The sequence below is a fragment of the Lissotriton helveticus genome, chromosome 10 (genome assembly GCF_964261635.1).
Source record: "Lissotriton helveticus chromosome 10, aLisHel1.1, whole genome shotgun sequence".
Lineage (NCBI taxonomy): Eukaryota > Metazoa > Chordata > Amphibia > Caudata > Salamandridae > Lissotriton > Lissotriton helveticus.
Genome location: NC_136071.1, coordinates 21,772,598 through 21,844,686, shown reverse-complemented (window position 1 = coordinate 21,844,686; position 72,089 = coordinate 21,772,598).

Here is a 72,089-nt window from a genome sequence, read left to right as displayed (position 1 = left end):
CTCTCTATGCCACTCCACTCCACTCCACTCCACTCCACTCCACTCCACTCCACTCCACTCCACTCCACTCCACTCCACGACTCTCTATGCCACTCCACTCCACTCCACTCCACTCCACGACTCTCTATGCCACTCCACTCCACTCCACTCCACTCCACTCCACGACTCTCTATGCCACTCCACTCCACTCCACTCCACTCCACGACTCTCTATGCCACTCCACTCCACTCCACTCCACTCCACTCCACTCCACGACTCTCTATGCCACTCCACTCCACTCCACTCCACTCCACTCCACGACTCTCTATGCCACTCCACTCCACTCCACTCCACTCCACGACTCTCTATGCCACTCCACTCCACTCCACTCCACGACTCTCTATGCCACTCCACTCCGCTTCACTCCACGACTCTCTATGCCACTCCACTCCACTCCACTCCACGACTCTCTATGCCACTCCACTCCACTCCTCTCCACTCCACTCCACTCCACTCCACTCCACTCCACTCCACGACTCTCTATGCCACTCCACTCCACTCCACTCCGCTCCACTCCACTCCGCTCCACTCCACTCCACTCCGCTCCACTCCGCTCCACTCCACTCCACTCCACTCCGCTCCACTCCACTCCACTCCGCTCCACTCCACTCCACTCCACTCCACGACACTCCACGACACTCCACGACACTCCACTCCACTCCACGACACTCCACTCCACGACACTCCACTCCACGACACTCCACTCCACGACACTCCACTCCACGACACTCCACTCCACTCCACGACTCTCTATGCCACTCCACTCCACTCCACTCCACTCCACGACTCTCTATGCCACTCCACTCCACTCCACTCCACTCCGCTCCACTCCACTCCGCTCCGCTCCACTCCACTCCACGACTCTCTATGCCACTCCACTCCACTCCACTCCACTCCACTCCACGACTCTCTATGCCACTCCACTCCACTCCACTCCACTCCGCTCCACTCCACTCCACGACACTCCACGACACTCCACGACACTCCACGACACTCCACGACACTCCACTCCATGACACTCCACGACACTCCACTCCACGACACTCCACGACACTCCACTCCACGACACTCCACTCCACGACACTCCACTCCACGACACTCCACGACACTCCACGACACTCCACGACACTCCACGACACTCCACTCCACTCCACGACTCTCTATGCCACTCCACTCCACTCCACTCCACTCCACTCCACTCCACAACTCTCTATGCCACTCCACTCCACTCCACTCCACTCCACCCCACTCCACTCCACTCCACTCCACTCCACTCCACTCCACTCCACTCCACAACTCTCTATGCCACTCCACTCCACTCCACTCCACTCCACCCCACTCCACTCCACCCCACTCCACTCCACCCCACTCCACTCCACTCCACTCCACGACACTCCACTCCACTCCACTCCACTCCACTCCACGACACTCCACGACACTCCACTCCACTCCACTCCACTCCACTCCACGACTCTCTATGCCACTCCACTCCACTCCACTCCACTCCACTCCACCCCACTCCACTCCGCTCCACTCCACTCCGCTCCGCTCCGCTCCGCTCCACTCCACTCCACTCCACTCCACGACTCTCTATGCCACTCCACTCCACCCCACTCCACTCCACCCCACTCCACTCCACCCCACTCCACTCCACCCCACTCCACCCCACTCCACTCCACTCCACGACACTCCACTCCACTCCACGACACTCCACTCCACTCCACGACACTCCACGACACTCCACGACACTCCACCCCACTCCACTCCACTCCACTCCACTCCACTCCACTCCACCCCGCTCCGCTCCGCTCCACTCCACTCCACGCCACTCCACTCCACTCCACTCCACTCCACTCCACGCCACGCCACGCCACGACACGACACGACACGACACGACACTCCACTCCACGACTCTCTATGCCACTCCACTCCACCCCACTCCACCCCACTCCACTCCACTCCACTCCGCTCCACTCCACTCCACTCCACGACTCTCTATGCCACTCCACTCCACTCCACTCCACTCCACTCCACTCCACTCCACCCCACTCCAGTCCACTCCACCCCACTCCACCCCACTCCACTCCACTCTACTCTACTCCACGACACTACACTCCACTCCACTCCACTCCACTCCACTCCACTCCACTCCACTCCACTCCACTCCACGACACTCCACTCCACTCCACGCCACTCCACTCCACTCCACAACACTCCACTCCACTCCACGCCACTCCACTCCACTCCACTCCACTCCACGACTCTCTATGCCACTCCGCCCCGCTCCACGACACGACACGACACGACACTCCACTCCACCCCACTCCACCCCACCCCACTCCACTCCACTCCACTCCACTCCACGACACTCCACTCCACGACACTCCATGACACTCCACGACACTCCACTCCACTCCACTCCACTCCACTCCACTCCACGACTCTCTATGCCACTCCACTCCACTCCACTCCACTCCACTCCACGACACTCCATGACACTCCACGACACTCCACGACACTCCACTCCACTCCACGACACTCCACTCCACTCCACTCCACGACACTCCACTCCACTCCACTCCACTCCACGACACTCCACTCCACTCCACGACACTCCACGACACTCCACGACACTCCACGACACTCCACGACACTCCACGACACTCCACGACACTCCACGACACTCCACGACTCTCTATGCCACTCCACTCCACTCCACCCCACTCCACCCCACTCCACGACACTCCACGACACTCCACGACACTCCACGACACTCCACGACACTCCACGACACTCCACGACTCTCTATGCCACTCCACTCCACTCCACTCCACTCCACTCCACTCCACTCCACTCCACTCCACGACACTCCACGACACTCCACGACACTCCACGACACTCCACGACACTCCACTCCACGACACTCCACGACACTCCACGACACTCCACGACTCTCTATGCTACTCCACTCCACCCCACTCCACTCCACTCCACTCCACTCCACTCCACTCCACTCCACCCCACTCCACCCCACTCCACCCCACTCCACTCCACTCCACTCCACTCCACTCCACTCCACTCCACGACACTCCACTCCACGACACTCCACTCCACTCCACGACACTCCACTCCACTCCACGACACTCCACTCCACTCCACGACACTCCACTCCACGACACTCCACTCCACGACACTCCACTCCACGACATTCCACTCCACGACACTCCACTCCACGACACTCTATGCCACTCCAAGACGCTCTATGCCACTCTACGCCGCTCCAAGACTCTCTATGGCCCTCTATGCCACTCAATAACACTCTATATGCTGCACTCTATGCTACTCTGTGCCACCCTATGACATTCTGCTTCACTTCACTCCACACCACTTAAACTATGCTACACCACTCCATACCACTCCACTCTATGCCCCTCTATAACACTCCAATTCACTTCACTTCCCTCCATGCTACACCACTCTACATCACTCCACCCTTGCCATTCCATTCCATGACACTCCACTTCACTTCTTTTCACTTTACTTCACTTCACACCACTCACTCTATGCTGCATTACTTACGCCACTACATGACTCTCTATACCACTCCATAACACTCCACTCTACTCCACTTTACGACACTCCACCCTAATTTCCTTTACCCCATGGTGAACAGCAGCTACGCTGGTGTACAACATGGCTAAAACATATTGGCAAAGGCAATAGCTCTTGCATAGCCGAGACCTATTGTCTTTGCCAATGCTTGTTTCTACGGGGAGCCAATGTAGCTTTTTTAAAGCACAGGATATAAATGCCCTTCTTTAGAGATCTAATGCTAACTGCGCTTCTGCATCTTGCATACACCGCAGCCTTTTAATCAGTTTGTCAGGGCGCCCAATATTAGCGCATTAGCATAGTCGAATCGTTTAACCCCTTGCGTGCTCATGACGGAACCATTCCAACATGAGCCACGGTGGGGCTGTGCTGGTGATGGAATGGTTCCGTCACAGCCCGGCCGCCGCACCTGCGCAGCTCTGATTCCACACCTGCGCTGAGGGTTGCATTGAGCGGGTGGGGCCGTGACGGAACCATTCCGTCACAAGCACAGCGCCACTGCGGCTCGTAACGGAGTGGTTCTGTCACGAGCATGGTGGCGCCGCGCAGCACCCCCTGCCCCCTTGCGCCGCGGCGGAATTACCGCCGTGGCCAAGGGGTTAAGGATGGTAGTCTGAACACTCCGAACCCTATGATCCACTGGTAGAAGAGGTAATAGCTTCGTCAGTCTTTTAACCCCTTGGGCGCAGCCGCGATTCTGCGCCTGTGCGGCGTTTTTTGAAGTGGGCGGGTTTATGACGGCCCCCGGCCGTCATCAGCACACGAGTGCCGTAGTGCATGACGAACGGGGGCCGTCATCAGCATCGAAGGGGTTAAGGAGAGCTTATTTACATGTAAGATTAGAGACAAACACACAAAAAGGAAGGACGCCTATTGTAGGTGACCAATAAGAAGCAAGGAAATGAGTGTGACAATGACGCCAACCAATGGCAAGCAACGGGAGGCCTCTGAGCCCATTATGAGAAAACAAAAGGTTGCAATGGAAAAGCACATGTGATGTCTATGCAAGACCTAAAAAGAGTTAGCAGAGGTTGTGTCCAGTTGTTAGGACCTTGCAGTCCGACTGGAAGCTCTTGGGTGGTCTGGTCTGTCCGCGCAGACAGCCCCTGCTACTAATGTCCGTTGGATGCAGCACTTCAACAGACCCCACACCCCCTCCATGTCATGCAAAACTCCCAGAGTGTACCCCATAAGCTTGTTTCCTTTCCGTGTACCCCAGGAATATTACCCTATCTCTGGAGTCTTCAAGAGACACCCATGGGTTCTAGCTAAATTTTACATTTTAAGTTCAATAATGTCAATTTCCCCGCCCTGTTAATGTGACGGGTATCCCCAGAGTCTTTAGCGCCTTGAGACCCTCACGGGCGAGTAGTCGCACTTTACAAACCCTGATTGATTGATTAATTGAAGATTTCCATTGGAAAGATCTCACTAAGCAAAGGTTTCAAGACATGCAACATGGGACACCATTGGTGCAGACCCCAGAGTCACTGCCTGTGCATCCAAACCATAACCTTCCTTCCAGGGGCACCGTCGGTGCATACCTCAGAGTCACTGCCTCTGTGTCCAAACCATAACCTTCCTTCCAGGGGCACCAATGGTGCATACCCCAGAGTCACTGCCTGTGTGCCCAAACCATAACCTTCCTTCCAGGGGCATTGTCAGAGTATACACCACACGTACTCCGGCTTCCCAAAGCACAGCCATTCCTTGTGGTTCCATGATGAAATATCGATTACTAAAACATCGACCTACAAAAATATCGCCACAAATTCATCGTCTTCAAAAATATCGTCACCATATACTTAAACAAGGATTTACACAAATATCGATATTTTTTTATCGACTACTCTAATATCGTTAACAATTATATCGACTACATAAATATCGACTACTACATTATCGACAATCTTTAAAATAACATTACCTTCTACACTAATATCGACAACACTAATATCGACTTACCTTTCTACTTATATTAATATACAAAAAATATCGTCATTTTCTTTGGTAAGTATATATTACATTTTTAAATATAAATTAATTGAAATTAATATATTTTAATTTAACTTAATTTAATGTAATTTTTTTACCCTGTACCCCAAAAACCCAAAACTGACCCTGAACCCTAAAAATACCCCTTTACCCAAAAACTGAAAACTGACCCTGAACCCTAAAAATACCCCTTTACCCAAAAACTGAAAACTGACCCTGAACCCTAAAAATACCCCTTTACCCAAAAACTGAAAACTATAATATTTAAACATAAAACAAATTTTTCTACACTTATATAACACATTCAATTATTTTCTCGATATTATATTCAACGATATTTCTCTAAACGATATTCTATACAACAATATTTTATTTTGACGATATTTTTGTCATTATACAAAATCGATATTTACTTCAACGATATTTTTTAAAGTCGATATTCTTACCTCGATATTTATGCTAGTCGATATTATCCCGTCGATATTCCTGCTTTATACCATTCCTTGTAGCTGGCACTGTCGGTGAAAACATCACAACCACTGCCTGTGTGTTCAGACCCCAACCTTTCCTTCCAGGGGCACCATGAGTGCAAACCTTAGACTCACTCTCCGTGTGACCACACTTCATCCTTCTGTCTAGTGACATTGTCAGGGGATCTCCCCCCCCCCCCCCCACCTCCCCTCCCACCACCACTGATGCTCCCTCTCCGGCCCTGGGGCCCTCCAATCCCTCTCTTGAGGGCCTGCCTGTGTCCACCCCACTGCTGTCTGAAGCTGAGCCAGTGAAAACAGCGCTATCATGTCATAGGCGCTTCCTGTTCCATTGTGGAAATGTAAACAAGCCAGCAGGGCCCGCGAGGAGCAGAGGAGGAAATGAACACACGTCTAAGGCACTTTAGTATAGCACTCGAGCGTTTTAAAATGGAAATCTTGGGAATCTTGTACTTACGTCAGAATTCCATACCGAGATGAACTTACAGATGAAGACGAAGAGCAAAAATAATATAGAAATAAGGGGCATATTATCAAGGGGGTTTACCTCCGCTTTTTTGGCTTTAAAAGCCAAGAAAGCGGAGATAAAATTATCTCCCTATTACCTAGCTGTCGCTAAAACCAGTTAGCGACAGCTCGTTGGAGATAGCGACCATCTTGGGCCCCATTTTGCATGTCAGTGAAATTTATCACTAATGACATGCAAAGTGGGCGTGCCAAGATGTTAGCGACTGGAAACAGTCGCTAACATCGCTATCTCCTATTACCAACTTATGGAGATATTCGCGCTAAGCGCGAATATCTCCAAAAGCTAACACCTGCCCTGAGCAGTTCTTAGCCATGTTATCCAATGGGAGGTGGATAACATGGCTAAGAGCATTAGCTCGGTAATGCATGAATATCGCTGACTTTTCAGCGATATTCATGCATTGCGGATGATTTTTATCGCATTTGCGATAAACCTTGGTAAGACCAAGGTTTATCTGCGATAAAAATCGCCGCAGCTCGGCGGTAATTTTTTGTCTCTAACCAAGCAATAGCGATAATTATCGCTATTGCTTGGTAATATGCCCCTGTATGCTTTAAGAAGATTTCAGAAAGATACATACATTTTTTTTTATGTTTCCAGTCTTATTTTGCATCTATGATTGCCCATATACACACATCAGTGTGGGCCCCATAACAAATGCAAAAACATTACTTTTGGCCCCTTAATAAATATAGACCTGGGTGTGAAAGTCCGCGCCGCTCACGGAGTTTGCGGAATTTATTCCACTCCATGCTCCTCGTAGTGCGCAGAGTTCCAGAAAACTCAGCGGATCTGAGGTTTTTTTTCTCGCTCGCGAGCAAGGAAAATCTTACTCCAGACCCCCTGCCGGCAAGATTTCTCAACCCAGGCAGATGCTTGCTACCGCTTGCGTTGAGAAACCTTCCGCTCGCGTTGAGAAACCTTCCGCTCGCGTTGAGAAACCTTCCGCTCGCGTTGAGAAACCTTCCGCTCGCGTTGAGAAACCTTCCGCTCGCGTTGGGAAACCTTCCGCTCGCGTTGAGAAACCTTCCGCTTGCGTTGAGAAACCTTCCGCTCGCGTTGAGAAACCTTCCGTTCGCGTTGAGAAACCTTCCGCTCGCGTTGAGAAACCTTCCGCTCGCGTTGAGAAACCTTCTGCTCGTGTTGAGAAACCTTCCGCTCGCAAACCTTCCGTTCGCGTTGAGAAACCTTCCGCTCGCGTTGAGAAACCTTCCGCTCGCGTTGAGAAACCTTCCGCTTGCGTTGAGAAACCTTCTGCTCGTGTTGAGAAACCTTCCGCTCGCAAACCTTCCGCTCGTGTTGAGAAACCTTCCGCTTGCGTTGAGAAACCTTCCGCTCGCAAATCTTCCGCTCGCGTTGAGAAACCTTCCGTTCGCGCTGAGGAAGCTGCAGGCAGCTCGAGAAGAACATCTACTCGAGTAGCAGAAAGATGCAGCGCCCTCTTGCGCTGCTTGTGGTTCAGTTTGTGCTGATTTTACAGCGCGGAACAAACACCTGGCACAGCAAATCAGCGAGAAGGGTGTGGCATAATGGAATCCGCCGCTTGCAGAACTCTGCACAGCGTGGCAGAGTTTTTTTGGTCACTTTGCGTAGTTCCGCCTAGTGGAACACCATGAACTCCGCCCATGCCTAAGTAAATATTTGTAAGTACCCCTGACCCCCACACTCACTCTGTGTGTCCAGGAAGCAATATTGTAACTTTCATTGGTCAAGCCCTGCACACCCTCCCAGTGTGTCCGCGAATCACTGTTGTACTCTCCAGTGTATCCCATTGGTGCATGCCCCTTCCATGTGACCATGGACAGCTATTTTTACCCCTTATGATCTCTACTCCTGATGGGTTTGCTCTTTTTGCAGTTTTATAGCATGCAAACTCGAGCTGAAGGCGTTGGAGCGCGTTACATGAGCACCTCTTGAATTACACAAGGACACATACATTTTTTGTAGGCACAGGGAGATTAAGTGAATTGCTCAGAATCACAGGATGCTGAGTGGACGCTGAGATTCGATCCTGGGGGCATATTTACAAACCTCCTGCTGCACTTTTATGCCACCAGAGCATCACTTTTGTGATGCTACGGAGGCGCAGTGTGCCGGCCCATATTTACAAGGCCGCGCAAAGCCACCCGGCGTGACTTTTCATGGCCTTGTAAATATGGAGTAAGGCAATGCCTTACTCTGCGTGGAAGGGGTGTTCCTGTGGGTGTTCCTGTGGGTCTTTCCATGACACACCCATGGTTTTGACACTGTCCCAAAATTACAACATAGCATAAATCTTGTGCAGTGCCAAAATTGACATAGGGCAGCACAGCTAAAAGGCTTATGGCACTGCCCGCTACCAAAATATTGTAAATATGCCTCCTGGTTTCCAAGCTCCAAAGGTGGTATCTCTGGCTGTTAAGCCACATCTTCTCTCCAGAGCATTATTCCTCATTGTTATTCTTTCACTGACCCCTGAGCAGCCCTCTTAGGGCCAGATGTACAAGGCTTTTTCCAGCTCACAAATGGCCCGATTAGCAGAATTGGACTGTTTGCGACCTGAAAAAAAAAATTTGAAATGTATAAAGCTCTATTTGAAATTCGATAAGCTATAATGGAATTGAAGATTGGGTTTGCTCGTCGCTATTAGGACGGGCGTGCCAAGGGTGTTCCTTCCTAATATCGAGTCGCACTGTTATGTAGGAACGTTTTGTGACAGGGAAGGTGGTCACAAAACATTTGCAGTTACCACCAACTTCCCATTCACAAATGGGAAGGGGTCCCCAAGGGACCCCTCCCCCTTTGTGTACATGGGTGCCAACATTTTTTAATAGCAGGCAGGGGTCCCACAGACCATGGGAACATTGCCTATTCTTAAAAAATTAAAAGGAAACTTTTCATTTTTCTGTTTTTAAATGCATCCCGTTTTCCTTTAAGGAAAACAGGCTTCATTTCGAAATAAAAAATGCTTTATTTAAAAAGCACAATACCCGCGGATTCCCGCTGTCCGAGATGAGGAGAGAGACCATTGAGTCCCCATCATCAGTTTATTGCCGCGCACATCGTGACGGAAGCACCAATACCGCCCTAATAAAGCGGCTTGACCATCCCAGGAGCAACGTACTCCGAATATTGAGCCTGACCATTGAGGAGGACTCTATTGTCTAGGCACGACTCCATCTATATTAAGGCACCCCAAATACGCGGGTACCTTGATCAACTACAACAGCGCCTGACCCTGACCACCAAGGAATCGGCAGGCTTCTGCAATTAAAACAGGCAATGATTAATACAGTCCTGATGATGATCCCAGTTTATTAGGAGCCAGGGGATCGAAACGTCGACGCTTAAACAGTTCTGCAGTTAATCCATCTGTATATTGCCCTGTAGATACTGTATGTCGAAGCTTGCTGAGATTGTGTAACATTTTGCAAGCGACAGTTGGCTCCAACGTTTTTTGCCTGTTAAACCCTTTTCCTGACTTGTTTACTTTTCTTACTATATGTTTTCTGACTTTGGGATAGGTACAGGATTGTGCCCTATCTAAATGTGCGTATGTGACCTCCCCTAGGTCAATTGATTTCTCCTTGATCATACATTAAATATTTCCTCACCCGGCTGGGTGGAGAAAATGTGATTATAGTACTGATTTCGGTCTATAATTTCATTGTTTATTTTATTGAACTATCCTTAGGACCTTTGTTCTCTATAATAATTATTTAAAAAGCAGTCACAGACATGGTGGTCTGCTGACCCCAGCAGGCCACCATCCCTGTGAATACCGACCATTCCCAATGGGTTGCCAATTGAGACCTATCTCATGAACAGTAATAAGGCAGGTCCCTTGTGACTCATTGGGAAGCAGACCGAGTGTAAAACACACTGTTGTACATAGCTGTTTGTAATTTCCTAATAGTGAGTTGCAAACATTTGCTATTAGGAAATTGCACACGGAAGTCCATGTACACCTGGCCCTCAGTTCATTGTTCCTTGGTTTTTACACGAAACTTCACTTGCTCCTCATCTCACTCCACAAATACCCCAGCCCTCACCACCTCCCGGGGGTCCGGGTGAGGTTGTATCCATCCCCAGTCCACATGCTCTGATGTACAACTCCCAATGTTTGAGGAGTTCCTCTTGCAGTACAAGCAGTAGCTGCTCCTGGAGGGAGTGCTGCGGGCGGTGGGGTGGGGCGGGGGAGGGGCAGGAAACTACGGCATACGGCCGAACCGAGGTAGGCACATAAATAAATAAAGTGAATTACATTGCCCACGCTGCATCGCCATTTGTCGTTGCTGCACGCGCAATGTAATTCATTTTATTTCTTTATTTATGTACTTACCTCTGTACGGCCGTATGCCGTAGTTTACTACCCCCCTCCCCCGCCCCACAGCCCCGCAGCACTCCCCTCAGGAGCCGCTACTGATCTCTGTAAAGAGCACAACGGGTCCCTGGAGCTCAGATCAGAATGAACAAAACATCTGAGATAAAATACTTCTTTTTGTTGGCCAGTGCCCAAACATCTGTGTTTGATCAGCCACATTCCAGGGCCACGATATCAATCCTACGACTATTTCTACACTATGCAGAAATAACACAATAGCATGCTACTCGCCGAAAAAGCGCTTTGATGCCTTGTCAGGGGTCGTAATCTCTATATAAATACATCTACAATTACAATACCTGTGAATTACAGATTTCATAAATTATCCATTTCAACCAATGGGAAATCTAGAAGTCCCTTTGAAAGGTTTAGCCCTTCCCCTGCAGTTCTCCTGTCGGACAGGAGGTGGCAGCAGCTTCCTGTAGCAAACCCCGGAAGTTCCAGTTCTCACACAAAGCCCCTGCGTGAGATCCGGACTTCCAGGGGTCTGGTCTGTGTGGCTTCCACCTTCCATTTCCAGTGCACGAGCCAAGCTTTTGTGCAGTCAGTCCAGAGGAAGTGTGTGACACACTGGAAACCCCTCTCACCACAGGCGGCTGCCCAGGCCCAGACACCCAGGTCTTAGGTTCTCGTCAACATCTGGGTCAAGCTTCAAATCTTAGACAATGGCAACATCTGTTACTATTTATAGAACTTATTAATTAGATAGATTTGCCCTTTCCTTGGCAATTTGATGAGTGAAATCTACCAGGAAAATGTTTACCAAACAAACGATCATACAGAGCTAAGGGGCAGATTTACAAGCCCCTTGCGTACTTTTTGCACCGGAGTTGCGGTTTTGTGACGCGGCAGCGTAAAAATGCACTACAGGGAGATGCGTCACATTTTAAAGCCCTGCATCACATTACCTGCGTCAGGTATAATGTATGCAGGGTGGGCGTTCCCACGCAAAAAAAGCCTCATACAAGTGATGCAGTGAATTCTATAAGATTTCACTGCGCCACTTCTAGGACGCCACTGCGTCAAAACCTTACGGAGTGACACCGCACAATAAGTATAGGCCTCTCAGAGCATTGCTGGTGTGGCGTCGTGCTTGAAACACGACTCCAGCAATACGTGACTTTGCGCTAACAGATGCATTCGAATTTCTGACGCATCTGTCAATCCTTGCACCATATTGTAAATATGGCGCATCCATGGTGGCACAAGTTTTTCTCAGGGTGGCGCAGGGAAAGTGAAACATCTCTACAGATGCGTCGCTTTCCTGTAAATCTGTCCCAAAGTATTTATGAAGGGTAAATAATGAAATATTTGGGAGTTTGATACAGTACCCCGAAGTGCTATTTGTCTACAGCAGCAAATCACGTGCACGCCTACGACAAAAGGGCACGCCTGACAAGACCAAGTGTGATGAAGCAACCTGTGACACACATGTGAAGCTGACAAGACAAGAGCAGAGCCATCAGGTGACATGTAAGCACTATACGAAACTCCTTAAAGAAATAAATAGAATTATAGTGCTATTTCATCTGTGACACACTCTCCGTCGATCCTTCAACCTGGAAGTGGTAATATGCCCAGGTGCACGGAAAGAACCCGCTGGGTCCCAACAGCCACCATTTTCCTTAATTGTTCCTAACCGTGGATTCTGCTTCCGGTACATGCTTGTGTATCAAGACACTCGCGCTATGAGCACAAATTCTTTGAGTGACAGATAAATATACATCCAATTATTTTTGATTTTAAAATAGGTAATTTCATGCATGGAAGGTCTCTGGTTATGCCGTTTTACCATTTAAAAAGACTACTTGGTTGCACACAATTTAAAAGCTAAACATATGCCTTGTCCGTGCAAAAATGCCCATAAACACAGATTTTAAATTCTGCAAACAGATTGCAAAGTAGCTCATATACACAGCGTGTCACAATTATTAAACCCAGTATAAAACCTGTGGTTCACGTTTTTGTGGCAGGGATAGACGTATATTCTGCTGGTTATAAGTTCCAATCAAGATGACGCAGCTGACTGGGTTATGCACAGGGCCACTGGAATTATGGCATTGTGCAGCGATTTTTGCATAACTGTAGATTTGCCACATTCTCCATCATCTGCCGGCCAATCCCCAGATTTTTACAAAAAAATTGTTTTTACCTCAAACGGTCCAAAAGTTACTAAAAACGCAGTGACCTGTGTTGTCGCGCAGTGGTAGCCCCTTTGCAAAGGTTGACTGGTCACCTTTTTGTAGCTTATTGTTATATTTGGGTGTTAAACTGGTACTAATGAGGTGCAACTAATGCCCAGACAGTGTCGACAAGTTTAAATAACAAAATAATTAAGTAATACTGTCAGAAAATGTGCCTCATAATGCTGAATAATTTGGCTTTTTTTGCCACATAATTTAGTCAACCCTGCTGCATAATTTGTGCCTACCTTGTGATATAATCCAATTAGTCCTGGTTTTTCTCAAGCACATGTGCGTTTCTACAGAGCTAAGTAAAAAACATGTTTTTTTAAAGGTGATATCATAAGTACCATTCAATTAACCCCTTCGCTGCGGCGGAAACTCCGCCGCAGCGCTAAGGGGGAGGTGGGGCCGCGCAGCGCTCCCGTACTCGTGACGGAACCGCTTCGTCACAGCCCTCGGGTGAGCTGTGCTTGTGACGGAATGGTTCCGTCGCGGCCCCGCACGCTCTTCAGAACGCTCAGCGCAGGCGCGGAATTCGTGCCGCGCAGACGCAGCGAGCGGGCCGTGACGGAACTGTTCCGTCACCAGCACAGCCCACCCGAGGCTCGTGACGGAACAGTTCCGTCACGAGCACGCAACGGGTTAATCAGTCCCTGATTCTGTCACTGACCATGTACACTGCACTGGTACCTTTTGGCCAGGTTCAAGCTATAGTAGAACACATAGAAACATCCAAACATTCATACATGTAAACATACTGTGCATTCAGGAGACATGTTACTTCTCTTGCTGACCTTGAAGCATGGACACTGCACATCTCTCAGGGGGGCTTCAGTCTCCTGCTCTGTGCACACGGTGTGCACTTCGGTGAACATTAGCCTGCCTCTTCAGAGAGTTGGGGAACCTGCATAGGTTTGTGTCCCTGTTGGGCTCTTTGAGAGGACTCTGGCAGGGTTCAGCTCTGCTGCTCCACCTCAGAACCCAGACTCCTCTCCCCAACCCACAGATGAACCGCCCCCAGCACTTCTTCATCTGTTGGCCATGGGCCCCTAGGGGCCCTTGTTGCCTCCTCAGGGGGTTCGCAACTGCTTAGAAAACTCAGCAATATTAGCAGATTCATAGAGTATACATAAATAAAGAAGCAAAGCTTAGAAATGTTAAAACCTTCTGTATTTGTTAAGAAATTGGAAACAAAAAATTAAACTCATTGGTGCATCAAACAGACTGTAGTATGGACGATCGGTGGCCTCACTTGAGGTGGGTCCCCTGCCGAGCCCCCCCCCCGTGGAGTGCCTGGGTGGAGGAGTGTTGATCTGCAGCATGACCTATCTGGGAAGGGTGTTGATGTTGTGTGCGGGTGACAAGAGTGGTGCACTCGTCCTGTAGCGCCTCTGTGTGTAGTGCTGAGAAGCGTAGTGAGAGGTAGGACACAAGTGTCTGCTACCAACACACAGGGCCCAATTCACGAAGGTAAAGCTAGACAAAAAGTCAATATTTACTACTTTTCAGAATTCACAAAGGTAAGTTACTACTAGTAAAGTTAGTCTTTTGGTCTAACTTTACATTCATGAACACTGGTGGGTGTTAAATTAGACTTTTGGACTAAGTTTACCTTTGAGAATACAGAGAAATAGCAAACTTACACAACAGTGTAAGTTTACCTTCAACAGTGTAAGTTTACCTTCAACAGTGTAAGTTTACCTTTGTGAATCGGGCCCCCAGTCTTCCCCGTGCCTGCGGGTTCTGCTGCTCCACATCCCTCCTCTGCGTGTGAAGGGTGGGCTCGGTTCAGCAGGGAGCCCTTGGGTGAGGCGGTCTCACTTTGCCTCCCTCTGGGTGTATCCAGGGTCCAACTGGGACAGAAAATAGGGCCGGGCCCCATTTTGTAAGTAGGGGGGTGTGGAATTTGCATAGTCGCGCTACGCAAAACTCAGCGAAATGGTAAAAAATATCTGCGAGCACGTAAAAGTTCCGCAAACACATGGAATTGCTTGTTCCGCCCGTTCGCAATGCTTTTTTTCCTGTTCGCGAACACTGTTTGCGTGTTCCGGGAGAAATATCTTGCGAACACGCATTTTGAAAGCACAAGCAAGCAAAAAAGAAGTACCAAAAATTCCGAGTTCTCCGTGGAACGCGAAATTACCCAAATTCCGCAAATTCCGCGAGTGGAACGGAATTTACAGCCCAGGCCAGGCCTAATTATAAGTTGCCTCCATTAGTGAATCATACAGCTAAAAGGTTGCCGCCATTCACCAAAAAAAAAAAAGACAGCTTTAAACTTGTAAACACAGGTGACATAGATGCTTTGCAAGGTATGGGAGACTGCATGCATTTGTGCTCGCTTCATGCAATAATTGTGGTGAAATAAAGATAATAACAGTAAAAAACAACCCTCAAGACCATAGAGCAGGCCCACAAACAACCCAAAAATGGCCCACACACTTGAGACCACCACCTCTGGCACTGCCAGGGAGCCCCCCAGGCCAGTCTGACCCTGGGTGCTCTGCGGGCTAGAGAGAGACAGACCCGGGCGAGGCACTGCGCCTGCGCTGCACCTGCGCTCTGTACTGCGCTCTGTACTGCCAACAGATTACAAAAGCAGCGCTGACATTCTTCTGCAAATGCCCATGTCATGGGCATCAGACACACTTCATGGCACATTATGATTCTAAAGGGCAGAGCGGACAGGGAGGGGGTGGGTGGATACTTCCCTGCTTCGGGCACTGGCCCAACCTTACTTGCTTGCTCAGAGTGCCCGAAACAAATGCGTGTTTTCTGCTTATTTGGCCTGGATGTGGCAACGATGTGTGTCTAACAGCCACACGCACCAAGCGGCTTCTCACGTAAACCGTTTTGTTTATGTGGTATTTAAAAGTGTGGTGGTGTCAGCTGTATCACATATACAGAGCTGTGTCTGCGGTACTTGAACTTTCCTGTCTCTTTCCTCTGTTTCTGGACCTCTTCTGTCTCCTTTCCTATCTCTTTCCTCTGTTCCTTGACCTCTCCCGCCTCATTTCCTGTCTCTTTCCTCTGTTCCATTACCTCTTCTGTCTCCTTTCCTGTCTCTTTCCTTTGTTCCTTTACTTCTCCAGTCTGCTTTCCTATCTCCTTTCCTTTCTCTTTCCTCTGTTTCTTTACGTTTCCCATCTCCTTTCCTGTCTCTTTCGTCTGTTCCTTGACCCCTCCCTCCTCATTTCCTGTCTCTTTCCTCTTTTGAGAGGTTTGTTGACCTCTTCTGTCTCCTTTCCTGTCTCTTTTCTCTGTTCCATTACCTCTCCTGTCTCCTTTTCTGTCTCTTTCCTCTGTTTCTTGACCTCTTCTGTCGCCTTTCCTGTCTCTTCCCTCTGTTTCTTTACCTCTCCCGTCTCCTATCCTGTCTCTTTCCTCTGTTTCTTGACCTCTGTCTCCTTTCCTGTCTCTTTTCTCTGTTCCATTACCTCTCCTGTCGCCTTTCCTGTCTCTTTCCTCTGTTTCTTTACCTCTCCCGTCTCCTTTCCTGTCTTTTCCTCTGTTTCTTTACCTCTCCTGTCTCTTTCCTGTCTCTTTCCTGTTTCTTGACCTCTTCTGTCGCCTTTCCTGTCTCTTTCCTCTGTTTCCTGACCTCTCCCATCTCCTTTCCTGTCTGTTTCCTCTGTTCCTTTACCTCTTCTGTCTCCTTTCCTGTCAGACTTAAGACAAACTTAAGACAAACTTAAGACAAAACCCTAACTTAAGTCTGTCTTAAGTTTGTCTTAAGTTTGTCTTAAGTTTGTCTTAAGTCTGTCTTAAGTCTGTCTTAAGTCTGTCTTAAGTCTGTCTTAAGTTTGTCTTAAGTTTGTCTTAAGTCTGTCTTAAGGCAAACTTAAGACAAAATCCTAACTTCTGTGAATACCAAGAGTAGTAAGTTTAGGATTTTGTCTTAAGTTAGTTCTGTGAATCGGCCTCTTAGTTTTTAAGTGCATTCTGATAAATGCAAGATCACTGGTTAAACACAGCACCGAGTGAGCAAGGCTTATTGAGGAAAAGGATATAAATTTGTCATTTATTACAGAGTCATGGACTGATGAGTCTTCAGGGCCGGACCTGGTGAAGGCTACTCTGCCATGATTTGTTTCCCACACCTGGAATAGGTCTAGTAAAAAAGGGGGAGGATTGGCAGTCATTTTCCCCAGTTCTATGAAGGCGGCTTTCCGCCCAATACCCAACACAGTTTGCGAGGCTTTGTCGTTCAATTTCAGTCTATCCCATCATCATACTTTCAAAGGTATCTTATTGTACAGACCATCAAGAATTAGAAACCCCTTTTCTACATCCATTGGAAATTTGTTGGAAGATAGCATCTGCTCAGACACTTATACTATCTTGGGGGATTTCAATGATCACTTGGAGGCTCTCTCCGAAGTGGATACAGTCACTCCCCTCGATACGATGAACAGTTTAGACCTTCGGCGGATGTACGTTGTTACAACGCATGCTTTTACCACGCATGCTTTTACAACGCAGGTTTTTCAACGCAAGTCGTTGGGGGGTGCTGGATAGTGAATAGTTTAATTTACTATTCCAACTCCAGTCCCCGTGGATAGTAGGGAAGGTGTTGGATAGTAAATTAAACTATTACCTATCTTAGAGCGCCCCTAGTGCAATTCGTTGTAATGACTTGCGTTGAAAAACCTGCGTTGTAAAGGCACTGCGTGGTAAAAGTTGCGCCGTAAAGGATGTTTCCCACCTTCGGCAGCAGGCCCTACTCATGTGACTGGACATACCCTGGATGGTATTTTTACGAACCATCCAGGTCTCCGGTTCACTGGGTTATTGCCCTTCGTCTGGACAGACCATGCGGTTGTTCAGGTTGAGCTAGCCCTCAGGGACCAGCGCACAGGTGAAGCTCGTATTAAGACGCAGATTGATTTCAGACCGTGGAACAAAATGGACGGAAACGCGCTACAGAAACTTCTTACCTCAACGGCAACCCAAATGCATTTGTGGGTGGAGGAAGGGACGATTGAAAAATGAAAAACTCAAGTGTAAACATCTTGGGCCCATTTATGAGGCCTTGCGTCAGTTTTGCGCTTCCGATGCGTCACTTTTTGTGATGCAACAGCAGCGTAAAACATGCCTCCTGTTGCTCACTATTTACAAAGTGGCGCATCTAAGCAGATGCGTCAATTTGTAAAACCCTGCGCTACATTATACCTGCGTCAGGTATAATGTATGCAGGGGGGGCGTTCACCCGCAAAAAGCCTTGTAGAAGTGACGCAGTGAAATCTATGAGATTTCACTGCGTCACTTCGAGGACGCCGTTGTGTCAAAATCTTACGAAAGAGTATAAGGAAACAGAAACGAAAGCCCACAAAAACGGCCTACTGAACTATAAGCAACTTCTGTTTACCACTAAACAAAAATTATTCGCCAGTAAAATAGATTTGGCAAAAAACTCGGCCAAAGAACTGTTCAGAACAGTTTCAAACTTGGCTGATCCGCACCCGGCTACAGTTCAGTCCAGTCAGGAACTTTGTGAAAATATTGCCAATTTTTTCTCGAACAAAGTGGAAGTTATTTTCTCGGCGCTAAATGGCTCTAGTGCAGTAGGAAGTATCAGAGGGAAGGAGGGCCATAAGCTCTCCACAGTATCCCCCCGCATCCTTGACAGATTCGGGTCCTTATCCACGGACCAAACGAGTAGCCTTCTCGAAGCGGCTAGATCAGGGTCACCGTATGACCCTTGCCAAATTAGCGTCGGAACCTATCACCCTGGCACTCACATCCATTTTCAATGATATGATCGATAGGGGAAATTTTTCCAAGCTGTGGAAGGGGGCTTCGATTTTACCCCTACTGAAAAAGCCTAATTTGGACCCGAATGACCCCGATAGTTTCTGCCCCATCTCACGGCTCCCTCTACCAGCTAAATTGATAGAAAGAGCATTAAACATACAACTTACAGGCACATGCATCAAAGGATTTTGCGATCTCAAACGGTGCGAATCGCAAAAATCGGCCGTTTGCGTTCGCAAAATCTGCTTTTGGAATGCATGAAGGGTGAAGGCCCTCGCAATTTGAGAATACACAAATATTTGCGAATTCTCAAATTGCGATTGCATTCAAGGAATCGCATTTTGCGATTCCTTAAATGCAATACATGAAACTTAAAAAAATTGCGATTTCGCAATTAGGGGGAGCAAATTACCATGAGGTTGAACCTCATGGTAATTTGCGAAAACTTTGAAAAATGCACTTTTGTCCATTTTTCAAAGTTTCATGTTGTGCACACACATGCCCCTAGCAATGCGAGTCGCAATTAAGGAATATCAAGAAATCGCAATTTATTTAGCGATTTCTTGATGCATTGCATTTTGCAATTCCTTAATTGCGATTCCTTATTTTTCGCAGCTAAGAAATCGCAAAAAGCAATATTGATGCATGTGCCTGTTAGTGCCTTTCTTCAACAGACCCAAGCTCTGGATCCGACCCAATATGGCTTCAGAGGAGGTCATAGTAGGGAATCATCTTTTATAAAAACAACAGATGAGATTAGGAAAGCAGTTGATCAAGGCGGAAAGGCTGCCTTGATCTGTGGCCTTTGATACGGTCCATCATGATCTTTTGATGGACCGATTAAGGTCATGTGGACTCCAGGATAAGGCATGGAAACTCTTGCAGTCCATCCTTACAGATAGAGTGCAAGTGGTATCCCTGGGCAAATTTCAATCAAAACCCTTCGCTCTGCCCTGCGGTGTTCCGCAGGGGTCATCATTGAGCCCGACTTTGTTCAATGTTTATGTTTCTTCCCTGGCCCCTATTATTAACACCTTTGGCTTTGAACTCACCTCCTATGCGGACGACACCCAAATTGTGGTGTCTTTGCTGCCAGGACAGGAGGTGGGCATGGACAATCGTTTCCAGGACTGCATGGAAGCAGTGGCCGGTTGGATGGCTAATATTTGCCTAAAGCTTAATTCAGGAAAAACAGAAGTTATAGTATTCGGGAATGGTCCCAACTTCTGGAACCCGAGCTGGTGGCCGTCAACAATGGGATCACTACCTGTCCCCATGAAGAAAGTAAAAAACCTTGGAGTTTTAATAGACAACAAACTAAACTTGGGCGATCAGGTCAATGCAGTCTCATCCTCAACTGCCTTTATTCTCAAAACAGTGAAAAAAATACTGCCGTTATTGCCAGCTGGGAGCCGGCAAACGGTGGTCACTGCACTTGTTTTGTCGAGGCTTGATTACTGCAACAGCATTCTCTTAAACATTCAAGAATGTTTTAGAAATAAACTCCAAAGGATACAAAACGCGGCCGCCAGATTACTCACCGGGACGCTTAAGTTTGCGGCGATCTCCAATGAAATTTAAAAACTACATCGGCTCCCGGTGAGGAATCGAGTGCTTTTTAAATCTCTGTGTACTGTATTCAAAGCACTCCAAGGTACTGGACCTGATTACTTACAGAAGCAGTTTAACTGGTACATACCCAAAAGAAATTTGCGCTCGTCAGGAGCCAAAATGGTCATAGTCCCGTCCACAAAAAAAGTATCATGGGGAGGACGAAAATTTGTCTTCGGAGCTGCTAAGGCCTGGAATGACCTCCCGTCCCATCTCAGAAATGCCACAGATTGGCTTTCAGAAAAGCCTTGAAAACTTGGCTGTTTAATAAGTAATTTTCTTCTCTGTTGGTGATAGCTGAAAGGACAGGTAACTAGCGCCAGGACAACCTTGGGTAACCGATGCGCTCTACAAATAAACTTAACATAATATAACATAAAATTTCCTCTGTCCCTTTACTTCTCCAGTCTATTTTCCTGTCTCTTTCCTCTGTTCCTTTACCTCTCCCGTCTCCATTCCTGGCTTTTCCGCTGTTCATTTACCTCTTCCGTCTCCTTTCCTGTCTCTTTCCTCTGTTCCTTGACCTCTCCTGTCTCCTTTCCTGTCTCCTTTCCTTGCTCTTTCCTTTACCTCTCTCATTTCCTTTCCAGTCTCTTTCCCCTGTTCCTTTACTTCTCCCGTCTCTTTTCCTTACTCTTTCCCCTGTTCCTGTAAATCTACCGTCTCATTTCCTGTCTCTTTCCTCTGTCCCTTTACTTCTCCCGTCTATTTTCCTTACTCTTTCCCCTGTTCCTGTAAATCTACCGTCTCATTTCCTGTCTCTTTCCTCTGTCCCTTTACTTCTCCCGTCTATTTTCCTGTCTCTTTCCTCTGTCCCTTTACTTCTCCCGTCTATTTTCCTGTCTCTTTCCTCTGTCCCTTTACTTCTCCCGTCTATTTTCCTGTCTCTTTCCTCTGTCCCTTTACTTCTCCCGTCTATTTTCCTGTCTCTTTCCTCTGTTCCTTTACTTCTCCTCGCTCATTTTCTGTCTCTTTCCTCTGTCCCTTTATTTCTCCCTTCTATTTTCCTGTCTCTTTCCTCTGTTCCTTTACTTCTCCTCGCTCATTTTCTGTCTCTTTCCTCTGTTCCTTTACTTCTCCCGTCTATTTTCCTGTCTCTTTCCTCTGTCCCTTTACTTCTCCCGTCTATTTTCCTGTCTCTTTCCTCTGTCCCTTTACTTCTCCCGTCCATTTTCCTGTCTCTTTCCTCTGTCCCTTTACTTCTCCCGTCTATTTTCCTGTCTCTTTCCTCTGTTCCTTTACCTCTCCTATCTTCTTTCCTGTCTCTTTCCTCTGTTCCTTTACTTCTCCTGTCTCCTTTCCTGTCTCTTTCCTCTGTACCTTGACCTCTTCCAATTCCTTTCGGGTGAGTCCCGGCTCTAGGTGTCCGGGTGGTGCCGGCTCTTGAAGAAGCATGGGTGGGCCGAGGAGGGCTGGACAGGTCATGGGTCAGTGTGCTGGCGCTGACGTCACTGTCCACCATGGCACATTCACATTCGCTTGAGTCAGTGCTGGCCAATCAGAGGCCAGAGGTGTGTAGTGCTTGCGATCAGAGTGCAGTGACATCACCACTAAAAGCTTCCGGAGGTCAGACGCCCCCTGGTGACCTCTTGCACCCTGAGGGTCCGACAGCTGGGGTGACGCTTTTACATGTCTTTCAACTCTTTAAGTCAGAAATAAATACACACGTGACCTCCTCCCCCTTCCCCGCCTGCTGCAAACATAGATAGATTACTGTGCATCGTTGGAGTAACAGAACCAGGCATGAATGTTTACAACAAGACAGGCACGTAGGGACCACTGCAGTAACAGAACTGGACATGCATGTTTACACCAAGACAGGCACGTAGGGACCACTGCAGTAACAGAACCGGACATGCATGTTTACACCAAGGCAGGCACGTAGGGACCACTGCAGTAACAGAACCGGACATGCATGTTTACACCAAGGCAGGCACGTAGGGACCACTGCAGTAACAGAACCGGACATGCATGTTTACACCAAGGCAGGCACGTAGGGACCACTGCAGTAACAGAACTGGACATGCATGTTTACACCAAGACAGGCACGTAGGGACCACTGCAGTAACAGAACCGGACATGCATGTTTACACCAAGGCAGGCACGTAGGGACCACTGCAGTAACAGAACCGGACATGCATGTTTACACCAAGGCAGGCACGTAGGGACCACTGCAGTAACAGAACCGGACATGCATGTTTACACCAAGACAGGCACGTAGGGACCACTGCAGTAACAGAACCAGGCATGCATGTTTACTCCAAGACAGGCACGTAGGGACCACTGCAGTAACAGAACCAGGCATGCATGTTTGCACCAAGACAGGCACGTAGGGACCACTGCATGAAGAACCAGGCATGCATGTTTACATCACGACAGGCATGTAGGGACCACTGCAGTAACAGAACCAGACATGCATGTTAACAACAAGACAGGCAGGTAGGAACTACTGCAGTAACAGAACCAGGCATACATGTTTACAACAAGACAGGCGCATAGGGACCACTGCAGTAACAGAACCAGGCATGTATGTTTACAACAAGACAGGCACGTAGGGACCACTGCAGTAACAGAACCGGACATGCATGTTTACACCGAGACAGGCGCGTAGGGAGCACTGCAGTAATAGAACCAGGCATGCATATTTACACCAAGACAGGCACGTAGGGACCACTGGAGTAACAGAACCAGGCATGCATGTTTACACCAAGACAAGCATGTAGGAACCACTGCAGTAACAGAACCAGGCATGCATGTTTACACCAAGACAAGCACGTAGGGACCACTGAGGTAACAGAACCAGGCATGCATGTTTACATCACGACAGGCATGTAGGGACCACTGCAGTAACAGAACCAGGCATGCATGTTTACTCCAAGACAGGCACGTAGGGACCACTGCAGTAACAGAACCAGGCATGCATGTTTACATCACGACAGGCATGTAGGGACCACTGCAGTAACAGAACCAGGCATGCATGTTTACACCAAGACAAGCACGTAGGGACCACTGAGGTAACAGAACCAGGCATGCATGTTTACACCAAGACAGGCACGTAGGGACCACTGCATGAACAGAACCAGGCATGCATGTTTACACCAAGACAGGCACGTAGGGACCACTGCATGAAGAACCAGGCATGCATGTTTACATCACGACAGGCATGTAGGGACCACTGCAGTAACAGAACCAGACATGCATTTTAACAACAAGACAGGCAGGTAGGAACTACTGCAGTAACAGAACCAGGCATACATGTTTACAACAAGACAGGCGCATAGGGACCACTGCAGTAACAGAACCAGACATGCATGTTTACAACAAGACAGGCACGTAGGGACCACTGCAGTAACAGAACCGGACATGCATGTTTACACCGAGACAGGCGCGTAGGGAGCACTGCAGTAATAGAACCAGGCATGCATGTTTACACCAAGACAGGCACGTAGGGACCACTGGAGTAACAGAACCAGGCATGCATGTTTACACCAAGACAAGCATGTAGGAACCACTGCAGTAACAGAACCAGGCAAGCATGTTTACACCAAGACAAGCACGTAGGGACCACTGAGGTAACAGAACCAGGCAAGCATGTTTACATCACGACAGGCATGTAGGGACCACTGCAGTAACAGAACCAGACATGCATGTTTACACCAAGACAGGCACGTACGACCTACTGCTGTAACAGAACCCGGCATGCATGTTTACACCAAGACAGGCACGGAGGGACCACTGCAGTAACAGAACCTGGCATGCATGTTTACACCAAGACAGGCACGGAGGGACCACTGCAGTAACAGAACCTGGCATGCATGTTTACACCAAGACAGGCACGTAGGGACCACTGCAGTAACAGAACCAGGCATGCATGTTTACACTAAGACAGGCACGTAGGGACCACTGCAGTAACAGAACCAGGCATGCATGTTTACACTAAGACAGGCACGTAGGGACCACTGAGGTAACAAAACCAGGCATGCATGTTTACACCAAGACAGGCATGAGGGACCACTGAGGTAACAGAACGAGGCAAGCATGCTCACATCAAGACAGGCACGTAGGGACCACTGCATGAAGAACCAGGCATGCATGTTTACATCACGACAGGCATGTAGGGACCACTGCAGTAACATAATGCAGGTATACGTGTTTCACTGTCAGTGAATGAAGGCACAGGAGTGCCTGGTGCCACCCTCACCGACAGATCACGCACCTCAAAGTGATAAGGGGGCGGGACCAGTGAGGGCCCTATAACCAAAAGAGAGCCTGCTCCTGTAACCAGGAGGCGGGGCCTGGGAGGGCCCTGGTGAAGAGTATTCCTCAGTGTGAAAGGCCGGTGTCGTCACTAGCAACAACAGGGAGTGATGCGCAACAACAAGGCATCACTTTGACACTAGTGTGCAAAGTCCCCGGAACATAGAAAGCGTCCACAGTCAGATAGCGCTTCGGGCCATGCAAAAGATAAAGGGCCATATGAATAAAAAAGTTATTTTGCGATTCTCAAATAGCGATTTTTTGCGAATCGCTATTTGAGAATCGCAAAATGCTATGTATGTAGGATTTGCAATAAATGTTGCGAATCCTACATATTCCTTAATTGCGAATCGCAATTAAGGAATACCTCCCTATTAATACCTCCGTATTCATTCCTATGGGCCTGGAGGCCCATAGGAATGAATGGAAAGACATTCTCAATTTGCAATTAGCGAATCGCAAATTGAGAATGCAATTTCAAGGGTGTCAAAAGGACACCCTGTTGCATCCCTGAAATAAGTATGGGTGCACATGTGGCACACATACATGCCCTAAGTGCATGTATGTGCTTCACATTGCACTTTGAAAAATGCAAAAAAGTGAATTTTTCAAAGAAATCGCAAATTACCACCAACTTGAAGTTGGTGATAATTTGCGATTCCTTAAGGCCAAATTGCACTTTTTTGGTGCTTCTTACATTGCATTTAAGGAATCGCCAAATTTGTGATTCCTTAAATGCAATCGCAAAATAAGGAATCGCAAATTTTGTGATTCCTTATTTTGCCTTAATACATACCGTTTGGCAAAATTGCATTCGCAAACGCATACATTTTGCGAATTTCGGCGTTCTCAAATGCAATTTTGCTTGATACATATGGCTCAAAATTAGCTATACTAATAGCAGCAGGTGGGATGTCTGTTATCTGTATTAAATCACAGACACTGATTGCAAACTGAGGGAGAAAATGAGGTAATTTGTAGGTTTAACCAGCCAGGGAGTTCAGTGTTTACTCTCGGCCCCGCCCACGTGCCCTTTGCCCCTCCTAGTTCGGCACGAAATTGCGATTTTCGTGCCAGTTTATCACGCTTCTTACACCCGGAAAGTTTTCAAAAAAACATATTTTTTTGTTTTCAGAATTTTTTGCTTCCGGGGATTGGAGTCCGTGCGGCTCTCGGGTACGAATCCCCGTGTTTAGCGTCATCGCCCAGACACACAACTGACCCTCGGACAGACGGACACACTTAGGAAATGGAAATGGTGCTCGCCATCTTCAGGGGGGTTCGTTCCCCCCCCCCCCCCCCCCCTCATGAGAGGTTTGTTCATTTGTTGACTTCCCTGTGATTGATGGCGCCCACGGGCCCTGCACGGACACGGGCTCACTCGACCGCACAACAAACATCATTCCATGCACTTGTCAAAGGCAAACAACCAGGGGGGGGAGGGGGGCAAGGATTCAATCCGGGTTACCAGACACGCACAACCTGCTGGACACACCAGGCATTCTGATGGACACACACAGGCACAGACACGTACGCACAGGTTGACACACAAACACACTGCTGTGCACGCAAACACAGTGCAAGACACGTACAGCCACGGACGCATAGGTACACACACTGCTCGACACACAGGCACAGACACGTACACACAGGCATAAACACATACGCATAGGCACACACACACACAAACACACTGCTTGACACACAGGCACAGACACGTACACACAGGCATAAACACATACGCATAGGCACACACACACACAAACACACTGCTTGACACACAGGCACAGACACGTACACACAGGCATAAACACATACGCATAGGCACACACACACACAAACACACTGCTTGACACACAGGCACAGACACGTACACACAGGCATAAACACATACGCATAGGCACACACACACACAAACACACTGCTCGACACACAGGCACAGACACGTACACACAGGCATAAACACATACGCATAGGCACACACACACACAAACACACTGCTTAAAACACAGGCACAGACACGTACACACAGGCATAAACACATACGCATAGGCACACACACACACAAACACACTGCTCGACACACAGGCACAGACACGTACACACAGGCATAAACACATACGCATAGGCACACACACACACAAACACACTGCTCGACACACAGGCACAGACACGTACACACAGGCATAAACACATACGCATAGGCACACACACACACAAACACACTGCTCGACACACAGGCACAGACACGTACACACAGGCATAAACACATACGCATAGGCACACACACACACAAACACACTGCTCGACACACAGGCACAGACGCATATGCATAGGTACACACCAGCACACTGCTGGGAACACACAGGCACAGTCACGTACAAACAGGTAGACACACACAAACACAGCTCAAAACACACAGGCACGGCCACATACACACAGGAAGACACACAAACACACTGCTCGACACACAGGCACAGACACGTACACACAGGCATAAACACATACGCATAGGCACACACACACACACACACAAACACACTGCTTGACACACAGGCACAGACACGTACACACAGGCATAAACACATACGCATAGGCACACACACACACAAACACACTGCTTGACACACAGGCACAGACACGTACACACAGGCATAAACACATACGCATAGGCACACACACACACAAACACACTGCTTGACACACAGGCACAGACACGTACACACAGGCATAAACACATACGCATAGGCACACACACACACAAACACACTGCTTGACACACAGGCACAGACACGTACACACAGGCATAAACACATACGCATAGGCACACACACACACAAACACACTGCTCGACACACAGGCACAGACACGTACACACAGGCATAAACACATACGCATAGGCACACACACACACAAACACACTGCTCGACACACAGGCACAGACGCATATGCATAGGTACACACACACACAAACACACTGCTCGTCACACAGGCACAGACACGTACACACAGGCATAAACACATACGCATAGGCACACACACACACAAACAAACTGCTCGACACACAGGCACAGACACGTACACACAGGCATAAACACATACGCATAGGCACACACACACACACAAACACACTGCTCGACACACAGGCACAGACACGTACACACAGGCATAAACACATACGCATAGGCACACACACACACAAACACACTGCTCGACACACAGGCACAGACACGTACACACAGGCATAAACACATACGCATAGGCACACACACACACAAACACACTGCTCGACACACAGGCACAGACGCATATGCATAGGTACACACCAGCACACTACTGGGAACACACAGGCACAGTCACGTACAAACAGGTAGACACACACAAACACAGCTCAAAACACACAGGCACGGCCACATACACACAGGAAGACACACAAACACACTGCTCGACACACAGGCACAGACACGTACACACAGGCATAAACACATACGCATAGGCACACACACACACAAACACACTGCTTGACACACAGGCACAGACACGTACACACAGGCATAAACACATATGCATAGGCACACACACGCACACAAACACACTGCTTGACACACAGGCACAGACACGTACACACAGGCATAAACACATACGCATAGGCACACACACGCACACAAACACACTGCTTGACACACAGGCACAGACACGTACACACAGGCATAAACACATACGCATAGGCACACACACACACAAACACACTGCTCGACACACAGGCACAGACACGTACACACAGGCATGAACACATACGCATAGGCACACACACACACACACACAAACACACTGCTCGACACACAGGCACAGACAGGTACACACAGGCATAAACACATACGCATAGGCACACACACACACAAACACACTGCTCGACACACAGGCACAGACGCATATGCATAGGTACACACACACAAACACACTGCTCGACACACAGGCACAGACACATACACACAGGCATAAACACATACGCATAGGCACACACACACACAAACACACTGCTCGACACACAGGCACAGACACGTACACACAGGCATAAACACATACGCATAGGCACACACACACACAAACACACTGCTCGACACACAGGCACAGACACGTACACACAGGCATAAACACATACGCATAGGCACACACACACACAAACACACTGCTCGACACACAGGCACAGACACGTACACACAGGCATAAACACATACGCATAGGCACACACACACACAAACACACTGCTCGACACACAGGCACAGACGCATATGCATAGGTACACACCAGCACACTGCAGGGAACACACAGGCACAGTCACGTACAAACAGGTAGACACACACAAACACAGCTCAAAACACACAGGCACGGCCACATACACACAGGAAGACACACAAACACACTGCTCGACACACAGGCACAGACACGTACACACAGGCATAAACACATACGCATAGGCACACACACACACAAACACACTGCTTGACACACAGGCACAGACACGTACACACAGGCATAAACACATACGCATAGGCACACACACACACAAACACACTGCTCGACACACAGGCACAGACACGTACACACAGGCATAAACACATACGCATAGGCACACACACACACAAACACACTGCTTGACACACAGGCACAGACACGTACACACAGGCATAAACACATACGCATAGGCGCACACACACACAAACACACTGCTTGACACACAGGCACAGACACGTACACACAGGCATAAACACATACGCATAGGCACACACACACACAAACACACTGCTCGACACACAGGCACAGACACGTACACACAGGCATAAACACATACGCATAGGCACACACACACACACAAACACACTGCTCGACACACAGGCACAGACGCATATGCATAGGTACACACCAGCACACTGCTGGGAACACACAGGCACAGTCACGTACAAACAGGTAGACACACACAAACACAGCTCAAAACACACAGGCACGGCCACATACACACAGGAAGACTCACAAACACACTGCTCGACACACAGGCACAGACACGTACACACAGGCATAAACACATACGCATAGGCACACACACACACAAACACATTGCTTGACACACAGGCACAGACACGTACACACAGGCATAAACACATACGCATAGGCACACACACACACAAACACACTGCTCGACACACAGGCACAGACACGTACACACAGGCATAAACACATACGCATAGGCACACACACACACAAACACACTGCTTGACACACAGGCACAGACACGTACACACAGGCATAAACACATACGCATAGGCACACACACACACAAACACACTGCTTGACACACAGGCACAGACACGTATACACAGGCATAAACACATACGCATAGGCACACACACACACAAACACACTGCTCGACACACAGGCACAGACACGTACACACAGGCATAAACACATACGCATAGGCACACACACACACAAACACACTGCTCGACACACAGGCACAGACGCATATGCATAGGTACACACCAGCACACTGCTGGGAACACACAGGCACAGTCACGTACAAACAGGTAGACACACACAAACACAGCTCAAAACACACAGGCACGGCCACATACACACAGGAAGACACACAAACACACTGCTCGACACACAGGCACAGACACGTACACACAGGCATAAACACATACGCATAGGCACACACACACACAAACACACTGCTCGACACACAGGCACAGACACGTACACACAGGCATAAACACATACGCATAGGCACACACACACACAAACACACTGCTTAAAACACAGGCACAGACACGTACACACAGGCATAAACACATACGCATAGGCACACACACACACAAACACACTGCTTGACACACAGGCACAGACACGTACACACAGGCATAAACACATACGCATAGGCACACACACACACAAACACACTGCTCGACACACAGGCACAGACACGTACATACAGGCATAAACACATACGCATAGGCACACACACACACACAAACACACTGCTCGACACACAGGCACAGACGCATATGCATAGGTACACACCAGCACACTGCTGGGAACACACAGGCACAGTCACGTACAAACAGGTAGACACACACAAACACAGCTCAAAACACACAGGCACGGCCACATACACACAGGAAGACACACAAACACACTGCTCGACACACAGGCACAGACACGTACACACAGGCATAAACACATACGCATAGGCACACACACACACAAACACACTGCTCGACACACAGGCACAGACACGTACACACAGGCATAAACACATATGCATAGGCACACACACACACAAACACACTGCTCGACACACAGGCACAGACACGTACACACAGGCATAAACACATACGCATAGGCACACACACACACAAACACACTGCTTGACACACAGGCACAGACACGTACACACAGGCATAAACACATACGCATAGGCACACACACACACAAACACACTGCTTGACACACAGGCACAGACACGTACACACAGGCATAAACACATACGCATAGGCACACACACACACAAACACACTGCTCGACACACAGGCACAGACACGTACACACAGGCATAAACACATACGCATAGGCACACACACACACAAACACACTGCTCGACACACAGGCACAGACACGTACACACAGGCATAAACACATACGCATAGGCACACACACACACAAACACACTGCTCGACACACAGGCACAGACGCATATGCATAGGTACACACCAGCACACTGCTGGGAACACACAGGCACAGTCACGTACAAACAGGTAGACACACACAAACACAGCTCAAAACACACAGGCACGGCCACATACACACAGGAAGACACACAAACACACTGCTCGACACACAGGCACAGACACGTACACACAGGCATAAACACATACGCATAGGCACACACACACACAAACACACTGCTTGACACACAGGCACAGACACGTACACACAGGCATAAACACATACGCATAGGCACACACACACACAAACACACTGCTTGACACACAGGCACAGACACGTATACACAGGCATAAACACATACGCATAGGCACACACACACACAAACACACTGCTCGACACACAGGCACAGACACGTACACACAGGCATAAACACATACGCATAGGCACACACACACACAAACACACTGCTCGACACACAGGCACAGACGCATATGCATAGGTACACACCAGCACACTGCTGGGAACACACAGGCACAGTCACGTACAAACAGGTAGACACACACAAACACAGCTCAAAACACACAGGCACGGCCACATACACACAGGAAGACACACAAACACACTGCTCGACACACAGGCACAGACACGTACACACAGGCATAAACACATACGCATAGGCACACACACACACAAACACACTGCCCGACACACAGGCACAGACACGTACACACAGGCATAAACACATACGCATAGGCACACACACACACACAAACACACTGCTCGACACACAGGCACAGACACGTACACACAGGCATAAACACATACGCATAGGCACACACACACACACAAACACACTGCTCGACACACAGGCACAGCCACGTACACACAGGCATAAACACATACGCATAGGCACACACACACACAAACACACTGCTCGACACACAGGCACAGACACGTACACACAGGCATAAACACATACGCATAGGCACACACACACACAAACACACTGCTTGACACACAGGCACAGACACGTACACACAGGCATAAACACATACGCATAGGCACACACACACACAAACACACTGCTTGACACACAGGCACAGACACGTACACACAGGCATAAACACATACGCATAGGCACACACACACACAAACACACTGCTCGACACACAGGCACAGACACGTACACACAGGCATAAACACATACGCATAGGCACACACACACACACAAACACACTGCTCGACACACAGGCACAGACACGTACACACAGGCATAAACACATACGCATAGGCACACACACACACAAACACACTGCTCGACACACAGGCACAGACACGTACACACAGGCATAAACACATACGCATAGGCACACACACACACAAACACACTGCTTAAAACACAGGCACAGACACGTACACACAGGCATAAACACATACGCATAGGCACACACACACACAAACACACTGCTCGACACACAGGCACAGACACGTACACACAGGCATAAACACATACGCATAGGCACACACACACACAAACACACTGCTCGACACACAGGCACAGACACGTACACACAGGCATAAACACATACGCATAGGCACACACACACACAAACACACTGCTCGACACACAGGCACAGACGCATATGCATAGGTACACACACACACAAACACACTGCTCGTCACACAGGCACAGACACGTACACACAGGCATAAACACATACGCATAGGCACACACACACACAAACACACTGCTCGACACACAGGCACAGACACGTACACACAGGCATAAACACATACGCATAGGCACACACACACACACAAACACACTGCTCGACACACAGGCACAGACACGTACACACAGGCATAAACACATACGCATAGGCACACACACACACAAACACACTGCTCGACACACAGGCACAGACACGTACACACAGGCATAAACACATACGCATAGGCACACACACACACAAACACACTGCTCGACACACAGGCACAGACGCATATGCATAGGTACACACCAGCACACTGCTGGGAACACACAGGCACAGTCACGTACAAACAGGTAGACACACACAAACACAGCTCAAAACACACAGGCACGGCCACATACACACAGGAAGACACACAAACACACTGCTCGACACACAGGCACAGACACGTACACACAGGCATAAACACATACGCATAGGCACACACACACACAAACACACTGCTTGACACACAGGCACAGACACGTACACACAGGCATAAACACATACGCATAGGCACACACACGCACACAAACACACTGCTTGACACACAGGCACAGACACGTACACACAGGCATAAACACATACGCATAGGCACACACACACACAAACACACTGCTCGACACACAGGCACAGACACGTACACACAGGCATGAACACATACGCATAGGCACACACACACACACACACAAACACACTGCTCGACACACAGGCACAGACAGGTACACACAGGCATAAACACATACGCATAGGCACACACACACACAAACACACTGCTCGACACACAGGCACAGACGCATATGCATAGGTACACACACACAAACACACTGCTCGACACACAGGCACAGACACGTACACACAGGCATAAACACATACGCATAGGCACACACACACACAAACACACTGCTCGACACACAGGCACAGACACGTACACACAGGCATAAACACATACGCATAGGCACACACACACACAAACACACTGCTCGACACACAGGCACAGACACGTACACACAGGCATAAACACATACGCATAGGCACACACACACACAAACACACTGCTCGACACACAGGCACAGACACGTACACACAGGCATAAACACATACGCATAGGCACACACACACACAAACACACTGCTCGACACACAGGCACAGACACGTACACACAGGCATAAACACATACGCATAGGCACACACACACACAAACACACTGCTCGACACACAGGCACAGACACGTACACACAGGCATAAACACATACGCATAGGCACACACACACACAAACACACTGCTCAACACACAGGCACAGACACGTACACACAGGCATAAACACATACGCATAGGCACACACACACACAAACACACTGCTCGACACACAGGCACAGACGCATATGCATAGGTACACACCAGCACACTGCAGGGAACACACAGGCACAGTCACGTACAAACAGGTAGACACACACAAACACAGCTCAAAACACACAGGCACGGCCACATACACACAGGAAGACACACAAACACACTGCTCGACACACAGGCACAGACACGTACACACAGGCATAAACACATACGCATAGGCACACACACACACAAACACACTGCTTGACACACAGGCACAGACACGTACACACAGGCATAAACACATACGCATAGGCACACACACACACAAACACACTGCTCGACACACAGGCACAGACACGTACACACAGGCATAAACACATACGCATAGGCACACACACACACAAACACACTGCTTGACACACAGGCACAGACACGTACACACAGGCATAAACACATACGCATAGGCGCACACACACACAAACACACTGCTTGACACACAGGCACAGACACGTACACACAGGCATAAACACATACGCATAGGCACACACACACACAAACACACTGCTCGACACACAGGCACAGACACGTACACACAGGCATAAACACATACGCATAGGCACACACACACACACAAACACACTGCTCGACACACAGGCACAGACGCATATGCATAGGTACACACCAGCACACTGCTGGGAACACACAGGCACAGTCACGTACAAACAGGTAGACACACACAAACACAGCTCAAAACACACAGGCACGGCCACATACACACAGGAAGACTCACAAACACACTGCTCGACACACAGGCACAGACACGTACACACAGGCATAAACACATACGCATAGGCACACACACACACAAACCCATTGCTTGACACACAGGCACAGACACGTACACACAGGCATAAACACATACGCATAGGCACACACACACACAAACACACTGCTCGACACACAGGCACAGACACGTACACACAGGCATAAACACATACGCATAGGCACACACACACACAAACACACTGCTTGACACACAGGCACAGACACGTACACACAGGCATAAACACATACGCATAGGCACACACACACACAAACACACTGCTTGACACACAGGCACAGACACGTATACACAGGCATAAACACATACGCATAGGCACACACACACACAAACACACTGCTCGACACACAGGCACAGACACGTACACACAGGCATAAACACATACGCATAGGCACACACACACACAAACACACTGCTCGACACACAGGCACAGACGCATATGCATAGGTACACACCAGCACACTGCTGGGAACACACAGGCACAGTCACGTACAAACAGGTAGACACACACAAACACAGCTCAAAACACACAGGCACGGCCACATACACACAGGAAGACACACAAACACACTGCTCGACACACAGGCACAGACACGTACACACAGGCATAAACACATACGCATAGGCACACACACACACAAACACACTGCTCGACACACAGGCACAGACACGTACACACAGGCATAAACACATACGCATAGGCACACACACACACAAACACACTGCTTAAAACACAGGCACAGACACGTACACACAGGCATAAACACATACGCATAGGCACACACACACACAAACACACTGCTTGACACACAGGCACAGACACGTACACACAGGCATAAACACATACGCATAGGCACACACACACACAAACACACTGCTCGACACACAGGCACAGACACGTACATACAGGCATAAACACATACGCATAGGCACACACACACACACAAACACACTGCTCGACACACAGGCACAGACGCATATGCATAGGTACACACCAGCACACTGCTGGGAACACACAGGCACAGTCACGTACAAACAGGTAGACACACACAAACACAGCTCAAAACACACAGGCACGGCCACATACACACAGGAAGACACACAAACACACTGCTCGACACACAGGCACAGACACGTACACACAGGCATAAACACATACGCATAGGCACACACACACACAAACACACTGCTCGACACACAGGCACAGACACGTACACACAGGCATAAACACATATGCATAGGCACACACACACACAAACACACTGCTCGACACACAGGCACAGACACGTACACACAGGCATAAACACATACGCATAGGCACACACACACACAAACACACTGCTTGACACACAGGCACAGACACGTACACACAGGCATAAACACATACGCATAGGCACACACACACACAAACACACTGCTTGACACACAGGCACAGACACGTACACACAGGCATAAACACATACGCATAGGCACACACACACACAAACACACTGCTCGACACACAGGCACAGACACGTACACACAGGCATAAACACATACGCATAGGCACACACACACACAAACACACTGCTCGACACACAGGCACAGACACGTACACACAGGCATAAACACATACGCATAGGCACACACACACACAAACACACTGCTCGACACACAGGCACAGACGCATATGCATAGGTACACACCAGCACACTGCTGGGAACACACAGGCACAGTCACGTACAAACAGGTAGACACACACAAACACAGCTCAAAACACACAGGCACGGCCACATACACACAGGAAGACACACAAACACACTGCTCGACACACAGGCACAGACACGTACACACAGGCATAAACACATACGCATAGGCACACACACACACAAACACACTGCTTGACACACAGGCACAGACACGTACACACAGGCATAAACACATACGCATAGGCACACACACACACAAACACACTGCTTGACACACAGGCACAGACACGTATACACAGGCATAAACACATACGCATAGGCACACACACACACAAACACACTGCTCGACACACAGGCACAGACACGTACACACAGGCATAAACACATACGCATAGGCACACACACACACAAACACACTGCTCGACACACAGGCACAGACGCATATGCATAGGTACACACCAGCACACTGCTGGGAACACACAGGCACAGTCACGAACAAACAGGTAGACACACACAAACACAGCTCAAAACACACAGGCACGGCCACATACACACAGGAAGACACACAAACACACTGCTCGACACACAGGCACAGACACGTACACACAGGCATAAACACATACGCATAGGCACACACACACACAAACACACTGCCCGACACACAGGCACAGACACGTACACACAGGCATAAACACATACGCATAGGCACACACACACACAAACACACTGCTTAAAACACAGGCACAGACACGTACACACAGGCATAAACACATACGCATAGGCACACACACACACAAACACACTGCTTGACACACAGGCACAGACACGTACACACAGGCATAAACACATACGCATAGGCACACACACACACAAACACACTGCTCGACACACAGGCACAGACACGTACATACAGGCATAAACACATACGCATAGGCACACACACACACACAAACACACTGCTCGACACACAGGCACAGACGCATATGCATAGGTACACACCAGCACACTGCTGGGAACACACAGGCACAGTCACGTACAAACAGGTAGACACACACAAACACAGCTCAAAACACACAGGCACGGCCACATACACACAGGAAGACACACAAACACACTGCTCGACACACAGGCACAGACACGTACACACAGGCATAAACACATACGCATAGGCACACACACACACAAACACACTGCTCGACACACAGGCACAGACACGTACACACAGGCATAAACACATATGCATAGGCACACACACACACAAACACACTGCTCGACACACAGGCACAGACACGTACACACAGGCATAAACACATACGCATAGGCACACACACACACAAACACACTGCTTGACACACAGGCACAGACACGTACACACAGGCATAAACACATACGCATAGGCACACACACACACAAACACACTGCTTGACACACAGGCACAGACACGTACACACAGGCATAAACACATACGCATAGGCACACACACACACAAACACACTGCTCGACACACAGGCACAGACACGTACACACAGGCATAAACACATACGCATAGGCACACACACACACAAACACACTGCTCGACACACAGGCACAGACACGTACACACAGGCATAAACACATACGCATAGGCACACACACACACAAACACACTGCTCGACACACAGGCACAGACGCATATGCATAGGTACACACCAGCACACTGCTGGGAACACACAGGCACAGTCACGTACAAACAGGTAGACACACACAAACACAGCTCAAAACACACAGGCACGGCCACATACACACAGGAAGACACACAAACACACTGCTCGACACACAGGCACAGACACGTACACACAGGCATAAACACATACGCATAGGCACACACACACACACACACACACAAAGACACTGCTTGACACACACAGGTACAGACACGTACACACAGGTAGACACACAAATGCACTGCTGGACATACAGACACGTACACACAGGCACAGACACATACACATAGGTACACACACAGACACACAACTTGACACAAACTCACACAAGTATATACATGTACACATATAAGCACAATGCCGGACACACACAGGCACAGACACATAGGTACATACACAAACACAGTGCTGGACACACAGACACAGATACGTACACATAGGTACAAACACACAGTTGGACACACCAGGCACACTGCTCGACACACACAGACACAACCAGGTAGACATGGGTGCACACACAAACACACTGCTACACACGCACGCACACACATACACACACACATATAAGCAAACTGCTGGACAAACACAGGCACAGATATGTACACACGGGTAGACACAAAAACACACTGCTTGACACACAGGCACAACCACGTATGCATAGGTACACACACAACAAACACACTGCTCGAAGCACACATGATCATCAAAGATTGTGCAGCACTGGCAAGATTTATTTAACGACCTATCAGATTTATTCAGCAACAAAATCAAAACCATATACAACACTTTCGGACCACAACCAGACCCCACCAACCTGGACGGCAAACCTACCCACTGGAGGCCTTGAAAACCCCCTGATCTCTTGGAAAACAGTCACCATGGAAGAGACAGCCACCATCATGGGAACCATCCACTCCAGGGTCCCAACAGACCCTTACCCCCACCACATCTTCAACAGGGGATCCTCCCCAATGAACAAAGTACTCATTTGCATTCAGAACTCCTCCCTCATCACTGCAATGTCTCCAGAGACCTGCAAACATGCAGCGGTAAACTTACTACTAACGAAACCATCAACAGACCCCGCCCAGCTAGCAAACCACAGCCCGATCTCTGTTTTACTCTATCCAATCAAGCCTTGCTTAATTTGAGCCAGTGGTTTCTGGTGCTCAGCGTAAGCACTTGATTGTCAGCACATGCTCTAGTGACAGTCCACCACATGGTGGCGCTGTCTGTTTAATTTTGAGATGAGCAGAACAACAGTGTTAAATAATTCAATATACACTAAAAAGAAGAACAATACCTGCCTCTCAGGCAATTCTTATAGGTTTGAGTGACCAAGCATAATCTGATTTGTTACACTTGTAGGTGTGCGATGGTTAGTCTTTGTGTTGGTAGCTTCATTGCATGCACAAACTAGGGCAATGGGTGGTGCAGGCTGCAGTGCCCTCTCAAGAAGGGCTGTGGCACTTACTTTTTTAAAAATTAAGCAGTGCAGACAACGTAATGAACAAAATCATCAACAAGCAACTTGCCCACCATCCAACACGCATCAACTTTCACTTATCAGCCAATCAGGCTTCACACCTTAGCACAGCCCTGAAACTGCCCTTAGCACAGCAACCGAGGACACCAGGATGATCCTCGACCGAGGAGAAACAGCAGCCCTCATCCTGCTCGACCTCTCCACAGCATTCGACTCGATCTCCCACTCCACCCTCATCAAAAGACTACTTGAAATGGGCATTCAAGAACCCGCTCTTAACTGGGTCGGCTCCTTCCTTAGAGAAAGAACACGAAGCGTTAGTAGACCACCCTACATGTTCGAAGCCAGGAACCTTATCTGTGGAGTCCCCTAGGGACCATCTCTCAGACCAACCTTGTTTAACATCTACACGACCCCACTGGCAGACCTCGTTGGATCGCACAGCATCGACATTCTTTCCTACACTGATGACACTCACCTGTTACTCTCCTTGACAGACAATACCCCCACTACACAAAAAACAACTTCCCCACCTGCGTGACCGCAGTAGCCACCTGGATGAGTTCCAACTGGATGAAGCTCAACACAGACACAACTGCAGCGGAGACCTTCAAAACATAGACCTCGGCGTGGGACTCCGGCTGGCGGCTAGCAGACCTCAGCCCCACACCGGTCCCCACGACCCATGCCAGAAACCCAGGAATTATTCTCGATGGCAAGCTCGACATGTCAGCCCAGGAAATGCAGTGACCACCAGCTGCTTCCACATACTAAAGATGCTACAAAGAATCTTCAAATGGCTACCAGAGAACAACAGAAAAACAGTCACGCAGGTCCCGATATCCAGCAGACTTGACTACGGCAAAAGGTCCTGATAACCAGCAGACTTGACTACGGCAAAAGGTCCCGATAACCAGCAGACTTGACTACGGCAAAAGGTCCCGATAACCAGCAGACTTGACTACGGCAACACACTCTATGCTGGAATCTCCAAACAGCTCCAGAACAGGTTCCAAACCTCCAAAACAGTAACCCTGGGCGTAGTTCGCGAAGTAGCGCTACGCGAAGCTACGCGAAGTGCACTTCGCAATACGCGAACTTCACGTAGCACTACGCGAGCTGCGTAGTAGCATGTTCGCACTGTGCAAGATGCGTTTTCAATGATTGCACAGTGCAGACAAGCATCCGGCACTATGCAAGCATTGAAAACGGCATCTTGCACAGTGCGAGCTGTAGTTTTCTGCTGCTCGAGTAGATTATTACTCGAGCGGCAGCGAACAGGTAGTTTCTCATTGAGAGCGGTCGCGAGCATGCGCAACTACTCACAATGAGAAACCTGACCTCCCCGCGTTGAGAATCTCGCCGGGATGTCATTTTGCTTGCTAGCGGTCGCGAACATGACGTTCAGGACCGCGAACAAGCAAAAAATGACCGCTGCACTACGCTACGCTGCACTACGCATGCTCGTACTGTGCTACGTGCAGCTCCCGTAGTGCGAAGTTGCGCAAACTTCGCAAACTCCACGAGCGTAGCGTAGTGCTTCGCCCAGGGTTACAAATCACTGCAGCAAGACTTATCGTCAGCCTACCTCGCCCCACCCACGTCTCTCTACACCTCAAGGAACTTTACACATATTATTTTATACAACAGCGGTCGCTAAGAGGGAATGAGCAGAAGACAATGAATCCAGACCCAATCAGTGCTGTATTAGGTGAACTTGTCCAGCCGGACAGTGGTCCAATGTTTAATTAGTCAAAATTCTAAAGGTAATGTGCGAGCACAAGTACTGAAAGTGGGACACAAGCCTACGTCCTACTATAGAAACAAAAAGACATACAATTGGGGAAACATACAGGGAAGGTTCAGGCAGTGCTCACGGGTTGTTTCCAAAAACAATCATCAAAATCGACAAACAAATTGCAAGTAACAACTCTACACAGGAGATTATAGCATCACAGTGTATGTATGAGAAGTTTTGAGGTGTCGACAACGTTTAGATCCTAGGGAAAAAATACAAGGATCATCTTCAGGACATAAAATAAGCATGCCTGTTAATAAGTGCCTATGGTTAGTGTTTTCCATTACCAGTCAAAGGTAAGGTTACAATGGGGAGAAAAAATAAGGGAAAAACATGAAAAAGGGGAGAATTAGAAGGATGCATGTTAAAACAAACATAACCTCATATTGCGTGCTGCGCTAATGACAATTTAGCCTCAATGAAGCTGGTGCGATGTTACAAATGACGCCCTTGATCAATAACTTTATATGGCTAGAAACATGTTGACCTTTTTATGCACAACTTTATGAGCTGGAACGGACCATTATTTCCGCCTTCTGCCACCTGCTGCTTTTAACTTGGACACGAGGATCCACATTTTAAAATGTCATGGGTACCTCTTAGATCATTTTAACTCACCCACACAATCTACACTCTGAGCACCTACACTCACACTTCACATATGGCAAAAAATCAAAAGATCTCTGGCAAAGAGCCCCTCGAGGGGCCTGTTGCGCATTGCAGCACCGGCCCAACGTGGAGCCGCCCTGTGATGATGCGTGACACCCACCTGGGTGTGTGATGGCCCTTGCACCTGACCAATAGGATCCCCCGATCTGTTTCTTCAGTTCACTACCGACATTCTTGCTAAAGGAACTGCGCGCTCTTTTTGTAGACATCTGTTTGTTGGGAGCCCGTGTGGTGGACCAACATGGGCTCCTAGGGACAATATTATCAAGAAAGGGCGATACATTATCGCCGCTTTTATCGGCAGGAAACTGCCTCTAAAGCGGCAATAATGGGTTTGATAATAGGCCCTTGTGAATTCCCACAGAAGCCCAGGTTAACACCAGAACCTGGGATGCTATGGGAATTCACAAGGGCGTATTATCAAGCCCGTTATCGCCGCTTTAGCGGCAGTTTCCTGCCGATAAAAGCGGCGATAATGTTTCGCCCTTTCTTGATATTATGGCCCCTAGTCCTTCTTCTTGTATGTGTGTGGTATGATGCTGTCTGTGTGTGCATTTTTGTCGGTGTCTGTGTTCACGTGTGTAGTTGCATGCATCTATGTCTGTGTGTGCGTTTGTGTGTGCGCGTGTGTGTGTGTGACTGGCAGGTCTCAGTGCTGTAACGTGTCACTGGGGCCGGTCTCCCCCCAGTCTCACTGCCCCTCGCTTTACAGTTCAGTGTTTCACCCCCCAATCTTCTGCCCGTGAGGCAGTCTGTGGGTGTTCTTTCATGCACCTGTGATTGAATTTTTTCCTGAATAGAACCTTAATTATACATTTTAGCAGAATCTCTGGCATTTCACGTGTCAATCATAAAGCAAAACCCTGGGAAATTAAACTCGATTACATTAGCATAAATTATATTTCACAGGGGCCTTTTTTAGCACCTCCCACACAGATGTCAGATTCGTGCCTGAGACCTGCTTTTGATTTTTTTTAATTAAAAGTATCCCCGCCTCTCCACAGGGTTCTTCTACGCATTTCACCTTTGGACTTTCCTAAACTTATCTGTCATTGGCAAAGTTTAAAGGTCGCTGACTCTATTTCACTTGGTAACTTTCTTCCCAGGAGACCCTTCAGTCTTTGAGGCAGGGTCCACTCTGAGACAGCCAGGGTCAGGACTGGACAAGGAGGGGACAGCGCCCCCCTGGGGTCAACACTCCTTGACCTCTGGCATCAGGCTGACGTGTCTCCCAAAGGGATGGGCGGGGGAAGTGAAAACAATGCCTCGAGCCAGACAGAGAATAGAGTAAACACTCTCCAGCCAATTAAATGGCATCCGATAGAGTTATTTAACTAAGATAAAAGACAGGGCTGAAACACAAGCAACAGGAATTCAACGGAAAATGGGCAAGTAGGACGTCTTAGCAAGCATTGGCAAAGCCAAAAGTCTAGCCTTGGCAGGCGTGCTGCTGTTTCTTTATTATTTGCAAACATCTTCAATATGCCAAATAAATATAAAAATATAAGAAGGAAGGAGTGGAGCAGCATCATAGGCACACCAGCCCTCCTCTCTCTGAAGTAGGCTGATCGAAAACCCCTTTATGTTTGTATTTATGTATATTTAACAAAACTTTTTAAAATAAAGTGAGGATGGCTCACAGCCAGACCTAAAAGGTAGTAATGTCTTTTATACGTAAATATGTATGAATCGATACCTGAATACAGATACCAGACCTGGCATTACGCCAGAATTTGAGAATCGCTAAGAATCTTATCTTATCAACGACACTGATAGAACATATCAGATTTTACACGCCCTGAGGAAGCCCCAGGCCGGATGGCCATGTAAGGGGGCGAAACACGTGTTGGCTGTTTTCTTCCTTCACCCACTCTGATGAATAGAGTGCGAATAAACTTATAAACACTTCATGTCAAATAAGTGCCTTATTGGAATCCTTTCCAGGAAAAATCCAAGATGAAAAGCCTCTTGCCCAGACAAACCTGTTGAATCTTGCTTACCTTAGGGGGTTAGGGGCCGCTCCCCCTGTCAAGGGCAAGAACCAGATCAAGAGAAAAACATACGCTCAATCTATTGGCTAGTAAGGGATTGGGACCTTTTACCCCTTCTCTCCTTAAATGTATGAATCGCATGTCCACGACTGCCGCAGGCATCCTCCCATAATGCATTGCTATAGGATTTGAAAAAGTGAAACAGGCCTTCTCCCTGCCTTTGCTCCTCCCGGAGGTTAAATGCCCCCTCTTTCCTTTACCGCCAGGGGCGCTGCAGTCCATCTAACTTTGAAGTTCTATACAGAGATTAGAGGCTTGATTGACAACCCCATGTATGATAAGGTCTCTGAAAAGCACTTGGATCTTGTGGCACTGGTTCATCAGACCAGCAGAATGGGAGGGGCGTCAAAATGAAGGGGGGATCATTTAGTAGAGAGTCCTGATGAAAGCCGGGTTATTAGATTGTGCAGGCTGAAACGTGTTGACGGTTTTTGCAGAGTGGAGGGGTTGGAAACTGATAATTGGTTTTCCTTTTTTTTTTTTAAAGAATTTTATTTGACAAGCAAGTCATAGGGATTAACATATCCAAATACAGAATCAAAAAAATAAGATAGATCGAGTTCAATTCGGTGCAGGTTCATATTACACAAAACACTAGCAAAAGCTAAAAAAAGTAGATCCTAATCAGGACAAATCATTAATGATTAATAAACCATAAACAAAAAGAACATCCATGATCCAAATCATTGCTAGCATTGCAAATAATTCCCCCATATCTTGGCAAAGGAAGAAAAGGAAGATATGAGAGAGGGGGAGAGACTAGAAACAGCTATAAAATGGAAAGGAAGGAAACCTAGGATAGCAAGACTTACTGTAAATTTACTGGGGCACTTTCTTTTTGCCTGTGATTTTGGATGCTTTTTTGGTATGAGGTTAATACGGAGAGAAGGGGCTCTCGGGGCAATCTTTCTGACTGGCTGCCCTTAGAGCGGCAGCAGAAGATAGGGGTAAGCTTCCGGGTAGACACGGGGAGGGGGTGCTTTAAGGGATGGGGGTCAGGGGTAGAGGGTGACTATGGAGAAGGGATAGGACACCGGGGGAAAGGGTGGGAGGAAAAAACAGAAAAGGACAAGACAAGCTCAAGGGTGATTGACTTAGTATCTGGTAGACTAATAATGAGTTTAAATTCAAGGAAAGGTGCAGTTTATTATGATTTAGTAACTTGTCCGCATGCTGCGTTTTAGATGTTTAGCCTGGAACGTTTCAGGCTTGAATAATAAAAACAAAAGAAATTTGATATATGAAGAACTGAAAATATATGATCCACATATGGTTTTGCTAACCGAAACACATATTTGTTTTAAGGATAAGAAGCTATTGGGACATTTGGGATATGAGATGCTAATATGTACTACATTAAATGCTCCTGTACGAGGTGTAGCTATTTTGAAAAAACAACAATTATGTGTAGAAGTGATTAAATCTATGGCGGATAATGGGGGTCGCTGGGCAATTACTTAATTGAAGTTGGAAAACCGTAAATATGTTTTTTGTGCCATCTATGGGCCCAACACCGATGACCCATATATTTTTGATTGATTAAACATGGTATTACTCGCATGGGAGGGAGAACTTATTTTGATGGGGGATTTTAACTGTGTGCTAGATTATGATCAGGATGTTACAAAAAGAGGTATTTTTCGACGTATGCGCAAAACTAGGGCGGCAATCTTTGAATTAGCAAGGATACATAATGTTAAAGACGTATGGAGAAACATGTTTCCTGAAATACCCGGATATACTTATTACTCCTCACCTCATAAACGGTGCTCACAAATAGATCTGGCTTGGGCTTCGGATGAAATTATTGATACAGGACACATGGAGATTTTCCCAAGGATTTCATCCGATCATAGCCCCATACTTCTTATATTTAATATTACTCAAAGGATGCCTGAACTTAGACTCTTCACATTCCCTAGATATTTGCTAGCAGACTCTGTATTTGTAGCTAAGTTAAAGGAACATATTAAGGAATTCATTGAAATTAATATCAATACTGCTAATCTCCTATCAGTTTGGGACGCTTGTAAAGCTTATATTAGGGGAGTTGCGCAGCAATATGTATTCAAACAAAACCTTATGCGCAAGAAATAGACTAAGGCTATCTTAGCTAATATTTTATCACTTGAGAAACAACTAGAAGACATACTTAGAGCTGATGAGACGGACGCGTAAAGTATAACTCAATTAGAAACTAAACTTGTAATTCAGCGCTCAACTCTTAAAAGCTCTTTCAGGGAGAAAAACACTCAGAAAATTATCAAATATAAATTATCTCAATATGAATGTGGAGATAGAGTCGGGAAGTTTTTGGCCTATAAAGTTGCAGATGATCGTGCAACAACCCTGGTTAAAGCTATTAAGGGTCCCCATAATGTTCTATATACTCAACCAGCACAAATTCTGGGACAATTCGCTTCATATTATGAAAATCCATATACCCCCGAGAGTAGAGGCACTGAAGCTCAGCTACAATCTTATATTAGGAAGAACTTACCTAAAGCAATATACTTGGAACAGCCATGTATTGACCAATTAGAACAAGAGGTTACATTAACAGAGCTCCGTCTTGCTGTTACCTCTCTTCCATCTAATAAGGCGGCTGGCGAGGATACACTTCCCATTGAGGTATACAAAATTTGTGCAGATGAAATTTTACCACTGTTCTGTCTGGTCATTAATGCAATTGGTGCTACTGGGAAGGCACCAGACTCTTGGAAGACAGCTAAAATTATGTTCTTCTTAATAAAAAATAAACCTCCTGTGGAGTGTTGGTCTTATAGACCTATATCTCTGATAAACACCGATGCTAAAGTTTATTCTAAACTTTTAGCTATACGACTAGCCCCTCTTATGCCCCAGTTGGTAAATGATCAGCAGCACGGTTTTGTTATTGGGAGGGACACCACCATGCATGTTAACATGGCTATTACCGCTTTTGATGTGGCTACAACTAATCTCACCCCACTCGGTGTGATACTTTTAGACGCAGAGAAGGCGTTCGACCGAGTGGGGTGGGACTATCTGTGGGGAGTTCTAAGACAATTTGGCTATAGAGGGCGTTTTTTAAGAAGCGTTCAGGCATTATATAAGGATCCTAACGCTAAAATCAGTTATGCCGGGGCACTCTCCTCTACCCCTGCTTTTTGCTCTCTCCATGGAGCCATTTATTAATGCTTTGGAAGCTCAAACTAAGATTGCCCCTATTTTGCATGAAGGTAAAACTCTAAAAATTACCGCATATGCGGATGACGTAGCTATTTATACTACCAATGTAACGGATGCACTAATAGGGATAACGATAGAAGCCAATAATTTCGGGATTATTTCAGATTATAAATTAAATATAAATAAAACACAGGTTATCATGAATTATCAGGCTAATTTACATGTGCAAGGACTATGTCAATCTGCAGTATGTCTAGGGGTAAAGATATCATCTAAAACCGATCATATAAATTCACTAAATTATGATCCTTTATTAAAAGAAGTTACCAATCTTTTGAAAAAATGGCACAAGATCCCATTAAATCTCATAGGCCACATGAATTTGATTAAAATGAACATTTTGCCGAAGTTTTTGTATTTATTTCGCTCCATACCTTGCCGCGTTAACAATTTATTCTTTAAAAAATTAGATGGCATTTTGAGCAATTTCGTTTGGGGCTATAAGAAGGCTCGAAGGTCTATGACAATATTAAAACTCTCATCTGAAAAGGGAGGTTTGAACTTCCCAGATTTCAGAGCTTATTTTCTCGCTTCTGTTTTAGGCCGGCTGCGTAGCCTATTTGCCCCTAACAATCAATATTTTTTTCACCAATTTATGCTCGGTGGCCATTCAAAACAATTCCTGGCAAAAGCACAAGACCCAAATTACTTCAAACGTGTAAAATTCAAGACTGCGAGAGACGCCGTATTCATATGGAAACAGATGTTGACCAAGTGTAACACTTCTTTTTTCCACAATGAGTTGCCAATATGGGATAATCCTGGGCTTCCAGATATTTTTAGAGATAAAACTGATCGAGAATGGGCTAACTATGGTATTCAGACTTTAGGAGATCTGTATGGTGTTGATGGTCTCTTACAATTTGAAACGTTGCAACTTTTGTATAAACTGCCAGAAAAAATGAGATATAAATACATTCAAATCAGGGACTACCTAGTGCGGAAAATGAATTTGATAGAAATTACAACTTCAGATATATGGGCCTGTCTTTATTCCGTGCATAGGAAACCATTAATCAGTCTGGGATACAAGTGTCTCAGTCAGAATAGCTTTGACGAAGCTCCTAGACTGGCATTAAAATGGACTGTTAGCCTAGGATATAACGTGACAACTCAGAATATCTCTGCTGCCTTAGTCAATATCACTAAAGCCGTCCAGTCTTCTAGCCTGAAACTCCAATCCTATAGAACGGTCAGCCAACTTTACTACACTCCATTAAAAATCTCTAAATGGGCACAAAATAACTTTAACAATGATCGTACTAAATGTCCTAAGTGTGGTCTGGTGGCAGCAGACCTCATACATATGTTATACTCGTGCCCAACACTAGCTAAATACTGGGCGGACATAGAAAATATTTTAACGCAAAATCAACGAATTAACTTTTCACTCAATGCAGCCGCGGTACTATTGTCCATATACCCGGTTAGCCCTATCCATAAAGAACTGCTAAATATTACACTGGCTTGTGCCAGACTCGTGATCGCTAGGGCTTGGATTTCTCAGAATCCTCCTCATATAACTGAATGGTGGACATTGGTTTGTGAAATGTACACTATGGAAGAGGCTATTGCCAGGAATAGAGGAATTAAAGCAAAAAAAAAAACAACAAAAAAAAAGTTTGCCAATTGGTTTTCCATACCACCATCCACTGGTACTTTTGTGACCACTTTTATTCCAGACAGGGTACCCAGCATTAAAAGTTGTTAGACGGGACTCCCTGTGGCCAGTTTTTATCACCGTTTCGGCACCTATTTTCACTGGTGATCCCCACATTATTTGTCATTTATTTGTTGTATTGTCTTGCCCCTTCCCTATTGCTCCGCTGTGTGATTCCCCCACTCCTCTGGCTTACAGCATCTTATGCACACAGTCCCTCTTCTATGTCGTGGCTTCATGGTTGTAGTGAAGCCCGGATACCTTACTGGCCACCTCAAAGCTACTGTGATGTTGTGGTACCAGAAACCATCTAACAAACATATTGTTTCATAAATCTCATCTATAAAAACATAGCCCCATTGGAGTCAATAATATAGCCTTAGAGTCCGCGGTAGAGGGCTATACTGGCTATTAAAGGCCCTCTCCAGCGTTAAAGGCCCGAGCCGAAGGCTCTGGCCTTTAACAAGGGAGAGGGCCTTTAATAGCTGGTATAGCCCAGCTACGAAGGACTATAAGGCTATTAGAACATTCTGCCACTAGAGGGCAGAATGTTCAAATAAAAAAGAACAAAGCCTTAAGGGAGCGTGAGGGGATTGGAATCCCCTCAGGGTCCCTGAAGCCTTTGTTCACAGCCAGAGCTGTGAGCAAAGAAGCATTGGAAGGCTGGAGCTCCGGGCTTATACCGGCCATTATAGGACTGGAGCGCTCCATTGTTTTTAATGGAGCTCCCAACATTCCAATGTTCTAATAGAAACTCTACACCCAGAGGGGACATTGTGTGAGCATTACCCAGGACATGCAGTGATGGTTGCACAAATTCCTATTTACCGTATCCGGACACACACTAACAACTCGGCACAATAAACCGTAGGAAGTGCAGGTGTTAGTTCACACCAGAACCTGTTGTGTAAAACCTTCACAAGTGAGTGCCTCAGAGAGGCAGTGAAGCCTGTGGTGCTCGTCAGAGGCAGCACTTCACCAGGTCCCAAGAGAGACAATAAACAAGCATTGGAAATGCAATAGGTCTCGCAGCATTAGAGTTAGTGCTTTTAGAATTGTTTATGGGTTTTTTTTGTAAATCTTTAGCATTTTTGTTTCCTGTAGCCAATGCTAAAGAATTACAAAAAAAAAAGCCCTAAACATTTCTAAAAGCTCTAACTCAAATGCTCCGAGACCTATTGCACTGTGTGAGGGTGAGGGGTTGAGGGTGAGTGAGGGTGAGGGGTTGAGGGTGAGTGAGGGTGAGGGTGGGTGAGTGAGTGGTTGAGGGTGAGTGAGGGTGAGGGGTTGAGGGTGAGTGAGAGTGAGGGTGAGTGAGGGTGAGGGTGGGTGAGGGTGAGTGAGGGGTTGATGTTGAGGGTGAGGGGTTGAGGGTGAGTGAGGGTGAGTGAGGGTGAGTGAGGGGTTGAGGGTGAGTGAGGGTGAGGGTGAGTTAGGGTGAGGGGTTGAGGGTGAGTTAGGGTGAGGGGTTGAGGGTACAGAGGGATATTTGTAAGAGAATGGATCATACTACACCGTGGCTAATTGGGGAAACTCAGATGCCCTGTGAGTATAGATAGTCCAGAGTAAGAGTGTTAGCAAGATAGTATCCTCATTTACAAAAGGTTCCCAGAGGTAAACGTCACCAAAATGACATACAGTATTATCTAGGTATGTTCAATGATCGGTGATATTTAAAACAAAACTGTAAGGTTCTGGTACCACAGTGTATGTCTTTCTTTAGAACCGATCCCTCCTGTATCCAGGGTAAGTTGAAGTATTATTTGGCCCCTGTGCCTACAAAGTAGAGTTACAAGATATTAGAGGTTAAAAACTCCTTGTCCAGACTGAAAGCCCCCCCAGGAAACTAAGAGGGACTTCGAAATGTTTGTTAAAGACATGCTCTCGAATCAATATCCTCTAAAAAAAGCGAGTTGCATTTGCCCCCCCCAGTGATATTGCCCCACATGGCTTACAATGAAAACTTTAATATGGGTCCATAGCAGTAACAATGGGTGACTAACCCAATTAAAGAAAACCCCTCTATAGCGCGTGTTAGTATCTGCGCCAGCAGTGCATCTAGATATCTTTAAACGTAGAGCCACCGTTAGTGCCAGTTTATTAGAAACAACAGCTCAAAGAAAGGTCGTGTGTATGGCTAAAAAGTTCAATCATGTTATGTCCCTTACTGTATTAAATAGTATCGGGACATACTTACACAACACTTTAGAAGAATGCCCAGAGTGTCGTATACTAGTGTCTGCACTCGCCTGGTAGATTCGGCAACATCCGCCGATGTCAGTCTCGAACAGACTGCGGGCAGGGGAGGGGGCGGAGCGGGGAGAGGGAACAGACGGAGGGAAGGCCAGATAAGGGGAGGGGGGAGGAGAGTAGGAGGAGGAGAGTAGGGGAGGCACGGCCTAGCGGCCGTGCAATCAAGAAGTGAGGGGGCGGGAGAGTAGGCAAGGCAGGCGGCTGGGGGGAGGGGGGAGGAGAAATGCGGGTCCATAGCAGTAACAATGGGTGACTAACCCAATTAAAGAAAACCCCTCTATAGCGCGTGTTAGTATCTGCGCCAGCAGTGCATCTAGATATCTTTAAACGTAGAGCCACCGTTAGTGCCAGTTTATTAGAAACAACAGCTCAAAGAAAGGTCGTGTGTATGGCTAAAAAGTTCAATCATGTTATGTCCCTTACTGTATTAAATAGTATCGGGACATACTTACACAACACTTTAGAAGAATGCCCAGAGTGTCGTATACTAGTGTCTGCACTCGCCTGGTAGATTCGGCAACATCCGCCGATGTCAGTCTCGAACAGACTGCGGGCAGGGGAGGGGGCGGAGCGGGAACAGACGGAGGGAAGGCCAGATAAGGGGAGGGGGGTGGAGAGTAGGAGGAGGAGAGTAGGGGAGGCACGGCCTAGCGGCCGTGCAATCAAGAAGTGAGGGGGCGGGAGAGTAGGCAAGGCAGGCGGCTGGGGGGAGGGGGGAGGAGAAATGCGACGCGACATGGCAGGCAGAGAAAATGGGGAGGGGGCGGATCCGGAGGTGCGTCGTGACACTCGTGAGGGGGAGTGGAGAAGGAGGGGGGAGTAGAGTAGGGGAGGCACGGCCGAACGGCCGTGCAATCAAAAAGTGAGGAGGCGGAGCTGGGGGAGGCTGTGACAGAGAGAGCAGGCAATGCAGGCGGCTGGGGGCTTGTGCACGCGCTTTGAAGCTCATTGCGCATGCGCATTGACCTTCAATTTCTCGTGCACTGCAAGGAATCGCCACGATTCCTTGCAAGTTGGATAAAGAGTGGATAAGCCCCCATAGTCTCGCAAGCTCGATGCGCATGCGCATCGACAGGCGAGACCTAAAAACTCATTTATGGCCAAAGAACACATTTGTTTCCTGCTAAATTGAAATAGCGAGCAATTTTCTAAAATTAATTCCCCAAGTAAATGATGATCTCGAAATGCCTACTCCTGCCTCCCTGCCCCCCCCCCCTTCTACTGTGTGACAACAACGTGGTTTCCTTTTATCAAAACAACCTGCTAAAAATAAAAACCACATCTTGAAAGAACATCTGTGGGGGGAGCAGCATCTGGGGTCACGTGTACGACGCTATCACTGTAAACAGTAACAGGGACCCCCCCACCCCCCACCCCCCCCCAACCTGACCCTACATTGAGGGGCTCTTCTTGCTGTACATCCTAGGGGTGCACTAAAGTCGGGGGGTCTGTGTCCAGAAATATCCGTGACCCAAAGGTGAATAATAACAAGCATTTGCAATGCAATAGGTCTCGCATTTGCGAGCGTTTACGTTATTGGCATTGTAAGTGACGGGGGGCCCGATTTACAAAAGTAATCTGAGACAAATTCTTAACTTTAGGACTTTCGGTATTCACAGACGGCATTTAGGAGTACTAATGTTAGGATTTTGTCTCAGTTCACCTTAAGTTTTGGACAAAATTTAAGACTAACTGAGACAAAATCCTAACTTTAATACTCCTAAATGGGCGTCCTAAAGTTAGGATTTTGTCTCAGATTACTTTTGTTAATCGGGCATAATGCCTTTTATTTATGCGTTTTTAAAAAGCAACACATATATAAAAGGCATTGTTATTTCTAATGCCAATAGTTCTATCCCTCGCAAAAGCGAGACCACTTTAATGGCGGCCACGCCCCTCGTCATATTAAGGTTACTGTGAGCAGCGTCTAAAGAAAGGGGCATCGCGTATGGGGCCCTTTGACCCAAAGTGAAAACATTTTTTTTAGTAAGAAAGCTTTTGTAGCGCGGCCGCGAAAGTGAAAGTGAAAGCGGCCTGAGCTGTTAATTAAATAAATAAATAAGCTCGACCGCTAAGGTGAAAGCGGCCTGCACTGCAAATTAAATAATTAAATAATCATGGCCGATAAAGTGAAAGCGGACTGCACCGTAAATTGAATAATTAAATGAGCGCGGCCGCTATATTTAAAGTGGACCACACTGTAATTTAAATAAATACATTACTAATAATATAAAAGCGTGCACCGTGCTGCGATGTTGTAGGTTGAATAGGGAAAGACCATTAAAGAAAATAGTGCTCACCAACTACATAACGCAGACCGTGTAACAACACAAGTTAAAAGTCCAGTCCTCATGGGAGTTTACAAATGCAGATGGCGGTGCCAAGGAGGGACTGCTAAGCCTATTCACAAATGAAAAGCAACGATTTTGCAAGGACAGTAACAGGAGCCAATTGGAAACATGGGTGTGAAATAGGCGGAGCATCTATGACATACCTCAATACAGCAAGCCTCGCCCAGGCTCGACCTAAAAAAAGTTGCCACCGCCCCTCCCTGGACCACGGGGTCGGGTAGACTGGCGCCCAGTTCCAGATATATCTTCTTCAGAGAAGTACATTGCATTCAGGCCTGGCTGGTCAGTGGAGAAAAGACTCTTCTCTAGTGCTTTGAAGCCAGCTTTTGTCTGGATAAGGACAGTAATAGGCCTGCTTGAAACTGTCTCAAGACTTGAAACAAGGACAGAGACGGAGAGAGGGTCTGGGGAGAGTAGAGAGAAAGACAGTCCTACGTGTAAAGGGACAGAGGCAATCCTGCTGGAAGCAGGCCCCAGACAGCGTAAAGGGACAGAGGCAGACCTGCCTTTAGCAAACCCTGCATAGGGTAAAGGGACAGAGACAGACCTGCCTTTAGCAAACCCCACACAGGGTAAAGGGACAGACACAGTCCTGCCTGAAGCAGGCCCCACGCATGGTAAAGGGACAGAGGCAGTCCTAACTGAAACAGGCCCAGACAGGGTAAAGGGACAGACACAGTCCTGCCTGAAGTCTAGCTGTGGGGACCCCGGGGAGTCCCTGAAGTCTGGCGCAGACTCCGCATCACTTCCGGCGTACGGAGGAGAGCGGCGAGGTACTTATACCAGTCCCCGCCCATCTGGCCTTCCTTTCGGTTCCTCCCGGTCACGCCGTCTCCCTTACTAGCGCATACCCGGCGTGCTGGCTGGAGCGCGCAGTCAGGGAGCGAACATGTTAACTTGTTAATTTGTGTTGCAGGCGGAGTTACAGGGAGATCCAGAGGCTGAATGGTACATGGGGGTACCCTCTTCAGGAGCACAATAGGGGTGCAGAAGCCAAACAACCCCAGGAGTCTTTACGACAGGACCCTGGAGGAAAGCGAAGGCACCCCGCTAGTCCTTCGGGCGATTGTAAGCCTGAGCAACCCGGGGCTTGCCAGGACACGCTCCGTCTCTAAAAAGGCGTGAGTGAAAGGATGGACTGGCGGTCCACGGTATTTAAGGGGAATAATCCCCACAAAATGATAGCACCGATTGGGTTGGCCACGGTGCAGTTGCCTCATCAGGCGGGCAGGGCAGCCTAGGTGACTCACCGCTGCCTGCCCTTGGATCGCCCGTAAGTTAACCCACCACGTTGGCATACTCCTTGTATGAAATAAACCTGCAGCAAAATGTTTCCCAACAAACATGTTTTGTGTGTTTATTGTATTGCTGTGCATGCTATGTTCTTCTTGCGGGGAGGGGGGGAGATTTCCTATATCGGCACTAGGAGGAGCCACCTGAGATGATAACCTCAACGATCGAAGGACATGTCACCACTGCTAGATGTATAACTACTAGCTCTGAATTACTGTATTTGTCTGTATCATATCTCGAAAACTGTATACACTTGTTAGGAAAATGGTTGTAATGCAATATAAACCCTCAATAAAAACATTTAAACCAAAAAAAAAAAAAAAAAAAAAAAAAAGAAGGAGGAGCCACCTCCGACAACATCTATTAACCCGCCACGCTCCAGAAGCATGGCTATACCAGGTGTGTGGTCGTTTACTAAACTGAGGGAAGAATGGGTTTATGCGAAAAAAAGATTAATCGGAAGGGGTGACGAAGTGCGAATGGTCATACTCATAAGGGTAAACTTGGCTTTCTTTCCTTTTGTTGTTTTTTCCTGCTCCCATAATATTTTTTTGTTTTTTTTTTTTCCCCCTATTATATATATTTTTTTTTTTCCCCCCCCTTTTTTTCCGCTCCATCGTTGTGGCGAAAAGGTTCACTTATTCCGGCGTATTTTAGTTTTCTATCACTCAATAACATCACTTTAGAATCAAGTGAAATTAGGCATCACAATAAACTAACCCCACAAAAGAGAAAATTATAAAAAAAATCAGTATATTCACTTACCTGCAGTATTCTTTCTGTCGAGGGTGTTGGCGGATGGGAGCTTCGAGGAATCTAAAATCAAAGAAGCCAAAAAAAGACTATTTAATTGAATCAGAATTGTTGTTCATTTGAGACAAGATAAATAAAATACATATCCTTGAACTAATGATTCTTGGAATAACTTCCGGCATTGAATGACATTCATTCAGCAGGCGCGTGCATGTGTCAGGAGGTCATGCCTACTGAATAGCATTGGTGCCATTTTCTTGCTTTTTTTTTTACTGATCCAAGATAGCGGGCACCACTTGGCTCGTCAAGTGAAAAAAAAAAGAAGTTATTACCAAGGTGAAATCACTTTTTTAAAAGCAAAGCCGCCCGCAGCAAATGGTAGCTGCCGGGTCCTCTTTTCCAAAGCAGAGACAAGAAAGCCCAACCTGAAGACAGCATAGAGGGTCAGAGTGAGTGACAGAGACTGTGATGCTTCTTAAAGGGGAAACAACCTTTACAACGCAACTTTTACAACGCACTACCATTACAACTAAACTTTTACAACGCAACATCCATTACAACGCATGCATTTACAACGCAACCATTACAACGCATGACACTACAAAGCACACCACTACAACGCATGTCATTGCAACTCAGTCATTACAACGCATACCATTACAACGCATAACATTACCATCCAACACTTACCCTACTGTTGCACCCCCTGGAGTTAGAATAGTAATTTGTACCCCTACACTATCCAACACTTACCCTACTGTTGCACCCCCTGGAGTTAAAATAGTAAATTTTTCCCCTACACTATCCAACACTTACCAAACATGCAATGTAATGTAATGCGTTGTAATGGTATGCGTTCTAAAGGTAGTATGCGTTGTAATGGAATGCGTTGTAAATTTAGTTTTTTTAATTTTGTTGTAATGGCATGCGTTGCAATGGAATGCGTTGTAATGGATGTTGCGTTGTAAAAAATGTGTTGTAAAGGTATGCGTTGTAAAAGTGTGCGTTGTAACATCATACATCCGCTTAAAGTTGCCTTATGCCAGTTGCAATTACGGGAAACAACCTTTACTATGCGGTTTATACACCGCAATACAATCACAACGTGCTCGTTACAACGACCGCCTTGTGACCACGAAGTGCCTTTACAACACAGGTCCTTACAACGACTTGCACTAGATGGCGCTGCAGACTTAGGAATAGTATGATTTACTATTTCAACACCTTCCCTAGTGTTGCACACACTGGAGTTGGAATAGTGAATCATACTAATCCTAAATCCAGAGCACCATCTGGCGCAAGTAGTTTGTAACGACTTTCGTTGTAATGGCACTTCGTGGTCACAACGCAGTCATTGTAATGTACGTGCTGTGATTGTATTGCGGTGTAAAAACCGCATTGTAAAAGTATATATTTGCAGTGACCATCCTTCCTGAAGCAAGTTTTGTGCAGGATACAGAAGCAGCTTTTTGTGGGTAACCCTGCATTTCCCAAAACCTGGTAGATTATTTGCCATGAAAAACAATGCGTACATGGGAGAGGCTACACAAGTCCTCCCAGGGAATGAAAAGCCACAAACACCAATCTCACAGTCCAACATAATAGATCATCAAATCCCCTACAGCAGTGCGCATGAGCTGTGACAAAAGCCGGCAATGAGTAATCAATCAATCAGATCGATTGTAGAGCATGGCTATTCACCCGTAAGGTTCTTAAGGAGCTGCAGCGGAAGGAAGGGGGATAACTGCTCGTACGTTGAAGGTGCCTATATACTGTCGAAAAGCCAAATCTTGAGGTCCTTCCTGAATTGAGACAGTGATGCTGATTGCCTGAGGTGGAGAGGCAGTATGTTCCAGGTTTTCGCAGCAAGGTAGGGGAAGGATCTTCCTCCGGCCGTGGTCTTGTGGATACGTGGAATGGTAGCCAGGTCCAGTTGGGCGGAGTGGAGGTCCCAGGTTTGTGCGTAGAATGCGAGGCAGTGATTAAAGTACGAAGCTCCTGTGTCCTGTGAGGTTTCGTAGGTGTGTTTAAGGAGTTTGAAGGTGACTCTTATGCTGACTTAGAGCAAGTGGAGATCTCTCAGGTAGCTGGTGATGTGGCTGCAGTGGGGAATGTTGAGGATAAGACTGGCGGAGGCGTTCTAAATGTTCTGCAGTTTCTTGAGGAGTTTCTGGGTGATGCCGGCATAGAGTGAGTTGCCGTAGTCGATTCTGCTGCTGATGAGTGCGTGGGTGACCAGCTTTCTGGACTCGTGGGGATCCACTTGAAGATCTTTCAGAGCAGGCGTAGCGTGTGGAAACTGGGTGATGAGACGGCACTGATTTGGTATCTCATGGTGAGCGAGGAGTCCAGGATAATGCCGAAGTTTTGCGCTTGGTCTGTGGGTGTGGGGGGGTTCCAAGTGCTGCGGGCCACCAGGAGTCCTCCCAGGTAGAGAGGGTGGAGCTTATGATGTGGACTTTGGTCCAGGTGATGACAGTCTTCATCCCATCGTGGCAGTTGTTCTTGGCGACTGTTGGTTCGTTTGCGAGGGAGAGGATCAGCTGGGTGTTGTCAGTCTAGGAGACGATGTTGAGTCCGTTATTCCTGACGATGGCTGCGAGTGAGGTCATGTAGATGTTGAAGAGAGTAGGGGTCAGGGAGGAGCCCTGAGGCACTCCGCAGCTGATCTTTGTGAGTTCAGAGTGGAACCCAAGAAAAACCTCCCATCCGCCAACCTTGCCAAAACCACACGAATACGCAGAGCCAGAACAGGGGGAAGAGCTTTCTCCTACATCGCGGCCAAGACCTGTAATGAGCCCCCGATCGACATCAGACGCGCCCCCTCCCTGAACACCTTCAGAGAGGCCATCAAGACGTGGTTCTTCAACTGAACCGAACTGTGGATTTCCCTCCCCCAGCGCCTTGAGTCCCTCACGGGTGAGTAGCGCACTTACAACTCCCTGATTGATTGATTGAACTATGGTAGTCTAACTCTCTGAGTTCGGCCAGCAGTGCTTAATTTGTGCCGGTGGTTTCCAATGCTCGGCACCGGCACTTATTTCATAGGGCCGGGACTATACATTTCTTCACCTGCTTGTCCATTCCGGTGAGCCCTGTCCGAAGTCATCTTCAAGTACCCAGTGAGCCGCGAGAACCGGATCGAACTATCGGAAACAGACGTGTCTTGGGAAATCGGGTGCTGTCTTGCCAGGCCTGTGCATCATCAAAGTTTTTAGTACGATGTATGGCCCCTCAACATGGCGAAAACCGGCACAACATAAGAACATTCACTCTTCGGATGTGGGGGACAGTGGCGAGGGCACGGTCTGCGGAGCGGAGCTGGCGTGTGGAAGTGTAGAAGCTGAGTCGGCTGTTGAGGTACGCTGGTCCGGTGTTGTGGAGTGCCTTGTGTGCGTAGGTGAGGAGTTTGAAGGTTGTCCTCTTGTTGACGGGGAGCCAGTGCAGGTCTCTTAGGTGCGGTGTGATGTGGCTGCGGCGACGGATGTCGAGGATCAGGCGTGCGGAGGCGTTCTTGATCTGTTGGAACCTTTTCAGGAGTTTGGCCGATGCTCCTGTGTAGAGGGCGTTTCCGTAGTCTAGTCTGCTGCTGACGAGGGTCTGGGTTACTGTCCTTCTTGTTTCGGGGGGATCCACTAGTAGATCCTGTGGGGCATGCAGAAGGTGTTGAAGCAGGAGTAAGAGTCAGTGTTGACCTGCTTCGTCATGGAGAGGGTGAAGTCGAGGATGACCCCTAGGTTGCGTGCGTGGTCGGTGGGTGTAGGGGCAGTCCCTAGCGCAGTCAGCCACCAGGAGTCATTCCAGGCTGAGGGGGTGGATCCGAGGATGAGGACCTCCGTCTTGTCCGAGTTCAGCTTCAGACAGTTGCTCCTCATCCAGTCGGCGACGACCTTCATTCCTTCATGGAGGTTGGTTTTGGCGTGTGGGGGTCCTTGGTGAGGGAGAGGATCAGCTGGGTGTCGTCGGCGTAGGAGATGATGTTGAGGTTGTGCAGTCGGGCGACGTGGGCGAGAAGAGCCATGTAGATGTTGAACAGCGTTGGGCTGAGGGATAAGCCCTGGGGGAATGCCGCAGATGGTCTCTGTGGCTTTGGAGCGGAAGAGGGGGAGGTGGACGCTCTGTGTTCTTCCGGAGAGGAAGGAGGTGGTCCAGTCCAGGGCCTTCTCTTGGATCCCGGCGTTGTAGAGGCATGTGCGTAGTGTGCGATGGCAGACCGTGTCGAAGGCGGCTGACAGGTCCAGGAGGATGAGGGCCGTGGTTTCTCCATTGCTAAGCAGGGCCCTGATGTCATCGGTGGCGGCAATGAGGGCAGTCTCGGTGCTGTGGTTGCTGCGGAACCCGGACTGGAAAGGGTCGAGGATGCTGTTCTCCTCAAGGAAGCTGGTCAGTTGTTTGTTGGTGGCCTTCTCGATGACCTTTGCCGGGAATGGGAGCAGGGAGATGGGTCGGAAGTTCTTGAGATCCTTGGCGTCCGCCTTGGGTTTCTTGAGTAGGGCGTTGATCTCGGCGTGCTTCCAGCTCTCCAGGAAGGTCGCTATCTCAAAGGAGAAGTTGATGGCTTTCCGGAGATGGGGTGCGATGGTGGTGCTGGCTTTGTTGAAGATGTGGTGTGGGCAAGGGTCTGACGGGGATCCGGAGAGGACGGTCTTCATGATCTTGATGGTGTCGTCATTGTTGATGTTGGTCCAGGAGAGCAGGCAGTTGGTACGGCTGGTGGGGGCCAGGGTGGTCGTGGTGTTGAAGCTGTCGTGGATGTCTGCGATCTTGCGGTGGAAGAAGGTGGCGAGGGAGTCGCACAGGTCTTGCGAGGGTGGGACGTCGTTGGTGTTGGAGCTGGGGTTGGAGAGTTCCTTCACGATGTTGAAGAGCTCTTTGCTGTTGTGCGCGTTGTTGTCTAGGCGGTCTTTGAAGGAGGTACTTTTGGCGGATCTGATGAGATGGTGGTGTCTGCGGGTGGCATTCTTGTGGGCTGCGACGCTGCGTAGCTTTCCGGTGTTCGTTCACGGATGCCGTTCTTCTCCAGTTTTCGGCAGGTTTGCTTGGAGGCCTGAAGGTCTTCGGTGAACCAGCTGGCTTTTTTGCCGGTGTGGCTGTTGGAGAGCTTCTTGAGCGGGGCGAGGGTGTTGGTGCAGTCGTTGATCCACTGTCTGAGGTTGCGAGCGGGGGTGTCGGGGTCCGTCGGGTGTGCGGGTGTGCTCCGGGCGAGGGTGGTGGATAGTTGGTCTTCGATGACTTTTCTCCACCAGCGACGTGGCATCTGTGCTGACAAAGGGAAAGGCAATGCTGAGAGGCAATGCTGACAGAGAGAACGGTGATACTGACAAAAGGAAATGCGATGCTGAAAGAGAGAAAGGTGATATTGACTGAGGGATATGGATCGAGGGAAAGTGATACTGACAGAAGGAAGTGTAATACAGTCCTGCTTAGACACCTAGGGGGCGCTGTTGCCCCAGAGTGTGCTGAGGTCCCTATCTCGGCATCAGAGACAGCCTGTATCCAGCCCTTGGCCCCAAAGGGACCGGGCCCCCTTCCAGTCCTGCTTCAGTATCCAAGGGGGGCTTGTTGCCTCAATCTGTGCTGCGGCCCCTGTCTGGGCATCAGAGACAGCCTGCACCCAGCCCATGGCCCCTAAGGGACCGGGGCCCCTCACAGCCCTGCTTTGATACCCAGGGGGCGCTGTTGCCCCAGAGTGTGCTGTGCCCCCTATCTCATCATCAGAGACAGCCTGTATCCAGTCTGGGCCCCATAGGGACCGGGCCCCCTCACAGCCCTGCTTCGGCATCTAGGGGATGCTGTTGCATCAGTGTGCTGTGGCCCCTTCCTCGTCATCAGAGACGGCCTGTACCCGGCCCTTGAGCCGCTCTCGCGCCACAGATCCTTATCGGCGCTCCTGGGCCCGGTGCCCCGGGCCTCCCGGCTTTATCCGGAGGCTGCAGCCGCTATCGGATCTGTGCTGCTGGAGCATGGAGGGAGGGGCTGGGGCGAGCAAGGTTGACTTTGTGGGTTTCCGAGAGATCGGATCGCGCTTATTTGATGGAGATCTGGTGTCACCCAAGGGTGGCGTCTAATCTGATGTTTCTCATCCGGGCCAATCAGTTTTGCAACAATGTTCTTCCTGTCGCGTGCACTGGGGCACTGGGGGGGGGGGGGGGGGGGGAGGGGCTCTGGAGTGCACTGGGGCAGCTGTCAGATCTGAGCTCTACTGTGAGAGCTGTGTGCACAGTAAGGGACAGATCTGAGCTCTACTGTGAGAGCTGTGTGCATAGTGAGAGACAGATCTGAGCTCTCCTGTGAGAGCTGTGTGCATAGTGAGGGACAGAACTGAGCTCTACTGTGGGAGCTGTGTGCATAGTGAGGGACAGAACTGAGCTCTACTGTGAGAGCTGTGTGCATAGTGAGGGACAGATCTGAGCTCTACTGTAAGAGCTGTGTGCATAGTGAGGGACAGATCTGAGCTCTACTGGGAGAGCTGTGTGCATAGTGAGGGACAGATCTGAGCTCTACTGTAAGAGCTGTGTGCATAGTGAGGGACAGAACTGAGCTCTACTGTGAGAGCTGTGTGCATAGTGAGGGACAGAACTGAGCTCTACTGTAAGAGCTGTGTGCATAGTGAGGGACAGATCTGAGCTCTACTGTAAGAGCTGTGTGCATAGTGAGGGACAGATCTGAGCTCTACTGTAAGAGCTGTGTGCATAGTGAGAGACAGATCTGAGCTCTACTGGGAGAGCTGTGTGCATAGTGAGGGCCAGATCTGAGCTCTACTGTGAGAGTTGTGTGCATAGTGAGGGACAGATCTGAGCTCTACTGTAAGAGCTGTGTGCATAGTGAGGGACAGAACTGAGCTCTACTGTGAGAGCTGTGTGCATAGTGAGGGACAGAACTGAGCTCTACTGTAAGAGCTGTGTGCATAGTGAGGGACAGATCTGAGCTCTACTGTAAGAGCTGTGTGCATAGTGAGGGACATATCTGAGCTCTACTGTAAGAGCTGTGTGCATAGTGAGAGACAGATCTGAGCTCTACTGGGAGAGCTGTGTGCATAGTGAGGGACAGATCTGAGCTCTACTGTAAGAGCTGTGTGCATAGTGAGGGACAGATCTGAGCTCTACTGTAAGAGCTGTGTGCATAGTGAGAGACAGATCTGAGCTCTACTGTAAGAGCTGTGTGCATAGTGAGAGACAGGTCTGAGCTCTACTGTGAGAGCTGTGTGCAGTGTGAGGGACAGAACTGAGCTCTACTGTGAGAGCTGTGTGCAGTGTGAGGGCCAGAACTGAGCTCTACTGTGGGACCTGTGTGCGCAGTGAGAGACAGATCTGAGCTCTACTGTGAGAGCTGTGTGCACAGTGAGAGACAGATCTGAGCTCTACTGGGAGAGCTGTGTGCATAGTGAGGGACAGATCTGAGCTCTACTGTAAGAGCTGTGTGCATAGTGAGAGACAGATCTGAGCTCTACTGTGGGAGCTGTGTGCATAGTGAGGGACAGATCTGAGCTCTACTGTAAGAGCTGTGTGCATAGTGAGGGACAGATCTGAGCTCTACTGTGAGAGCTGTGTGCATAGTGAGGGACAGAACTGAGCTCTACTGTGAGAGCTGTGTGCATAGTGAGGGACAGATCTGAGCTCTACTGTGAGAGCTGTGTGCATAGTGAGAGACAGAACTGAGCTCTACTGTGAGAGCTGTGTGCATAGTGAGAGACAGATCTGAGCTCTCCTGTGAGAGCTGTGTGCATAGTGAGAGACAGATCTGAGCTCTACTGTGAGAGCTGTGTGCATAGCGAGAGACAGATCTGAGCTCTACTGTGAGAGCTGTGTGCATAGTGAGGGACATAACTGAGCTCTACTGTGAGAGCTGTGTGCATAGTGAGGGACAGATCTGAGCTCTACTGTGAGAGCTGTGTGCAGTGTGAGGGCCAGATCTGAGGTGCACTGGGAGAACTGTGTGCGACGTGAGGGACAGACGTGAGCTGCATTGGCAGAGCTGTGTGCAGCGGTGCTTCCTGGGGGAGCTGTGTGTGACGTGAGGGACAGACGTGAAGTGCATTGGAAGAGCACTGAACTGAAGTGCAGTGTGGAGCTGTGTGCAGAGCAAGGGGCAGATGTGAGGTGCATTGGGAGAGATGTGTGCAGCGTGAGGGCCAGGTCTGAGGTGTACTGGGAGAGCACTGAACTGAAGTGCACTGTGGAGCTGTGTGCAGAGCAAGGGACAGACGTGAGGTGCATTGGGAGAGCCGTGGGTGGACTCAGTAATATCATGGGAGGAGTCAAGGCACACATGTGGGGTACAACAGGAGTGTGTGGGTTCAACTAAGGACCAGAGGTCCTGACTCCTTGTTGAAAAACCATGCAGCCCCTTAGCATGTTTACCACTCCCAATACATGCGTATATATCGGGGAACATCCTTTACAACGCAACTTTTACCACGCAGTGCCTTTACGACGCAACTATTACAACCAATGTCATTACAACGCATTGCGCTGGGGGGCGCTCTAGGATAGGGAATAGATTTAATTTACTATCCAACACCTTCCCTACTATCCACGGGGACTGGAGTTGGGATAGTAAATTAAACTATTCACTATCCAGCACTCCAAAGTGCTATGCGTTGTAACAGCATGCGTTGTAAAAACTGCGATGTAAAGGCATGCATGGTAAAAGCATGCGTTGTAATGTCATACATCCGTATATATCACACGCATGTTGTAAACAGCGCAGAATGCGGGGGCCGAGAGCAGGGAACTGACTGCAGCCCGCAGGTGCTCCAAAGGGCGGCTGAAGAAGCGGCGTGTGCTTCCGCCCAGGTTCAAAAGAGTCCAATTCAATCATCCATTCATTCGTGCACCTGGGCATCAACAAAACCCACAAAGTCCTGTTAGTGCAGATACGTCATTTTGCGTGACGTCGGTGGCTCCCTGACCCTCATTGGAGGATCTCAAATGACCACTTTGATGACATCACTGATAACATCACCTAGCCGCTGTGACATCATCCTACAGCGTTTGAGGACTTGAAGTCATTCAAGAAGTTACACTTGTGCACGACTTTCTATCACCAAACAAGTGATAATGGACAAAACCTTTCACCACATGTTGGACACACTTGGGGGATGTTACCCTGTTTTTGCTGGTATTCACCCACCGAACAAACAAAATGCCTCCATATGCTTTAATGTGGACACCCCCTTTTTGGACCTTGAACGTCCTCCTAAAAGAGTTTGTGCTCTTTGCACCATAACTGGGGCACCCTCTTAAAGATTTGACCCACAATTTAAAGTCAAGAGGTCGTCAGGTGCGCCTCTTCACTGACCAGACATCTGCCATGTGCTATGAACAACCCTCCATCGTTTAGTAACACACCCTACACCCCTCCTGAGATGAGTATAATGGGATGCAGCCGCACCCGTCAGTCTTTCGTCCCTCAAGCAGAGTGTCTGTCAGGCTGAGCAAGAGTCAGCCTGACAGACACACTTCATTTTAAGGTCAGGCAGCAGGAGCTAGGCATGCCAGCCTGGAGATGATGGGGCTCCTGTGGGCGTGACCTCCTCAGCCTGGCAAAAGGTCCTCGAGGCCCTAGGGTCGAGTGTCAATCAGTGACCCTTCTTCACAGAGTGGGGTCGGGTTAGCAGTCTCACTGACTACATCTCACTCTGTGATGACGTAGAGACTGCTGCCTTCTCAGGGAAAACTCATGCTCACTTTGCCACTGGAGTCAAGCTATCCTGGCTGAAGACGGCTGATAGCCAGAAAACGGTCCTAGGATGCTTGATTCCAGTCCAATGAAGACATGGCTTGGCAGTTCGGGCTGGACTGTTCCCATGAGGCACAGGGTCAAGGCTGATTTGCATATGGCCATGTCTGAACTGGGGTGGCGTGGTGAGCAAAATAACGTTGGATTAAACCCAGATCTGTGACTGGGGGTGAATGTTTTGTCATTGTGCAACATTCCGTCCATCATCTTGTGTGCTTTGCCTTCTCAGGGAAGGCAGCAGTCCCAACCCTCCTGGGACCTCCGAAGGCTCAGGACTCCTGCCTTCCCTCATTGCCTGGCCTAAGGTCAACCAATGAGGGAAGGCAGCAGTCCCAACCCTTCTGGGACCTCTGACGCAGAGCTGCTCCCAAATGTGATTTTTTTTAAATGAATGATTGGTGCATGCATGTAGTTTTGAATATTTGGTAATGAGTATTGTGAATGGATGTGTGTGTGCTTCCACGTGTGTGAATGCATAGATGTGAGTGAGTGTGTATGTGTGCGTGTCATATGTGTCATGCTCACTACCCTCACTCCTAAAATTACCGGCCACCACTGAAGGCACGCAACCATGGTGCCATGCCCACAACTGCAGTGTGAGTTAAAATACCTCTTGGTGGGTCACCGCTACATTCTACATTATTCAACAATCTGCAATGCCCCGCTGTGAGAAATTGGCCTGGTATATGATGTTCACTATTCTAGTGAGCACCTTGCACCAGTCCAAACAACCCTTATGGTGATGGTTGTAAGTCAACCTTATAGACCAGCTATCCTAGGGGTAGCTTGGACAGAACAGTCTTAGGCTAAACTCAAGAGGGCATGTGAAGCCAGCTGTTTTACCATATGCAAACCTTTTAATACCAAATGAAAGGACACCACACAGGATACATATAAAATATATATGTATTTATTTCTAGACAATCCCTCTGAACTCTTTATGAGGTCAGAGGCACAAGCACATAACAAGATACTTAATTAAAATACAATACGTTGCACAAAATACAGTAGGGCCCTAGGGGCGCTTCGAACCATATACTAAAATAGTGGTATAAGTACCACTGCTCGAAAAAAGAATAGGCCTAGGGCCTAGGGAATCGCTGGGGCTACGCTGTACTACCAAGGGATAGGAAGCAGAAGGCCCACGGGAGGCGTGTGCAGAGTCTTTACTCACACGCAAGTTACCATAGAGAATGAATGGGAACGAAAGAGTTAGAAACTAGTTCTTTTAGGGCACTTCTGACTGGACTCGATGAAAGTTACTTGAAACCCAGACAGTTGGATAGTCAATACCCACCGGAGCACCCGAGTACTCGCGTTACCTCACCCACAGGAAGCGGGTGCATAGGTGTCAAAGTGTGTCGGGTTTCGTCGCTGAATCCTATGGAGCCGTGAAGAAAGATGCTGCAGGCGACCAGGAGAGAAGAGTCCGGTTGGATCCAAGGGCAGATTGAGGATGAAGAGTACCTGAAAGCAGAGGGGACAGAGTCTGGGTCACTAGCCAGTGACCAGGAAGGAACCAGGTGATGTCGCGAAGCAATCAGGTGATGTCATGAAGCTTGTCTCTACAGCCACGTGGACCAGGAGGTGTCCACGACAACCAGGAGCTGGATACGAACTGTCCCACAACGGCTCTCGCTGTCGGCGGTGTCGGCTTCCGGAATGGAGTCAACAAGCCTTGGCAAAGGCAACCCACGCAGGAATCAAAGTTGGCTTCTTAATCAGACCAACAAGGTCTGATGGGCTGCTTCTTTTCAGGTAAGCAGGGGCCAGTCTGGAGAAATCAGACCAGTGGTGTAAATTCAAAGGTTCATCGCCAAGATGGCCACTAGCCAATGGGCAAATGACCGGGCAGACGCATTGAGCAGGAAAATGCAGAAGGACCCCACGCAGAACTCGTGGAGTGTGCAGGGCTGATCTTCGGTGCAGATGATGCTCGGGGCTGGAGCTTCTCAATCCCCAATGCACAACTTCAAGGGTGCCTCAGAAGCTGCACGGTAAGCAAGTCGCTGACTTTTCAAGATGGCCGGTCCCACGTCTCTCGTCGCCTCCACGGGTCTCAGCTTTGCTGGGGCTATGGATCGGGCTGAAGGAAGTCTGGAAGTCCGGTTCTTGTCAGGCTCTGTGCTCGGGCTCCGGCGGGAGCATCGACAAAGCAAAGTGTTGATCACTTGGTGGTGCCTGCTTGCACAGGGTGGTCACTCCTTGACCACAAGGGAGATTCTTCAGTCGTCTTCTTGCAAAGTAGATCGTCGAAGGTCCAGAGTTTTGTTTCAGAGTTTCAGTCAGGATAAATCTAAAGTCTTGGGACTCAGCTCCTACCTATATACCAAATCTAGGGGCTGGATTACCTGCTAGGTCCCTCCTATGGGTGGGACCAGGAAGGGGGTGGTTACACCCCTTTCCCTTTGTCCAGTTTCGCGCCAGAGCTGGGGCTGGAGTGCCCCAGCACCGGCTTGAACTGGACTATGCATGGAACACCTAGTGTGCCCCAGGCAGTGTCTCATTCTATTCAGCCCTCCCTGTCCCAATACACAAGAGCCTGTCTGGGGTGGTGCTCGCACCTCTCCAGGCAGGAAACCTATTGTCCAAGCCTCCCTCGCTGGAAGGACTCCAGCAGCAGGAGGTCAGACTTGTGTCTGTGGCAGCATCCATTTTGTGATGCTGAGGCTCTGGTTAACTTTAACCGGGATTAGTAGGAAAAACATGTCTTCTCTCTCTAGAAGGCTGGAATGCTACCCCTGCCGCCAGAATTGGCTGGGGGGGGGGGGGGTAGTATTTCAAAGCGTATGACACCTTACACGACATGTTTTAATAAAGCCAAACCAAAGTTAGCAATAACCGCGAGGTTCTTAATGCACTTAAGAGTATATAGTATGGCAATATCCTAGAACAGCTGTTAGGACATGGTTCCGAAAGCTGCAGACAGGCTCAGCTCATGCTAGAGCCTCATCTCACATAAAACCAAGCACTCTGCCTCCAGGATTGTTAAGGCCTGCCATAGGAGTGACTTATAGGTGCATATGTGTCTAGATATAAGGTTAGATATAGGAATACTATATCTAAGCAAGGGGTGATTACACGACCTTGCCCCAGCTGAGTGATCAGCCAGTTGTGTCAGTTTGGATGGCCAGCCAGGGGTGGCATAATACATGCTGCAGCCCCTGGTAGGCCTTGGATGCACCTATGCCCTGGGTACCTATAGTACACTGTACAGGGGCTCATAAGGTGACCCAATGTCCAATTGGTAATGTACCTAAAGTACATGGTAGTGAATTTAGAGAGAGCACAGCTGGGCTTTGGGTCTGATCAGCAGGCCCACAGCCACATTAAGTCGAAAACCAGTGAAGCAAAAAAGCAAAAAGTGGGGTGACCATAGGAAAGCAGACCCTACTCTCCTACACTCGCGATCTCCAGAGAAGATCTGGGAATAAACATCCACACCCTATAAATGCGCTTATTACTCAGAATTTGTCTGTATCCCTGTATTACAGCTATTTATCACGGGTATGTTCCAAGACATCCACGTGTGGATAATCAATTGTCCACAGAAGCACTGGCTTTTCTCACAGGTTTTTGCAATAGACTTTGGCTTTAAGCCACAACTTGCTTTGAAACATGCCTCTGCAACCCATATCAGGTGTGCTCAGCCATTACCTTGATTCACGTGGAGTCCTGCGGTGTACAGTCAAAATATCGAGTTTTTAGTATCGAGTAGCAATAATATGGAGTCAAAAATATAGAATAGACATAATATCGACTAGACAGAATATAGACTACCAAAATATCGAATAGAATAGTATTAATATCGAATAGAATAGCATTAATATCGAATCAAAAATATAGAATGGACAAAATATCGAATGGACAGAATATAGAATACAAAAATATCGAATTTGAGGTTAGTAAGTTAATATTATTTTAAATTTTTGCGTAATATAATTCTGTAGCGGGTTGTGGGTTTATAGTTGAATAGGGTGGGAAGTAATTTAATTATAATTAATTAAATATGTTATTTTATTTATTGGTATTTATTTTGAATTATTTGTTAATTAATTAATAATTGGTAATTAATTAAAATATAATTGGTAATTATTTTTTATTGATTAATTTATAAATATGTTATTGTTAGTAATTTATTTTCTGTAGCGGGTTGTGGGTTTATAGGGGAATAGGGTGGGAACTAATTTAATTATAATTAATTAAATATATTAATTTATTTATTGGTATTTATTTTGAATTAATTGTTAATTAATTAAAATATAATTGGTAATTAATTTTAATTGATTAATTGATAAATATGTTATTTTTTGTAATTTCTTTTCTGTAGCGGGTTGTGGGTTTATAGGGGAATAGGGTGGTAAGTAATTTAATTATAATTAATTAAATATGTTAATTTATTTATTAGTATTTATTTTGAATTAATTGTTAATTAATTATTAATTGATAATTAATTAAAATATAATTGGTAATTTATTTTAATTGATTATCTGATAAATGTTAATTGTAGTCATTCATTTTTTGTAGCGGGTTGTGAGTTTAGAGGGGAATAGGGTGGGAAGTAATTTAATTATAATTAGTTAAATATTTTAATTTATTTATTGGTATTTATTTTGAATTAATTGTGAATTAATTATTAATTGGTAATTAATTAAAATATCATTGTTAATTAATTTTAAATAATTGATTAATTGATAATTATGTTAATTTAATTTATTTATTTTCTGTAGTGTGTTGTGGGTTTATAGGTGAATAGGGTGGGAAGTAATTTAATTGTAAGTAATTAAATTTTTAAAAATTTTATTTTTTGATCTAATTTTTAATTAATTTTACATTGTTAATGAATGTATTGGTAAATAATTTGTATTAGTAGGTAGTTATTAATAAAAAATAATTGTTATTTGTATTTTTAATTGATTAATTAATATAATATAAAAAATGTTAATTATTTAAATTAATTTGTAATTGGTATTAATATTTATGTTATTTTTATTTATATTTGAAGTATTTACTTTCCCTACTGTTGCACTCACTGGAGTGGGAATAGTAATTTTTACCCTCCCACTATCCAACGCATTTCCTACTGTTGCACTCTCTGGAGTGGGAATAGTAATTTTTACCCCTACGCTATCCAACGCTTTCCCTACTGTTGCACTCACTGGAGTGGGAATAGTAATTTAAACCCCTACGCTATCCAACGCTTTCCCTACTATTGCACTCACTGGAGTGGAAATAGTAATTTTTACCCCTACGCTATCCAACGCTTTCCCTACTGTTGCATTCTCTGGAGTGGGAATAGTAATTTTCACCCCTACGCTATCCAACGCTTTCCCTACTGTTGCACTCACTGGAGTTGGAATAATAATTTTTACCCCTACGCTATCCAACGCTTTCCCTACTGTTGCACTCTCTGGAGTGGGAATAGTAATTTTTACCCCTACGCTATCCAATGCTTTCCCTACTGTTGCACTCTCTGGAGTGGGAATAGTAATTTTCACCCCTATGCTATCCAACGCTTTCCCTACTGTTGCACTCACTGGAGTTGGAATAATAATTTTTACCCCTACGCTATCCAACGCTTTCCCTACTGTTGCACTCTCTGGAGTGGGAATAGTAATTTGTACCCCTACGCTATCCAATGCTTTCCCTACTGTTGCACTCTCTGGAGTGGGAATAGTAATTTTTACCCCTACGCTATCCAACGCTTTCCCTACTGTTGCACTCACTGGAGTGGGAATAGTAATGTAAACCCCTACGCTATCCAACGTTTTCCCTACTATTGCACTCACTGGAGTGGAAATAGTAATTTTTACCCCTACGCTATCCAACGCTTTCCCTACTGTTGCACTCTCTGGAGTGGGAATAGTAATTTTTACCTCTACGCTATCCAATGCTTTCCCTACTGTTGAACTCACTGGAGCAGT